This window comes from Pseudochaenichthys georgianus, chromosome 19, assembly GCF_902827115.2.
Source record: "Pseudochaenichthys georgianus chromosome 19, fPseGeo1.2, whole genome shotgun sequence".
NCBI classification, from domain to species: domain Eukaryota; kingdom Metazoa; phylum Chordata; class Actinopteri; order Perciformes; family Channichthyidae; genus Pseudochaenichthys; species Pseudochaenichthys georgianus.
Genome location: NC_047521.1, coordinates 1492797 through 1564885, shown reverse-complemented (window position 1 = coordinate 1564885; position 72089 = coordinate 1492797). Strand labels below are relative to the sequence as shown.

Below are 72089 nucleotides of genomic sequence, written 5' to 3'. Positions count from 1 at the left end.
TCTGGTTTCTGACCTAGTGCAGCGTCCAGTGTGTTATTTTTGTGGATGAATTCCCCTAAGGGAGGGGGGGGGGGCAGTCCAGGTAAACATTTATAAATAAAACACATAGTTTTAAAAGACTTAAAATTGTCAAAACTCAAGAAATTGGTTCTCAAGGATGGTACAGTGGTGGTATGAATTTGGCTTTCTGTCAAACACCTTGATAGCTCTCTTGTACCAGCTTTATTTGGCAAGTATGTATACACATACAAGGAACATAGCCTTTTTCTGTCCTGTTGGGATCCAAACCACACAGTGATGGATATACAGAGAACAGACTGGATTATTACAGAGTAATAATCCATCCATCTATCTTCTCCCGCTTATCCGTGGTCGGGTCGCGGGGGTAGCAGTTCCAGCAGAGAGCCCCAAACTTTCTTTTCCCTGGCGACATCAACCAGCTCTGACTGGGGGATCCCAAGGCGCTCCCAGGCCAGTGAAGAGATATAATCCCTCCACCTGGTCCTAGGTCTACCCCTTGGTCTCTTCCCAGCTGGACGTGCCTGGAACACCTCCCTAGGGAGGCGCCCAGGTGGCATCCCTAATAGGTGCCCGAACCACCTCAACTGGCTTCTTTCGACGCGAAGGAGGAGCGGCTCAACTCCGAGTCCCTCCCTGATGACCGAACTTCTCACCTTATCTCTAAGGGAGACACCAGCCACCAGGCGGAGGAAACCCATCTCGGCCGCTTGTATCCGCGATCTCGTTCTTTCGGTCATGACCCATCCTTCATGACCATAGGTGAGGGTAGGAACGAAAATGGCCCGGTAGACAGAGAGCTTTGCCTTCTGGCTCAGCTCCCTTTTCGTCACAACGGTGCGGTAAAGCGACTGCAATACCGCTCCCGCTGCTCCGATTCTCCGGCCCATCTCACGCTCCATTGTTCCCTCACTCGAGAACAAGACCCCGAGATACTTGAACTCCTTCACTTGGGGTAAGGACTCATTCCCTACTTGGAGTGGACAGTCCATCGGTTTCCTGCTGAGAACCATGGCCTCAGATTTGGAGGTGCTGATCCTCATCCCAGCCACTTCACACTCGGTTGCGAACCGATCCAGTGAGTGCTGAAGGTCGCAGACCGATGAAGCCATCAGAACCACATCATCTGCAAAAAGCAGTGGTGCAATCCTTAGTCCACCAAACTGCAGACCCCCCCCCCCCCCCCACGACTACGCCTCGAAATCCGATCCATGTATATTACAAACAGGATTGGTGACAAAGCGCAGCCCTGGCGGAGGCCAACCCTCACCGGAAATGGGTCCGACTTACTGCCGAGGACCCGGACACAGCTCTCGCTTTGGGAGTACAGAGATTGGATGGCCCTGAGTAGAGACCCCCTCACCCCATACTCCCGCAGCACCTCCCACAGTAACTCCCTGGGAACCCGGTCATACGCCTTCTCCAAGTCTACAAAACACATGTAGACCGGATAAGCGTACTCCCAGGCCCCCTCCAGGATCCTTGCGAGAGTAAAAAGCTGATCCGTCGTTCCACGACCAGGACGGAATCCGCATTGTTCCTCCTCAATCTGAGGTTCGACAATCGGCCTGACCCTCCTTTCAAGTACCTTGGAGTAAACTTTCCCGGGGAGGCTGAGTAGTGTGATGCCTCTGTAATTGGCACACACCCTCTGATCCCCCTTTTTGAAAAGGGGGACCACCACCCCGGTCTGCCACTCCTTCGGTACTGTTTCCGACTTCCACGCAACGTTGATGAGACGTGTCAACCATGACAGTCCCTCAACACCCAGAGCCTTCAGCATTTCCGGGCGGATCTCATCCACCCCCGGGGCTTTGCCACTGTGGAGTTGTTTGACGACCTCAGTGACCTCCCCCCGGGAGATTGGTGTTGATCCCCCGTCATACTCCAGCTCTGCCTCTATGTTAGAGGCAGAGTAATAATAATAATAATAATACATTCGATTTATAAAGCACCTTTCATTGCTAACAGCAATCCCAAGGTGCTACAGGAGGAATAATAAAAACAAACAAAATAAACAAAAGTGTCATCAAAAGCTTTTTTTAAAAGAAAGGTTTTTAAGCCTTTCTTGAAGGCGTCAGTGGTCTGTGGAGTCCTCGGGTGGTCTGGGAGGGAATTCCACAGGCGAGGAGCAGCTGCACAGAAAGCCTGATCCCCCATTGTGCGGAGTTTGGTCCTCGGGGGAAGAAGCCGATGGTTGGTAGTAGAGTGGAGGTTGTGTGTGGAGGTTTGAGATGTGAGAAGTTCCTTCAGGTATGGAGGAGCATTCCTGTGGATGGACTGATGGGTCAGTAGTGCGATCTTGTATTCTATCCTGAATGAGACAGGAAGCCAGTGGAGGGAATGAAGAATGGGTGTGATGTGGTTGTATTTTCTCACCCTCATCAGGATCCTAGCGGCACTGTTCTGAACGTATTGGAGCTTCTGAAGGCTCCCGCTAGGAGTCCCGATGAGGAGAGCATTGGAGTAATCGAGCCTTGAGGAGACAAAGGCATGGACCAGTTGTTCTGCATCTGACAGGGAGAGTGTGGGACAGAGTTTTGCAATGTTCCTGAGGTGGTAGAAGGAGGTTTTGTGTTAAGCCCGAATGTCCCCGCCGACGGGGACCCTGGTTTTTTTTTTCACAACACTGTGTCTCAGGGCATCTTAATATTTAAAAACCTATTAATGTGTTATACCAGATTAACGAGAAGAATCTCAGCTAACTGACAATACGAACCATTTTTACAGAAACAAAACACAAGTCTCACAATAAGCGTTAGCATTAGCCCTTAGCTAAAACGGGCAGATGCTACTTCCGGTGCTAACATACCCTAGGGACCAGAGGGTACAATGGTTGGACATTTACTACCGGCCGCGGTATGCCTAGTGTACAGGGTCCATATAACCGACTTAATGCATAGCGGGAAGTCGGTTATATAGACATCAACAGAATAAGTGTTTAACGGTGATTTAAACTAGTTTATGCGGGGAAAAGAGTGCTCAAAATCGGATTCAACAGGCCATCCACACCTCACGACTCCCATTAAAAGTGATTGAAATGTACAGGAATCTGTCCATTTCAATCACATTTGATGACCCGTCCAGGGTGACTTTCTTCCCCAGGAATTAGTGTCTGAAAGCTGGCTAAGATTACTTTAAATACAGTGTGCACATGGCTTTATTACCCATGAAATAGTGTGTGAAAGCTGGGTGAGTTTGATGTGAATTTAAGGAAGATATGGCCATTTCATCCACACCTCACGACTCCCATTAAAAGTGATTGAAATGTACAGGAATCTGTCCATTTCAATCACATTTGATGACCCGTCCAGGGTGACTTTCTTCCCCAGGAATTAGTGTCTGAAAGCTGGCTAAGATTACTTTAAATACAGTGTGCACATGGCTTTATTACCCATGAAATAGTGTGTGAAAGCTGGGTGAGTTTGATGTGAATTTAAGGAAGATATGGCCATTTCATCCACACCTCACGACTCCCATTAAAAGTGATTGAAATGTACAGGAATCTGTCCATTTCAATCGCATTTGATGACCCGTCCAGGGTGACTTTCTTCCCCAGGAATTAGTGTCTGAAAGCTGGCTAAGATTACTTTAAATACAGTGTGCACATGGCTTTATTACCCATGAAATAGTGTGTGAAAGCTGGGTGAGTTTGATGTGAATTTAAGGAAGATATGGCCCTTTCAAACAGGGAGATGTACAGGCCTTTATTACCCACGAATTAGTGTCTGAAAGCTGGCTAACATTACTTTAAATGCATGGTGCACATGGCTCTGTTACCCATGAATTAGTGTGTGAAAGATGGGTAACTTTGCTGGGAATTTAAGGGAGATATGGCCCTTTCAAACAGGGAGATGTACAGGCCTTTATTACCCACGAATTAGTGTCTGAAAGCTGGCTAACATTACTTTAAATGCATGGTGCACATGGCTCTGTTACCCATGAATTAGTGTGTGAAAGATGGGTAACTTTGCTGGGAATTTAAGGGAGATATGGCCCTTTCAAACAGGGAGATGTACAGGCCTTTATTACCCACGAATTAGTGTCTGAAAGCTGGCTAACATTACTTTAAATGCATGGTGCACATGGCTCTGTTACCCATGAATTAGTGTGAAAGATGGGTAACTTTGCTGGGAATTTAAGGGAGATATGGCCATTTCATCCACACCTCACGACTCCCATTCAAAGTGATTGAAATGTACAGCACTCTGTACATTTCAATCACATTTCACGACCCGACCAGGGTGACTTTCTTCCCCACGAATTAGTGTCTGAAAGCTGGCTAACATTACTTTAAATGCATGGTGCACATGGCTCTGTTACCCATGAATTAGTGTGTGAAAGATGGGTAACTTTGCTGGGAATTTAAGGGAGATATGGCCATTTCATCCACACCTCACGACTCCCATTCAAAGTGATTGAAATGTACAGAGTGCTGTACATTTCAATCACATTTCACGACCCGACCAGGGTGACTTTCTTCCCCACGAATTAGTGTCTGAAAGCTGGCTAACATTACTTTAAATGCATGGTGCACATGGCTCTGTTACCCATGAATTAGTGTGTGAAAGATGGGTAACTTTGCTGGGAATTTAAGGGAGATATGGCCATTTCATCCACACCTCACGACTCCCATTCAAAGTGATTGAAATGTACAGCACTCTGTACATTTCAATCACATTTCACGACCCGACCAGGGTGACTTTCTTCCCCACGAATTAGTGTCTGAAAGCTGGCTAACATTACTTTAAATGCATGGTGCACATGGCTCTGTTACCCATGAATTAGTGTGTGAAAGATGGGTAACTTTGCTGGGAATTTAAGGGAGATATGGCCATTTCATCCACACCTCACGACTCCCATTCAAAGTGATTGAAATGTACAGCACTCTGTACATTTCAATCACATTTCACGACCCGACCAGGGTGACTTTCTTCCCCACGAATTAGTGTCTGAAAGCTGGCTAACATTACTTTAAATGCATGGTGCACATGGCTCTGTTACCCATGAATTAGTGTGTGAAAGATGGGTAACTTTGCTGGGAATTTAAGGGAGATATGGCCATTTCATCCACACCTCACGACTCCCATTCAAAGTGATTGAAATGTACAGCACTCTGTACATTTCAATCACATTTCACGACCCGACCAGGGTGACTTTCTTCCCCAGGAATTAGTGTCTGAAAGCTGGCTAACATTACTTTAAATGCATGGTGCACATGGCTCTGTTACCCATGAATTAGTGTGTGAAAGATGGGTAACTTTGCTGTGAATTTAAGGGAGATATGGCCATTTCATCCACACCTCACGACTCCCATTCAAAGTGATTGAAATGTACAGCACTCTGTACATTTCAATCACATTTCACGACCTGTGTAGACTGGCTTTCTTACCCATTAGGTACACCGACAAAGGCACCTCTTCGGGGCCGCTCCAAGACCCCCAAAACACGGACTGAGGAGCTCCAGGATCCCTCCCATGTACCTCCAGAACCTCAAGCACCTTGGGTCCCCGGGCCCCCGAACTTAAGCCCTCCCCCACGGACTAAACCAAGATGATCACACCCTCAAGAATCTCGTGCCCCTGGGAATCTTAAAGGGGGGTGTATTTTGCGGTGCTTTACCGTCCGCCCATAGGCACCCATAGTCGGCCTTCTTCACAGCAGCAGCACCCAACCTCCATGGAGGATGTTTCTCGTGCCCCTGGCTACACTTAAAGGGGGTCTACTTTGCGGTGCTTTACCGTCCGCCCATAGGCACCCATAGTCGGCCTTCTTCACAGCAGCAGCACCCAACCTCCATGGAGGATGTTTATCGTGCCCCTGGCTACACTTAAAGGGGGTCTACTTTGCGGTGCTTTACCGTCCGCCCATAGGCACCCATAGTCGGCCTTCTTCACAGCAGCAGCACCCAACCTCCATGGAGGATGTTTATCGTGCCCCTGGCTACACTTAAAGGGGGTCTACTTTGCGGTGCTTTACCGTCCGCCCATAGGCACCCATAGTCGGCCTTCTTCACAGCAGCAGCACCCAACCTCCATGGAGGATGTTTATCGTGCCCCTGGCTACACTTAAAGGGGGTCTACTTTGCGGTGCTTTACCGTCCGCCCATCGGCACCCATAGTCGGCCCTCTTCACAGCACCACCTGCCCTGCTGGAGGTTCACACTTTAACTTTTTTTACCCTCTTCTACCTTACAAATCATCCCACACTTGAGCACTCCTCACTTGGACTAAACACCTCCATGCTACCACCAGAACCAGAATATCGTGCCCCTGGGGATCTTAAAGGAAAAAAAACCATAGTGGGCTTTAAAAACAGAACACTTAGTAATTTTAACAAACTTTATTTACAGTAATATTGACAGTAATAAATACATTCACACAGGATATAACGTATTTACAAGGGGACTGATTACAACAACACACTGCATATTTACAAGTTGATCACAGGCAACAGTGGGTGAAGTTGGGGCAGAGTATGGCACCCTCTCTTCACCCATGTCTGAGGGGCTGTGTTCGGCCAGTGACTGGTCCCTCTTCGGGACATGTCTTGGTAGGGAGTCTTGGTAGGGAGCCGGGCTGTGCTCCTCTCCAGAGCTGTCACTGTCGATGTCAATACCCGCAAAAGTGTCTTCATTTCCCGCTGCTGCTGCTGTCGATGCCGCCGCCGCTGCTTGCAGTGACTCTGTGAAGAGCAACCGAATGTCCGCAGCCTCCTTCAAAGAAGGATTATTCGCGTAAAATTTGTCCGCAGTTGCAGTGTTGTGACACATGAAATCACTCACTCTTTGGCGGTTGCCTTTGTCTTGAAATCTCTTCGCATTATCGGCGTGGACTGTGCGGAGGTCGGTGAAATTAATGGGACCGTGGAGCCCTACATCAGCCCATGCCATCCTCAGGGAGTAGGCAAGCTTCCTGAACGGGTTCTTCCCCTCTGTGTATAGAAAGTAACGGCTCTGGGTGCAGGTCAGCGTACCCTTAATTTCCAGCCACCTCTTCATCCATCCAAATTCTTCTGCGGTGAGGTACAGCTGCGCTTCCCCGAACGAGTTGGCCGTCTTGTGGTTGCTTACCTGTTATGACAGAGTTAGAGAGTGTCAATACAATGTCAATCATGCATATAACTGCCGGAATAAATGCATTGATTAATAGCACTCACATGAACCAGGTAGCCGAAGGCAGTGCCAGTTGTATCCGCCTTTCGGACCTCGGCGTTGGTCATGTTGGAGTAGACCCCCGGACGGTGGCCGTAAATGCAGCTCCAATGAAGAGTCATATACCCATAGAGCAGGGTACGGGTTGCGGTAGTCGGATTGCAGGCCATCACATCCAGGAGCTGAGGGATGCGAGTGGTGGTCGAAGTCAAGCATGTCATTAGGTCGTTGTGGCTCGGCAGACCTTCCATCTTGTCACGCTTCACTTGCATCTGGTGGATAAGTACTTTTCTCTTCAGGGACTTCAGGATGGCAACTACTTCCCGTTTGATTAAAATCATGTCGGTTTGGCTGAGCCTGCTCCCCTTGCACGGTGTGTCGGCCATGTACTTGAGAAAGTGTGATATATTCTTGATGTAGAAGTCGGAGGTCGTGACCTGAAGGCTTGACTTCATCAGGCTCCGGGACCACCCGCGTATCCTCTTGAGATCCCTCAAAAAGAGCCAGTCAGACAGGCGATTGAAACCGTGTGCCATGAAACTGAGGAACGACTTCACTCTGCTTAGTTTGGAGACTGTGTTTTCCTGGAGCCTCACTGGTGGGTCGATACCTGCATAATGCTCCCGGTATCCTTGCAGATAATCCTCTGTGAAATATAAACAGTACTTTAATGACAACACAGGGTGTGTTACAGAAACTGCATGTGTCACATAGCCAACACACTTACCCATAATCCGTGGGAATGTGATGTCCCGCATTATATTTCCCCGGCCCCTGCCCCGGAACCAGGGGGAATTTATGGGAGGGGAGGTTGACGAGGCCTCGGTATGCATGGATGCAGGCTCTGAGGAGCTGGATGAATGGGTGTGAGAGCCAGTGGGGGACTTGCTGCAGGCGGGAATGGGAGACGTGCTGCAGGCGGGAATAGGAGACTTGCTGCAGGAGGGACCTTTCGACTTGGACAGCCTCGTTGGTGTCGACTCTGTTCGGGGTCGTTTCTTCAGAATGACCCGCTCTCGTTCCTCCCCATCGAACGCGGGCATGTCCCCGGCCCGCTGATCCATCCTCTGTGGCTTGTGCTTTATCCTCTGCTGCAACTTGCAGCGCAGGGATTTCACCTCAACAGCATATATGTCCCGCTGAGCCCTCACTGCGTTTGCCTCCAGCCTCCATTCTTTGCAGTCCGGGTTGTCACATTCATTCACCGGGGACAAGGGTGGAGGTTGTGACAGTATATCGTCATCTGCCACCGTGTCAACAGCCCAAGCGGTAATCATTTCTATGGTGGGGTTTGTCATTCGGAGTTCATAAAGCTCCTTCTTGGCCACTGTCATTTTCATTTGATTTTGAACCACATGTAGTTCCTCCCGGGCCAGCTCAACATGGTCTCTGGCCAAGTGGCGATCCAGCCTTGTGCCACGGTACTCGCATCCCAGAATGGTACAGGGATGGAGCCTAATGTTGGTCCGTCCGTTGGCCAACAACAGCAGAATTTTTCTTTCATCCAAGTTACGCACACCATGGCGCCTCTGAAGGTGCTTGCTCAGGGCACGGTAGGAACTATTACAGATCGGACAACGGACCGCCATCCGACCTGTATTCTTGAGCATTTCGGTACCGGGAAATGTCACCAGAATCGTGGGTAAAAAAGAAGGAAGCGTGAAAAGACTCACGAAAGGTGCACTCAGCTTATCTTCAAATCGGTGTTTGTTTTCATTTGCATCATGGTGCGGTGTCCCATGTAGGCACTCGTTAGGCGGGCAGAGATCCCTGTAATCTCCCCTCACTTTCATCCAGAGTCTGGTTCTCCCAAAGGATACCCGACAGTTTCGGGTACGACAACGTGGGGATAACAGTATCCTCCGGGGAGGCATTGAACCCCTCTCACCTGCCCCCAGAGGAGGCAGGGGAGTCAGGTACCCAGAGGGCGCACGGTGGACGGCCAGGGCGAGGCCGCCCTGGCCTGGCCTGGCCTGGAGTCAGGGTCCCGGTGAGGCGCAGGACGGAGCACCCGGCAGTAGCCTCCAGCAGACCCCCGCGCGGTTCCCTCGTCCCTCGGAAGAGGTGGAGAGGCGGAGGGGTGTGTGTTTTCATCTGCTGGCGGGTTGCCGGGGAGAACGCCCTTAACGTTTTGTGAGAACCATGAGTGGGGGTCATACAGGCAACCATGTTAGCCGAAAATAGTGTCTCGTTATTCCGTGAAAACTGCCCTTGAATTCCTCCAGAGACCAGTTTCACAACTTAAAGTTGTGTGAGAACCATGATTGGGGGTCCTCCAGACAACCATTTTAGCCGAAAATAGTGTCTCGTTATTCCGTGACAACTCCCATTGCATTTCTCCAGAGTCAGAAAAAGTACAAGTCAACTTTTGGAAGAACCAGAGAAAAGGGTGAAAATGGATAAATTGTATCCGAAAATAGTGTTCCAAAAGGCGGGTAGAGTCCCCTGACAACTCCCCCTACCTTTCTCCAGAGTCGGAAAAAGTCTAAGTTAACTTTTTGGAAGAACCATAAAAAGGGGTGAAAATGGATAAAATGTATCCCAAAATAGTGCCTCTTGAGGCGGGTAGAGTCCCCTGACAACTCCCCTTGCATTCCTCCAGAGACCAGTTTGAAAACTTAAAGTTTTGTGAGAACCATGATTGGGGGTCCTCCAGGCAACAATTTCATCCGATCCAAAGTGCTCATGAGGCGGATACATTCCTCCATGATTTCCCCATCATGTGAAAATAGCTCGTTTTTTTCTAAGTGCTCTCAAAAACCGGGTTTCCGATTTCGTGCAGATGGTAGCTTGGAAAAGATGAATGAATTTTTTGGACGGAGGAGGGGAGCTCTCGTTTCCCCTCTCCGTTGTAAATTGCAACGGGGGAGTGCAAAAGTCTCCGGGGCTTCGTCCCGAAGCGCCGAAGACTTGACCCCCTCCCCCGTTGGCACTTAGCCGTTTTTCGAGAATTTTTAAAAACTTCATTTTTGATTATTTTAACATATAATTGACCGTTTTCTTTACTTTTTTTTGCTTTCCACGGGTGGAGGCGCATGGCAGGCCGCATATGAGCTTCCAAATTCGGCCTGGAACGTCCGGGAATTATGGGTTAAGCTCCATATACTGACGACTCCCATTAAAAGTGATTGAAATGTACAGGAATCTGTCCATTTCAATCACATTTGACGACCCCATTAAAAGTGATTGAAATGTACAGGAATCTGTCCATTTCAATCACATTTGACGACGCATGCAGGGTGACCCTGGCTACACTTAAAGGGGGTCTACTTTGCGGTGCTTTACCGTCCGCCCATCGGCACCCATAGTCGGCCTTATTCACAGCAGCACCACCCAACCTCCATGGAGGATTTTTCTCGTGCCCCTGGCTACACTTAAAGGGGGTCTACTTTGCGGTGCTTTACCGTCCGCCCATCGGCACCCATAGTCGGCCTTATTCACAGCAGCACCACCCAACCTCCATGGAGGATTTTTCTCGTGCCCCTGGCTACACTTAAAGGGGGTCTACTTTGCGGTGCTTTACCGTCCGCCCATCGGCACCCATAGTCGGCCTTATTCACAGCAGCACCACCCAACCTCCATGGAGGATTTTTCTCGTGCCCCTGGCTACACTTAAAGGGGGTCTACTTTGCGGTGCTTTACCGTCCGCCCATCGGCACCCATAGTCGGCCTTATTCACAGCAGCACCACCCAACCTCCATGGAGGATTTTTCTCGTGCCCCTGGCTACACTTAAAGGGGGTCTACTTTGCGGTGCTTTACCGTCCGCCCATCGGCACCCATAGTCGGCCTTATTGACAGCAGCACCACCCTACCTCCATGGAGGATTTTTCTCGTGCCCCTGGCTACACTTAAAGGGGGTCTACTTTGCGGTGCTTTACCGTCCGCCCATCGGCACCCATAGTCGGCCTTATTCACAGCAGCACCACCCAACCTCCATGGAGGATTTTTCTCGTGCCCCTGGCTACACTTAAAGGGGGTCTACTTTGCGGTGCTTTACCGTCCGCCCATCGGCACCCATAGTCGGCCTTATTCACAGCAGCACCACCCAACCTCCATGGAGGATTTTTCTCGTGCCCCTGGCTACACTTAAAGGGGGTCTACTTTGCGGTGCTTTACCGTCCGCCCATCAGCACCCATAGTCGGCCTTATTCACAGCAGCACCACCCAACCTCCATGGAGGATTTTTCTCGTGCCCCTGGCTACACTTAAAGGGGGTCTACTTTGCGGTGCTTTACCGTCCGCCCATCGGCACCCATAGTCGGCCTTATTCACAGCAGCACCACCCAACCTCCATGGAGGATTTTTCTCGTGCCCCTGGCTACACTTAAAGGGGGTCTACTTTGCGGTGCTTTACCGTCCGCCCATCGGCACCCATAGTCGGCCTTATTCACAGCAGCACCACCCAACCTCCAGTGGAGGATGTTATCATGCCCCTGGCAACACTGGTAAACACTGGTAACATCTGTCTAGCCGCTGACAGGAACTTGACATCGGAACTTGACATCGCATTTCCATTGAGCGGACTCCCGTACATGTGAAGGGCAAGTCCCACGGTACCTCCGTTCATAAGGCTGACATTTGCCTTACTAGCAAAAACGATCTTTAAAACTTAATATTTCCTGCACAAACTACATATCATCTGAAAGCTGATACTCCACAGATTATTTTTGTTATAAGTATCATCACTGTAGGACACAAACTCACTGAGCTAGCAGGCAGAACAGAGAAGAAAAAAAAACAACAGTTTTCAAAACCATAACAATAATTATGTCTTACCGTTGCTGTTTTGTGATCAAAGCTCTTGTTCAAGGGAATAAAAACGCTGTTTAAGGTTAATCCAATGTCTCTTAGTCACTTTAGAATTGTTCCTGATAATATATCATTACATTCATGTCAGCAGAGTAGGTATAACGTTTCGCAGTCCCGAGCTAATGCTGTCTCATGTGCTGTTTACGCAAACCTCTCTCTACTTGACGTAAGTGTTTAGCGGGACTTACTAACTGTCACTCGATTCTATTGGCTCTAACGGTTCAGAAAAGGTGTGAATCACCCAAATCGACCAATGGGTTCCAAAGATATGATCCTGCGTAGTATAAACTACGCCCGCTCCGGCTCCATTACGCATTACGCAGCCAGAAGGGAGAGCTTCACCACAGAGCAGGTGCTAGAGATGCTAGCTGACGATAGCTATGATCATACCAGATGACTCTTCATCGGATTATGAAGATCTCCTCCAGCCAGACCTGGATCCGGACAGTAGTGACTCGGATGTTGAACTTCCACCACGGGAAAGGTATGTAATCTCTCTGTTTTTATATATTACTTATGTGTTTGGTGGAACTGCGTCACAGTGCTAGCTTAGCCAAGAAGCTACAGGAATGATTAGGCAAAATGCTAAATAGTGTTACTTGTCTTTTTGGAGTTACATTTTCTAAATGAATGGCCAGTGAATGAATATATATATATGTGTTTACTTATTTATTTGTAAACACCTACACACAATGACCTACAGTGTAGTTTTATTGTATAGTGCGTTGGTACAGTTACATACACACACAGCTACACTTACACATACACACCTACACATACTCACACAGTTACATACCCACACAGCTACACATACACACACACACACACACACACACCTACACTTACACACACCTACACACACTCACACAAATATTTTTAACATTCTTTTAAGAAATCTTTTTTTTTTTTTTGGGTGGAATGAATACCTATAGTGATGATTCAATGTAATACAATGATTTGTATAGTCTGGTACCTGAACAAGGTCAAATGGCACTGATGGATCCAAATGTACCCAAAGCTTATTCCGCATGGACTTTATTTTCATAAACCTCTCTAAAAAGGTCAAATGTCACTTGTTTTGCCTCAATCTTGATACAGGGTACTTATTATATGTTATACTTTGGATTCCTAAAGGTTTTAGGCTACTAACCCATCATCCAAGGTTGGTCTTCACCAGGGTTCGAGTTATAAACTGAGCTCTATGGGGGTCTTTAAAACTAACGCATGCCTGCGCCTGCACGCACGTGCACGCACACAGTCACAGGCATAGATTGCGCAATAATGTATTGCGCACCTTGGGGGTGCAGACTCCAACTGATGGTATATATTGCACACCCTTTGTCACAAACGAGCTGAGGACCAAAATGCAGAACACGGGAAACCAGGGATAGTCGGTAACCAGCTTTATTGATGGCAATAGGCTGGTAGGAGACAAAACGGCAGCTAGTAGGCAAAGGGCTGGTCGACAGGCGAGCAGGACGGGAGTCGCAGGTACAGAACGGGTCAGGGAGCAGGCGAGGCAGGCTGGTCAGGGACAGGCAGGGTCGAAAGCGGGAGAGCAATCTGAAGGGTAATGCGGGAAAGACTGGCATGCTGCAAAGTACGATCTGGCACTGAGGTGAAAGTGAAGTGGGCCTAAATACTAATGGAGCTGATGGGTGTAACAGAGTGAGAGAGAGACAGGGTGTGACTACCAGGAAAGTTAATGCAGAAAATAGGTGAGTGAGAAAGCAAACTGTGACACCCTTGCGAGTATACAATTAGTGTCTGATGTGTTAGGGCTTCAAAGATAATTACAAAAACTCAGGAACTCTGTACTTGTGGAGCGTCACAAACAGCGCCTCCGTTTATTATGTTTTACTCTCTTCACAACTTCAGGACAGACTGCGCATGCTCAAACACATGAACTCGTACACAATCAATAACAACGTAAGAGCTATACAAATTAAAGAAAATACAAAAATTAGCTCTCACAGATAAAACGAGAGAGAGAGAGAGACTGACTTCACTGCTAATTACGTGGTCCAACAAACACACACACACACACACACACACACACACACACACACACACACACAGACACACAGACAGACAGACACGTACATACCTTTGCGCAGATAAAATAGCCCAAAGTGGTCTGTTTTCAGCAGCAAAGACGGCATCCTCCGTAGCAGCAAGGTTAGTGCTAGCTGTCACGCTAGCAGGTGCATTTTGGTTGTCAAAAGCTGTTTTTTGTTTCTTTGTGAGAAAACCAAAACTAGCTTGTACATGTGTGTATCTTGTCAATATATTTGAATGTTTGTTGATATAACGGTTCATTCTTCGGGCGCGCCAACCCAGTCTCATATCCTGATTAGGATGTCAAATTAAGCCGTTTTAACTTCCTTAGACATTATTTCTTTACATAGTATGGCAATGGGTGTCAGATATAGGGTTACAATCTTAGCTGTGGTCCTTTCTGTTTGGAGTCTGTGTTGGTATGTTCCTTCAGCTGCTCCAGTGCCCACCGAAAGTGCAAAGACATGCAAGTTAGGTGAATTCAACTATACATTTGCAATAGCTGTGTGATAGTGTGTGTTCACCCAGTGATGTTGAGGTAACCTATCCAAGGTGCATCCCAGTCTTCCAGCAGAAGGACGTGAATTTCTCTACATACCCACGTATCAATGTCCCCTTCAGCCAACGAGCTGAGCTCCCCACAAGCCCTACAGTGCTGGGATAGGTCATCTGCAAAAAAGAAGATAATGTAGTTTAATGCTAATATAGACACATTGAAGTATACCTGGTAGAGTTCTGTATACCTGAATTTGTCACCAGAGACATTGCCATGTGCATCCGCAACATGGCCACACCCATCGCGTCAACTGGATATGCCACGGTTTCCCCAGACAATATCTGCTCTGCAAGCTAAAAAGTGTCAGATAAGTATCATTTTGAGGACTTTTTAATAATGACAAATAGCAACAGATATAATCAAATGTTTACCTTGCACACAAACACCCCGCATGACGATGAGCCATTTTGTTGTGGGTGAGCAACGGTTGCGCATTCCCAGCTCCCTTTTCCCGGACACTTTTTGCGGACCAATGCTCTACACACAAAACACACATTTATTACAGTTTGCCAATTTCAACATTATGCCCAATTAAAATCATTTAATTCAAGATCAGTTGAATCCTGTTAAAGGAAAAAAATGCTTGAATGACCTTTGTGTTGCTCCCAAAAGATGATCCATGGTGTATGAATACATGTATTTGTCTAATGCACACATCAAAGCTGACATTTCATTCACCCTGTTACATCCTTGCATTTGTCGATCTGTACTTCTGTGGCCCCAAATGGGTCCAAGAACAGGGACCGCCTCTCCTTTAGGTACATGATCTATGGAAATGCAAATACTAATTATAACCAACCCCTACATCAGATAGTGTCATGGTTCCGTCTAGATCTGTTTACGTTGAAGATGACTTACAATCAGTGTCCAGTGTCCGTTGTGGCAGACCGTCCAACTGCCACATCGTGTTTGAAAAGGTCCAACTAAAACAAATTCTAATAATTACAACAACTAATGTATACACTAACATAAGTATGTATTTGTGTGTATGGACATACAAACATACATATACCCAAAATACATAGGCCTACTTATGTACAAACAAAGAAATCATCCTACTATATAGTCCTACTCACCCTTCTCAAAGAACCTTTGTGGGTTCCCTCCCAGAGCGACGTCATTAGATAGGAGTCTATGATTAGAGCGCCAGCTTTCCTTCCCACCATGGTTAAATATGAATTGACGATCTAAGAGTACAAAAATAACTTGTGATACAATCTAAATAAATATCAGTCCAATATTCTCTTGTTTTGTAATTTACCTCTCCCTCCAACCACTTCCTTGGGGCCAAGTCCATGAGGTTCTCCGAGTACACTTTATATGGCCCAAACTTGCACCAGACCGTGTGTTTTCTCCTCCCCGTCCATATTTGTCGAATTACTGTAAATATAGCAATGGCAGTTATTTGTGAAATGCATAATTTGGAGTGTACTTTCTGTCTGTTTACTTACAAAGTTCAGGATCTTTTGGTGCCATTTGGGCCTCGCAGTCAGATGGAGATGGAGGTGCCACTTGTGGTGTTTGTGTGGTGGGTGTTTGTGTGGTGGGTGTTTGTGTGCTGTGGATGTGTGTCTGTGTCTTTGTGTGTTGTGGACCAGCCAGAGGAGAGGGATCGGACAACTTTTGTAATTTGGCAGGGATCCTCTCCTCTGGCTGGAAATAATGTGTTAGATGGTCAATGTTGGTCTGCAACTTTGTGGTGCCCTTACCAACAATGGCCTTTTCCCCCTCTAGTTCCAGGATGCTGTCGGGTCCCAGCCAGTCATCCTCCAGCTTTCCCCCTCTAGTTACAGGATGCTGTCGGGTCCCAGCCAGTCATCCTCCAGCTTTCCCCCTCTAGTTCCAGGATGCTGTCGGGTCCCAGCCAGTCATCCTCCAGCTTTCCCCCTCAAGTTCCAGGATGCTGTAGGGTCCCAGCCAGTCATCCTCCAGCTTTCCCCCTCTAGTTCCAGGATGCTGTCGGGTCCCAGCCAGTCATCCTCCAGCTTTCCCCCTCAAGTTCCAGGATGCTGTCGGGTCCCAGCCAGTCATCCTCCAGCTTTCCCCCTCTAGTTACAGGATGCTGTCGGGTCCCAGCCAGTCATCCTCCAGCTTTCCCCCTCTAGTTCCAGGATGCTGTCGGGTCCCAGCCAGTCATCCTCCAGCTTTCCCCCTCTAGTTCCAGGATGCTGTCGGGTCCCAGCCAGTCATCCTCCAGCTTTCCCCCTCTAGTTCCAGGATGCTGTCGGGTCCCAGCCAGTCATCCTCCAGCTTTCCCCCTCTAGTTCCAGGATGCTGTCGGATCCCAGCCAGTCATCCTCCAGCTTTCCCCCTCTAGTTCCAGGATGCTGTAGGGTCCCAGCTAGTCATCCTCCAGCTTTCCCCCTCTAGTTCCAGGATGCTGTCGGGTCCCAGCCAGTCATCCTCCAACTTTCCCCCTCTAGTTCCAGGATGCTGTCGGGTCCCAGCCAGTCATCCTCCAGCTTTCCCCCTCTAGTTCCAGGATGCTGTCGGGTCCCAGCCAGTCATCCTCCAGCTTTCCCCCTTTCCTTTGCTCCTGTCTCACGTTCCTCCAACACCTGATCTCCTACTTGGAAGTTGTCCTCCTGGCCCCTTTCTATTTTTCTTTTACGGACCTTGTCCTGACTTGTTTTCATATTGTTTTTGACCTCTGTGAATACAACTTCCTGTTTCTTCAGGCCTTCATGGATCTCCTCCCGTTCGACCAGCTTGCTGACTTTGTGTTATTTGACCTGCAACAATTGACAGTTTGAATTTTAGAAGGCAGATGATCCAAATGAAAACGTTTGAAAAGGATGACAACATTAGAACATCTTACCACGTACTCCTCTGGCACCTCTGAAGGATACCTAGCCTCCCTCCCAAACATCAGATAATATGGACTGTATTTTGTGGTCAGCTGTTTCTTTGTCCTTAGAGCATTATTATTATTTTAATCATTGATATATGGTGGTGTTTTATGAGATACTTGAATGAGGTTTACCATTTCAGTATGATTTGTATTGTTATTGAGTTGAACATTAAAATGCCACCCATATATTCTTACTGTATTGGAGCAAATAAAAGCATATATCAGTGGTGAGCCGTGACTTTTATAACTAGGCCCTCTGACCCCCTAGCTATTTTCCTATAAATCTATAAATCCTATGGAGAAATCCCATTACTTTTTCGTCGAGAGAACCCATGCGCAGCTTACTTCCTTGTTTTAGGACGCATCACTGCACCCATTTAGAGGGAAGATATGATTGGTCAATTGTACTGACATTTGACATTACATTGAGTTACTATAGCAGGCCCTCTGTGAATTTACAGCAGGACCACCAAACTCTCTTAACTCTTCACATTCCAACAGAAACTGAACAGGCAGATTCGAAAGATTTATTTCTTTGGAAAAAATATTTGAAAAAAAAATGTGTTATGTTTTCAAATATTACTTTTTAGAATATCTTAGGCCCTCAGAGAGGGCAGAGGGCCCTGACGGCTCGCCACTGGCATAGGGCTTTGTTGACGGTACTGTTGCTCCACTGTAGGCCTAATCGTGTCATGTTTACGTGTTTGGTGGCCAAATACAAATTGTATTAATACCTATGATTAATACACTTTCTAAGCAAGCCCTGGTTGAGTCTGACAACTTATTTATCACTAATGCCACCTTTTTCGCTATAGGCTACATCAGGGATGGGCAACTTTGATGATGGTGGGGGCCAAATAATGTATGTACTGGCCACCAGGGGGCCGCAGATTCAATTGGAACACACAAAAACACAAATTCCACGTATTGTATGTAATTATTAACACATATACTAAGTTTGACATTTTCATTGATATGTTCAAAACAAACATCAGTTCACAGAAATGTTATTTAATTTTTACAAGTGGCATGTTTGTATTGAACAGGTTATTTAACAGTGGAATACAACTTTTAAACTATTGGAAAGTGTGCATTAAGATTAAACAGTAACATGACATAAACATGAAGTCAGACCCCCCCCTCCTCTCAGATCTGCCCCCCCCCCCCCCTCTCATCCACAGCAGAAAGCTGCGCTCACAGCTGCTCAGCCCAGCCGCACACCTGGGGCCTCTGGAAGCGGCGGGCGAGAATAAACCCTGCTCTAACATGACATAAACATGAACACTAACCCAGACATTAGTTGTCTAACTGGAATTTAAGAGACTTGTAGCCTGTCTCTGCTGACGCACAATAAGGGGAATGTCAACATCGATGCCAGTGCATCCAAGCTGCATCAGATGAAACAGCGTTTCGTCTGACAGTCTGTTTCTCTCTTTTGATTTGATGTGCTTCATCATGGAGAAGTTGCTCTCACATATGTATGTGCTCCCGAACATGCTGGCCTGTTTAAGCGCAAAATCTCTCAAGAGAGGGAAGCGAGTCTCGGGCAACAGTCTCCAAAACGACACTCTCCTCTCATTCCGTTTCATTTGGAAAAATAAGTCACCTTGTAGTTCGCACAGTTCCATTTGTAGTTCAGGTGGCTGGTCATTCACAACCGCTGAGATGGGGTCAGTGAAAAGCTGGATTGTGCCTCGCATGTCGTGGAAATCCTGAAAGCGATTGTTGAATTGATCCTGCAACATTTTAAGGGCTTCTCTGTAGCGGTGGATCGTCATCTCACATTCGGCCAATTCGGGGATGTCATTGCGCAGCTCTCCACATGTGGGGAAGTGTGTCAAATTCGGGGGATCTGACGCAAGGTTATCTCTGAACAGGCTGAGTTTCATCTGAAAACTATTCACATGACCAAAAAGGTCGGACACGGTCTGATCTTTGCCTTGCAACCGGACATTCAAGCAATTGAGATGTCCACTTATATCAGTGAGAAAGGCCATGTCACAGAGAAAGTGTGGATCTATATAGTATATAGTATATGGTATATAGTGCCGCGCACATATACCATCAGGACGTTACCATCAGGACGTTAGTGATGGGGTGCGGCGGCGGAGTGATAGGGGTGTATGCAAGCCCGCATCTAGGAGTGATCGGTGTGTGTCATGGCTGTAGACCTGTCAAGCAATAAAGATGCATCATACAAAGGTCTACGGATACCTCATTATTCTCCATGACCTGCGGTCAACTATATAGCCTAAAGGACTATTACATGGTGTCAGAAGTCGGTCCAGTTCGTCACTTTGCCGGAGCTAAACAGATGAAAGTTTTGTTAGCCTAAAGCTAACAGGTGCGGTCCCCAGAGAGCGGGAGTCTCCACTGGTACTCAGTGGCAACTTGGGAGAAAACTGGCGACGATGGGAACAACGCTTCCAAATCTACATGACCGCGAGTGGTGCAGACGGTAAGGACAGGAAGATTAAAGTGGCCATACTGCTGCATGCACTAGGAGAGGAGGCTCTTGAAGTTTACAACACGCTAGACATCGCACATGGTGAAGATGAAGGTGAAGAAGAAGATGAACAGACTGTTAAGGATATTCTAGCAGCATTCAGAGCCTATTGTCTGCCTAAGAAGAACACAGTGTTTGAGAGACATCAGTTTTGGGCACATCCTATGTCAGGTAACACCACGATTGAGAAATATGTGACAGAGCTCAAGCAAAAGAGCAAGGATTGTGAATTTCATACCACAGAAAATGACATGATCAGAGACAAGATTGTGTTTAGTATGAATGACCAGAGACTGAAAGAGAGACTTTTAAGATAACCTAATCTCACATTAGAAAGGGCCATAGACACCTGCAGAGCTGCTGAGACGGCCAAAGTTCAAATGCTAGCTATGAATGCAGCAGCCCAGGAGATGTCTGTACTTGCAGTGCACAAGAACAGTCGACAAGGACAAAAGACACGCACACTGCCTGTACAACGTACACAAGACATGGGACGAAGACATGAAACATGCACACAATGTGGTAAATCACACCAGCCAAGACAGTGTCCAGCATACGGAGTATCCTGCCGTAATTGTGGAAAACAGAATCACTATGCAACAATGTGTAGGTCAGCTAAAGCCCAACATCACAAGACAGTACATGATGTTTCTCCGGAAATAGACACCCTATATGTTGGGACAGTGAACATCGATCAGCTAAAGTCTAAAGCTGACAAGTCGTGGCATTCTAATGTAAATATTGACTGCATGTGTGTGAAGTTTAAGTTGGACACAGGAGCAGAGGCCAACGTCCTGCCACTGAAAGTATTCACAGCGATGACCCGAAAAGCCAGACGTGAAAGAAGAACACACCTCAAACTACAGCCTACAAAGACAGTGCTGGTGGCATATGGAGGGAGGAGATTGAAGCGGAAGGGGTGGTAACACTCAAATGCTCCACTCCCAAAACACAGGCAAGTCTGACATTTTATGTTTCCAGGCACTCATCAATTCCTATATTAGGAAACGAGGCATGTGAAGAACTGCGCCTGGTGAAAAGAGTGGGCATTGACTCGATAGAAGTGAAACATCCCAAAACAAAAGAGGAGCTCATAGCTCAGCACCCAACTGTCTTTCAGGGTTTAGGTGAGTTTGCTGGAGAATATCACATCCACACTGACCCCAAGGCCACGCCTGTCATACATGGCTGTAGGAAAATACCACTGGCAGTAATGGACAGACTGAGAGACACTCTCGATGACTTGTTACAAGCTGATGTTATTGTACAGGTAACTGAGCCCACACCATGGGTTAATAGCCTGGTGATCACAGAAAAGAAAGACAGAAAAAAGTTACGGGTTTGCTTGGATCCCAGTGACTTAAACAAAGCTATTCTCAGGCAGCACTACTCCATTCCAACGACCGATGAAGTTCTGTGCAAACTAGCTGGTAAGAAACTTTTCACAGTGCTGGATGAAAAAGATGGATATTGGCAAATAAAGCTAGATAAAGAGTCCTCCCTACTGTGCACATTTAACACACCATGGGGGAGATACCGCTTTAAACGTCTTCCATTTGGGATCAAGTCAGCAAGTGAGGTTTTCCAGCAACGCAACTGTGAGACATTTGGAGATATCCAAGGGATCCACATCATTGCAGATGACATGATAATTGCTGCATCGTCAGAGAAAGAACACGATGAGATATTACAGAAAGTGATAGCCAGAGCAAAGGAGGCTAATGTAAAGTTCAATAAAGACAAGATACAGTACAAGGTGAGCACAGGGGTCGAAATTAACTTTTTTCCTGAGTGTCCCACAACTGTCCCGAATTCTACTTTGTATTGTCCCGGATATAACCAGCAGTGTCCCAAATTTAAATTTGTATCGTCGCCCCCCCAATTATGCAGAATACATATAATTTGTCAGTTAATCATCACACCATAGACTCTGGTCCACCATGTAAGTTTAAAATATGTATTCTTTTAAACATATCATATAACATATACAGATCAAACATATCATATAACATATACAGATCAGCCATTAGTCTGATCTGTTGCCTCTCCTAGAGTAGAAGGGAAGAGAGTTGTTTTAAGACATGTTTTTCTATTGTTTCTCAATAACCAGACTAATGTCTCATTGTCATGTCAACATTGAAGAATTCTGATTTGTATTTTTCAGTTCAATATGGTATGGCTGTATGGTCTCTGTGTTTTATGATCGGAACCCTCTATCTGGCAATAAAAGTGGTATGAATGATAATAAAAAAACAGAAGTTCCATAATACAGTTTAATAAATGTATCTATCTAAACAGATCTTCACATTTACTATTTACATGTATGTAGTTGCTAAACATGGGTCGTCGTGTTCTCTGGCCACTTTGCCACCACTTCTCAACTGCCTGCTCTGCATTATAGTCCTCAACCTCAGGGCCATGCAGAGATATCCGGAGGAGGGAATTTAGCATTTGGTTAGAGAGGGATCCTCTCCAGTCAGACTTGATCCTTTTCATGCAGGAGAAGCCTCTCTCACAGCATGATGTTGACATCGGGAACACAAGCAGTATCTCTACGATCATCTGCATGTGGGGGAAACTGTTCAGGCCTCCCTATGGCACCTTGCAAAAGTCTCTGCCATAACACCTGAGACTGAAGATGCCTGAACACAGTGGAAGCCGTCTTCCACTGTGGTAAGTTAGTTGTCTTAAGTGTCAATGTTAGCTAGCGCTAGCGCGAGCTAGCGTTAGTTAGCGCGAGCGCTAGCTAGCGTTAGTTAGCGCGAGCGCTAGCTAGCGTTAGTTAGCGCGAGCGCTAGCTAGCGTTAGTTAGCGCGAGCGTTAGTTAGCGCGAGCGCTAGCTAGCGTTAGTTAGCGCGAGCGCTAGCTAACATTGACACTTAAGACAACTAACTTACCACAGTGGAAGACGATGCATCATGACCAGGACTTGGGACTTTCTCGTTTCTGGAGTCGGCAGAATTGGCATTGGGGCTTGCATCAGGGCCAGGGGGCTGCTTATTCAACCACCTCAGCATTTCTTTCTTCTTGTTTCTTTCTGTCGTGACCGTTGCATTGGCGCGACTCGAGTCTAGCAGGAGTCAGCAGCAGAGTGGATGACGTAGAATGCATTCTATGATTTGACAGCCCAATGACTTTGAAAATAACACCCATTTTGAAGTTTACTTTAAAAAAAAAATGTACTGTCCCGAAATAGTCCCGGACAAAATAGATTTGTGTCCCAGTAGGAATTTGTATGGTCCCCGGGACATCGGGACATTGTTAGCTGCGAGCCCTGGGTGAGCAGTGTCAGCTGCATGGGCCATACTGTCACTTCAGAGGGTGTTAAAGCAGACAACGCTAAGATCAAGGCTATCACAGGCATGCCAACACCATCTGACAAAACAGGACTGCAGCGATTGCTGGGCATGGTGAAATACCTAGCTCAGTACATCCCAGGTGAAGCCACCATATCAGCACCACTGAGACAGTTGTTGAGAAAAGACAGTGTGTGGCTGTGGCAGCACGAACACGATGAAGCAGTCAAACAACTGAAAGATGCTCTCATTACAGCTCCTGTACTCAGTTATTATGACCCAAAGAAACAGCTCATCATACAGGCAGATGCATCCAAAGATGGTTTGGGAGCATGTCTAATGCACGAGGGCCACCCAATTGCCTATGCATCAAGAGCACTAACACAAACAGAAAAGAACTATGCTCAAATAGAAAAGGAACTGTTAGCAATTGTCTTCTCTGTTAAGAGGTTCCATCAGTACGTGTATGGATTGAAAGTGGATGTGCAGTCGGACCACAAACCTCTGGAAAGCATTCTGAGAAAGCCGCTTGGAGCAGCTCCTTCCAGACTCCAACGGATGCTCCTCCAGCTGCAGCGATATGACTTCAATGTCATCTACACACCAGGTAAAGACCTACTGATTGCAGACACACTCTCACGAGCTGTCACACATGATGAACGAGGGGGACCCAAGTTCCCATCAGCAAAAACACGTGGGTTTGCTATCCTGGCTCCAAAATGGTGGAATGAGCTCCCCATTGAAATCAGGACCGCAGAAAGCTTACACACCTTCCGGCGCAGACTGAAAACTCATTTCTTTCGACTCCACTTCGAGCGATAGAATGACTAACAAAGAACTGCTAACAGAGCACTTATATACTAATAAAGGACTGGCTTAGCCAGTTGAGCAGCACTTGAAACGATTGGCTCTTTGAAACCTGATGTTCTTATATGATTCTGTTTTCCTCAAGCATTTGCCTTTACAAGCAAAACAACATATGTCTGTGTGTCGTCGTCCTGCTGCAGTGTTCTGGTTTCCCAGCCTTGTTGAGCTCTGAAGGAAACCAGCTCCCGCACTATCAAGAGCACACTGGAATGCAGTGCTAGAGAGGTTAGTGTACACGTCTTTAGTCTTCCCTGCTCTGACGTGCAAGTCTGTTTGCCAAGATCCAAGATGAACTGAAGCCACCCCATATTGATTACAGTTACACCTTCCAACATTTTATTTAAGCCTCTGGAGGAAAATAGTCCAAAGATAATTAATACAATTATTTTTATTAGTAAAATACGTATTTTTCCAACTGAATCAAGGAGTGATCTGAATTTAGAAGTTTAAAAAAAAGATCGCAAAGACAGATTCTTTTGGAAAAAATATTGCAACAAAAAATTCAAAAGTTCGTACAACATAAGATGAAATGGAAAACAATCAGGGGGACTGTATGACATATTAAATATGCTTGTCTTTGTTTGTGTTTCCTGTCTTTACTAAATAAATACAGATACATCATTACAAAAAGGCAAACCAATATCTAATATTCTTTACAATATTAAACTATATGTATGTTAGACCCAATTCCAACTAAGCTGTTGAAGGAAGTTTTTCCATTAATTAGCACTTCTTTATTAAATAGTATGAATATGTCTTTATTATCAGGCTATGTTCCACAATCATTCAAAGTAGCAGTGATAAAACCGCTTCTTAAAAAGCACAACCTCGATCCAGAGGTTTTAGCCAACTATAGACCTATTTCTAATCTTCCGTTCCTCTCAAAAATTCTTGAGAAAGCGGTCGCAAAACAGTTGTGTGATTACTTAAAAAACAATGATTTATTTGAAGATTTTCAGTCTGGCTTTAGAACACATCATAGCACAGAGACAGCTCTGGTTAAAGTCACAAATGATATTGTAATAGCCTCAGACAAGGGACTTGTCTCTATTCTTGTTTTGCTCGATCTTAGTGCTGCATTTGATACAATCCACCATGATATCCTATTGCAAAGACTAGAGCACTTAGTTGGCATACAGGGAACTGCTTTAGGCTGGTTTAGGTCCTATCTATCTGAACGCTCTCAGTTTGTACGTGTTAACGATGAATCTTCCACGCAAACCAAAGTTAGCCATGGAGTGCCACAGGGCTCAGTGCTCGGACCTATTTTGTTCACATTATATATGCTTCCGTTAGGCAATATTATAAGGAATCATTCTGTAAACTTTCATTGTTATGCGGATGATACTCAACTATATTTATCAACCAAGCCTGATGAAATTAATCATCTAAATAAAATTCAAGACTGCCTTAAGGACTTAAAAACGTGGATGACCTTAAACTTTTTGATGTTAAACACGACCAAAACTGAAGTTATTGTACTTGGCCCGAAGAATCTACGAAACAAATTATCTAAAGACATACTAACTATGGATGGCATTAATTTGGCCTCCAGTGAGACTGTAAGGAATCTTGGTGTTATATTTGATCAGGATTTATCCTTTAACGCCCACATAAAATCAATTTCAAGGACCGCCTACTTCCATCTACGTAACATTGCAAAAATCAGGCATATCTTGCCTCAAAACGATGCAGAGAAACTAGTCCATGCATTTGTTACTTCTAGGCTGGATTATTGTAACTCTTTATTATCAGGGAGTACCAAGAAGTCAATCAAGTCGCTTCAGCTGATTCAAAATGCTGCGGCTCGTGTACTAACCAGCGTTAGGAAAAGGGACCACATTACTCCTGTTCTGGCTGCCTTACACTGGCTCCCTATAGAACACAGGATAGAATTTAAAATTCTTCTTCTCGCCTACAAAGCCCTTAATGGGCAGGCGCCATCTTACCTTAAAGAACTCATTATACCCTACTGTCCTACTAGGGCATTGCGTTCCAAGAATGCAGGGTTGTTGGTTGTTCCTAGAATCTTTAAAAGTACAATGGGAGCCAGAGCCTTTTCTTATCAAGCTCCACATTTGTGGAATCAGCTTCCAGTTTGTGTTCGGGCGGCAGACACCCTATCCGTTTTTAAGAGTGCGCTTAAGACCTTCCTTTTTGATAAAGCTTATAGTTAGGGCTGATTAGATTCAGCCCCTAGTTTTGCTGATATAGGCTTAGTTTGTCGGGGGACATCTTACTTCTTCCTTCTCTCTGTCTATACCCGTGTACTCTCATGTTCCGATTAACCCAGCTTCCCCAAATGTCTTTCTTTTTGGTTGTCTATATACGCTGGGATCCGGAGTCATGGATGATCCTGCGGTCCTGTGTCCTGGATCGCGAGCGCTGGATCTTGAGTCGTGGCTGTGGTCCTGGATCATAGGTCCTGGATGGATATCCTCGTGGATTCATCTTCCTATTATACACACATGCATTTCCAAACATTTGGACTACCTATGTTGCAATGTATTATCTTTTCAATTTACACACGGCATCTATTGCACGTCTGTCCGTCCTGGGAGAGGGATCCCTCCTCTGTTGCTCTCCCTGAGGTTTCTCCCATTTTTCCCTTTAAACTGGGTTTTCTTTGGAAGTTTTTCCTTGTACGATGTGAGGGTCTAAGGACAGAGGGTGTCGTATTGTCATACTGATATTCTGTACACACTGTGAAGACCACTGAGACAAATGTAACATTTGTGATATTGGGCTATATAAATAAACATTGATTGATTGATTGATAATGTAATGTAATGAACACTCAACAGTTGATGACATCACAGATGAGAAAGTTGTCTATGCTCTGGAGCCAACAGATGCTTTGAGCACTGAGATGCTGCAAAAGCTCAAAAGTGGAACAGCTAATGATGAAATACTACAGCTGCTGCAGGAAACACACAGACAGGGCTGGCCACGACACAGAAAACAAGTACACACTAAACTGGTTCAATACTGGCCTATCAGACATACTCTGTCAGTAATAGATGAGATAATGTTTGCAGGTGACACGCCCGAGCTCGATGAGAAGTGACATGCTGCAAACATTACATGTGGCTCATCAAGGAATGCAGCGGACAAAAGCATTTGCCAGAAGGCACTGGTACTGGCCAGGTATGTCAAGAGAGATAGAACAAATGGTCGAGAATTGTGGGACATGTCAGCAGTTCCAGCCCAGAAACCAGAGGGAGCCTCTGATCTCACACGACATTCCTGAGCTTCCTTGGCTCAAAATAGGGGCTGACATCTTTGAAATAAAAGGACAATCATTCCTATTGATGGTCGACTACCTGTCGAAATATCCTGAGGTGCTTAACATTAATGACAAGACATCACATACTGTCATTAAGAAAATGAAATCAGTCTTCTCCAGGATAGGAATACCAAAAGAGATAGTGTGTGACCATGTCCCATTCGCGAGTCAAGAAATGAGGAACTTTGCAGAATCATGGGGCATAAAACTCACTCATTCCAGCCGAGGCTATGCACAGTCCAATGGTCTGGCTGAAAGGACTGTACAAACTGTTAAACATGTTCTTAAAAAAGCACAACTAACGAACACAGACCCTCATCTTGCCCTGCTCATCCTGAGAAACACACCTGTAACAGGCATGCAATACTCACCCGCACAAATGCTCATGGGGAGAGTGCTAAGGAGCACCTTACCGAGCTCCACCGTGATGCTTCAGCCTGCTGTGCCTAAGGATGCTCACTCGACTCTCGAGAATCTACAGAGGAGGCAGCAGCAGTATTATGACAGAGGAACGAGGCCGCTTCCTGAGCTGCAACCAGGAAGTACTGTTCACATGGAAACTGAACAGGGTTGGCGTCCAGCTTTGGTCACTGCACAGAGAGGTGAGCCACGTTCCTATGATGTTGTCACATCTTCAGGTCAGCACTACAGGCGCAACAGGAGACATCTGAGGAAAACACCACACGACGCCCAAATGGACCCAGAACCTGACTTACCTGAAGACAATCAACTGTGCACGCCAGATGCAGACACGTCAGAGACTGTTGAATGTGAAATGTCATCACCGCAGAGCACAAGAAGAACCAGATGTGGCCGACTTATTCGACCACCTGAGAGATACAAAGATTTCCTAATTAGCTCAGGCTAAAGGTTGTGCTAAGACAGAGTTTATATGTTAAAATCCTTACTCTATTTGCTAAAAAAAAAAAGAAAGAAAGAAAGAAAAAAAAAGAGAAAAGTAAGGTGTGTTGTTTATATGAGACCGTTATAGAATGTTTACTACAGCAAAGGTTATATGCAACTTTCATTGTAAGAAAGGAGGATGTAGTATATAGTGCCGCGCACATATACCATCAGGACGTTAGTGATGGGGTGCGGCGGCGGAGTGATAGGGGTGTATGCAAGCCCGCATCTAGGAGTGATCGGTGTGTGTCATGGCTGTAGACCTGTCAAGCAATAAAGATGCATCATACAAAGGTCTACGGATACCTCATTATTCTCCATGACCTGCGGTCAACTATATAGCCTAAAGGACTATTACACTCAATGTGTCACAGTACGCACTTGTATCCGCAGTAAGGCTGTTCTCCAAAAACACGGGAATTTCGAGCCGCAGTGCGTAAAACCTCTCCAGGCATTTACCACGGCTCATCCACCTGATGTCTGTGTGCAGCTGTAAATCACCGTAGGCAGCATCCACCTCCTCTAGGTAGGCTGTGAATTTCCGATGATTTAGAGACCTGTTCCCCCCCCGAATCAGATTGGTAACTTTTGTTACCACATCCATGACATGTGTGAAGTTCAGATTCTTTGCACAGAGGGCCTCCTGGTGTATGATGCAGTGCAGTATCGGGCAATCCACACCCTTTGTTGTGCCGTGCAGTGGTACAAGTTTTAATAGTTCCTCGTGTACATCAAATGACGCATTTATTGATCTTGCGTACACCAGTAGCTGGCTAACATCGGTAACGTCTGTACTCTCATCTAACGCTAACGAAAGTATGAACAGTCAGACATGATTTGTTTCAGCTTTCCCTCCACATGACTTTGAATGTCAAAAATCCTGCGAGTCACTGTGCGTCGGGAGAGGGACACAGTTTCAAAATGTTTAGCCATTTTCTCATTTCCAAAGGCGTTAGCCATCTCAATCGCGCATGTTTTCACCAACTCTCCTTCTGATAGTGGCTTCTTTGCTTTGGCAAGCTGGAGTGAGACAGCATATGATGCTTTCAGACTTGATTCTTGGACACTTGTGACCTGGGTGAAAAAGCACTGTTGTTTTTGTACTTTCCCTTTCAGGTCCGCTAGGATCGCTGCTCTGGCAGCCCCGGTGTACCTGTCATATTTGTCCTTGTGCACAGTGTTGTAGTGGCGGCTCAAGTTGCTTACTTTCATGACAGCAACGGTCTGCAAACATATTAAACATTGTGGTTTACCCCTGAATTCAGTGAAAAGATACTCGTTCTCCCACTTTTCTTGGAAAACACGATTTTCCTCAAATATCTTTCTCTTGCTCATGCTGACATCCACATAGGGCCGTGTTCATATGTTACCCGCTCTATCGAAATCAGTCGGAAGTCGCAACCAACGGCTGATTTCAAAATAAAAGTGGATTTGTGTAAAAAAACTAGTTTTTCGGGGTTCGTTACAGTTTGTTTTCATCTGATTTCAAATAAATACAGTCTTGACTTTTAGAATATTAAACTCGTTTTGCCAAATTCAAATTCATGATAAATACAACTTTGAAGCTTGTAACGGCATAAATTACAAGCGGAGAACGGAGTAATTTAACGTCACAGCAGGCATAACAACAGCCGGTGTTTCTTGTGAGTTTCCCCCGGGAAACAAACACAATACACACAAACACGTCACAGATTATTTTTTGCGGTATTTGGCTGCCGAACGAAATCACATATCAGTAATATAAGTTAAAAAATATATATATATATTTTTTTTAATTACCTTGTTTTCTAAATTGATCCGCCGCCATTTGCCCATCCCTGGGCTACATGTATGATTTCAAGCTGATTATTCACATTTGATCTAAAATCAGTAGAGTATGTTAAATTCCCATGTGTGAAAACATATAAACACATTTAATTCAAGTTTGTACCTGGTTTAGTCAAAAAGTAATGTACTAAAATAGATTTTCAGCCTGGCGGTGGCGGCCATGTTAGATTTCTAAATGTTGAGGCATTCTGGGACATTTTTTAGCTTCATAGCAGATTTGGATTCAGCACCCTTTAATACTAGAAATGTTGTATAAGCATAATAAACACAAAATGCCACTTTAAATGAGCACATTTTCTGAAATTCTACCTGGTCTATAATACAAAAAGAAAGGCAAATGCAATTCAAATTTGAACAGAGATGCATCCCTTTTTCATATTCGAGAAGCAAAGGCTACGTTATTCTGATTTCTGAAGCGAGCCTACCGAGGGCGCTGTTGGTCTGTTCCACAGGGCGGAACCTTTTAGCATTGTGTTTCCACCCGGTGTACTACGGAGGGACGCCTTGGTCACTTCAGGGTCGGGGATGCAAACACACGTGAGAAGTGAAGAAGAAAACTAACCTTGACTGGACTACAACAGCTTATCTGCAGGGATTGCGACTAATGAATTATCATTCCCAAAACATTACCAGATATGTGAAGCTAGCTTTAGCTCACTGCTACACACACACAGAGCATCGTTACTGCGGTGGTAGCGGTGTTCCTGAAGCTCACACTGAGATAACACGAAGCTCATGTGCTTGTTGGTGTAATGGAGAACATGGATTAACATATAATTACCTTTCTGAGATATATTGTATTGCATCATATTTGTGTGCCAGTAACACACACCAAATATATTCAGTTGTTTTAGTGTCTTAAGTTAATACAGGATATAGGGTACTGTTTTATTGTTAGTATGTGGTAGTTGTATCATATGTCCCTGAGGAAGACAAAGGTGAATCAGGCGCCTTCTCAGTGTTCTCAATCACATGCATGCTTTAACACTTCATGTCAACATTCAAATTCAAAGGTAGTATTGCCAAAGTATGTTGTACAACATTCTCTGCTATGATAACATGTGCCAAACTGATCATGCTCTTACACACAAACCATGACTGTAATCTATTCTAAGATAATACTAGATATACTTTATTGATCCCTAATTTGGAAGTTGTTTTGTTACAGCACCCTGTTTACAAGGCAATGCACATGGGTTTAAAACGTACTCAAAAAGTGTTATAAATATGAAAACTCAATAAACACACTGAGTGCCGCTGCAATACCACCTAGATCTGGCAAATTAAACTGAACTGAGGTTAAACCGTTATGAGGGGTTGATGCAAAGATGAACCTTAATATATTTGCAGTTGTGCAACTCCTCTCTCAGGTGCAAACATGACAACTAGGCGTGGAAGATTACACTTTTGAATATGAACAATAGTCAAATGGCCTTTCTTTTTTTTACCCATTCTACATGATAAGTGCTTGAGCTGAAAACACCTTGCTAACCGTAAGAGTGCTCTGTGATGGAGACTTTATCCATATTGCTTGCCGTTAGTCTATAGGTGAACTCACCAGTTTGGTCTCCTTCTCTCCAGGCAGCAACTTCCCATTCCATCACAGTAAACATCATAGCTTTTAGTTACATCCCCCTTTTTCTCAACACTTTCACTGTCTTGTTAAAGTCCTCGTTCAGTGTTTCCCCTAGGTGTACTGCCTTGGCAGGGTGCTGCTCGGGGGGTTATTTATTTTTGTTATCCTCTGGAGCAGACAGAGGAGCTGTGGATTATTGATATCGTACAGTAACAAAGTATTTGTACATTAAAAACTGTACTGTGTAGCCTACACTTCTTCCTTTCATTGATACATTTAAATCACCTGACTACAGCATATAACATACCAGCTGCAGCCCTGTGTTGCTGCTGCTTCTCTGCCTCACCCTCTACTGCTGGAGGCAGCTCCACCTCATCTGATCTCTCATATGAAAGCAATGTGTTCTGATCATATTGAGCTGTTGGTCTAACATTAAACATGCAGTCTGCTTGTCATACATTGCTGATACATTTTAAGGGGCAATTTGTTGAGTCACTGCCGCTAAATGCCTGTAGCATCAAGCTAGCAAATCCTGCATTAGCCTCACATCAACAGGTGTAGACAGAACATCCAATTATCCTGAGCTAATTTACTGAATAAACCAACTCACATCTCCTGACTTTTGTTTCACCCAACTCATTAGACTATTCTTCTGCAGGCGTTTTCATTGTTGTTTTCTGTCAAATTCAATACTGTAGTTCAAAACCGCGGTACCTGGGGGGTATACTACCAGTGTGAGAAAAGTTTTTAGAGCGTACTTAGAGCGCCAAGACAATGGTAGGGGAAACTCCTGTCGAGTGCGCTATATTTCAGTGTGCATAGCAACAATGAATACATGAATCAATCCCAGTTATTTCATTGGGATCTGCCCTCTGAGTCTCTGTGAAGATAACCCCAAGAGGCATTGTGTGTGTTCCAGTGGACAGGATGGAGGGGAAAGAGAAGGAGCAGAGGAAACATCAGCAGAAGCACAGCGGGCCGAAGGCAGAGAGGAAGAAGCTGAAGAAGCAGGGTCCAACCACAGAGGAAGATGCTCGCAAACGCAACCCCAAAGCCTTCGCTGTGCAGTCGGCTGTTCGCATGGCCAAGACGTTCCACAGGTCAGTCTGCGCTCTGCCGCCATCCAGACCTGATGTCAGTTCTGTTGTTCTAAATGCCCACTTCCAACAAGGGAGGAACCCAAGTAGGATGACCCAATAACCAGGTCAACTCAAGTGTATTCAAACATTATTAAAAACATATTTATTCAGATAAATATTATTCAGAATTATTATTTAATAGTGTGATTTATTTTATGAGGATCTGTACCAAACAATGATTTTTCAATCAGTCTGTAGAATCCAGTTGGTAGGCTGTGACTCCTCTGTCGCTCCACAGTACTACATTCATTATGTGCGCTTTACTGCAATAAGGATAGAGCACAATGTAATTTAGAGACAAATGCAATGGATTTTGCGGCCCCTTGGCCCACCAATACAAATGTGATAAATGAAGCAAACAGTAATGAACTACTTATCATGTGTATCTTTTTAGGTCCCAGGACATAAAGACCAAAAAGCATCACATCCCCCTGGTAGACCGGACTCCCTTGAACCGCCCCCAGTTGTGATTGTAGTAAGGACCCCCCAAGGTGGGAAAGAGCACCCTGATCCGCTGCTTGATCAAAAACTTCACCCGGCAGAAGCTGGGGGATATCGTTGGACCTGTGACCATCGTCTCTGGTGAGATCGGCACCCAGTTCTTCTTGAATAGCTCAGCAGCACTTCCTGCAGATCTTCACAGGTTTTCTTATACAAAGCATGTGAAAACTTCTATTGGATGAATAGGAAACAACAACAACAATATATAAAAATATTTGAAACTTTCTTACAATAAAATATCAATACTGTGTAGTATTAATATACTACACAGTATCATGGTCCACTTGCTGCTGCTGTTAAGATATTTGAGCTATTGACCGTTTTCTACTGAAATACTTGTTGTGAATGAATACAATAGAATCTGTCCATTAGCTTTTACCTCATGATTAAAAAGAGCTCATGTTTTTTAATATATTTGGCTTGACATCATCAAAAAAGTGGTTTAGTGTGTCTGTTTTTCAGACTATGAAAATAGTGGTCAAAACAAATCAGACATTGGGCTATAATAATGGATCTAAATTACAGCCATCTCTGCACTATTAGACATTCATTCGTATTTGTTATAATTTCTCTCCTTGTATTCTCAGGAAAGAAGCGTCGCCTCACTTTCATGGAGTGTAACAACGACATTAATACAATGATCGACCTCGCCAAAGTAGCTGATCTGGTACGTTTTCATTGTTCTTGCTTGCCTGCTTGTTAACCCTAAATGTACTGTGAAATGAATGTCCCTGAGTGGACACTAACCGACAGGTTGTTAGGAATGGTCTCAACAACATGACGAATAGAGTCTTTATTTTCTAACTGAGCTGAATGGCTCCTTCCCTGCAGGTTCTGATGCTGATCGATGCCAGCTTTGGCTTTGAGATGGAGACTTTTGAGTTCCTGAACATCTGTCAGGTGCACGGCTTCCCTCGCATCATGGGTGTGTTGACTCACTTGGACTCCTTCAAGAACAACAAGGTCCTAAGGAAGACCAAGAAGAACCTCAAACACCGCTTCTGGACCGAGGTCTACCAGGTAAACCCAACGGGATGCAGGTGAACTGTTGGGTCTGACCCCTGCTGCTTACCGTGACAGTATGTGTGATGAAAGTGTTTCTGTTTGTCCTGCTAGGGGGCCAAGCTGTTCTACCTCTCCGGCATGGTGTACGGTGAGTATCAGACTCAGGAGGTGAAGAACCTCGGCCGCTTCATCTCCGTGATGAAGTTCCGTCCCTTGGTGTGGCAGACCTCCCATCCCTATGTGCTGGCGGACCGGTGAGTGCTTCTGACTGTGCTCACTGATGACTCTTTGATTTCACCTCAGTCATACATGTAAGCAGTATGTTTGCAGCAGAGTTCCAGCATTACATCGTTTACACTTAAAAAGTAGATTGTTCATTTTCGTCTAAACGAAGACATCATTTAAAAAAGTTGATGTAAGGCTTCTTGTGGCACACCTGGACACAACAGGGACTAGCACATCACAGCAACGTAGCTGCATACTGTGGGCCAGGTGTAATCATGATGCGTCTGTATGAACATTCATATGCAATCTTTAACTTGCATGAAACTTCACATATCAATGAGCCTGCTGGCAACCAGCCCCAGAACACTCTGACGTGACAGCAATATACACCATGTCTTTATTTAGCAAGCTATAGGTGTTACACGACAGGCATTCGTCCATATCAGCAAGCAGGGAGTGACGCTCTGTTTTCACACACACACACACACACACACACACACACACACACCACACACACACACTACCACACACACACACACACACACCACACACACCACACACCACGCCTACACACACCTACACACACACACACACACCAGACACACACACACCTCTACACCCATATACACACCCACACACACAACACAACCACACCACACCTTCATTTACCCTCTATAACTACAATAATGATGCAATATAAATCTCAATACTGCAATACAGCTAGTTTGTCTCATATTAATATATATACACCTGTTTCAATACTTTTGCCTCACCTGAAAATAACAGAGACACAAGCACTTCACTTTACTAGTGTGACCTACTAAACACTATAGCTTCCGACTGCACATGACATATCAGAAGAGACTTAGATTAAATATAACAAAACACAAAAGTGCTTATACAAAGTAATATAGCCATGTTTCACATTCTAGTGTCTATCAATAGGCCCGACATCACCATGGGTCCACCCCACTGGTAAACATTCATCAACTTTTGAGTGTTGTGTGAAAACCTGTGGGGGTGTCCGGCGATATACAGGTGTTGACAATAACCACATTGGAACATAGTTGATAGGATGTTCATTAAAGGAACAGTTAATGTGTGACTGATACATGTCATGCTTTTACTCTGTACACTACTTATCCATCATTGTTTTGTACTTGCAAACAGTATGGAGGACTTAACTGACCCTGAGGACGGTGAGGAAAGAACCCAAGTGTGACCGGACAGTGTCCCTCTACGGCTACCTGCGAGGGACATTTTGAAAAACAAAGGCCAGGTCCATATCCCAGGTAAATAGGCAGTTACAGAGGAACACTTACTGTACAACGCATCAGAAATGCTCCAGAATCGCACTAATGAAGTTGCTCTTTTTATGCCAGAAGAGTGATTGATAAAAATGTGCATATTAGACTTTAGGCGCGTTCACAGCCTTCTTCTTCTTCTTCTTCTTCTTCTTTCTTCTTTCTTCTTTTCTTCTTCTTCTTCTCTTCTTCCTTCTTCTCCTTCTTCTTCTCTTCTTCTTCTTCTTCTTCTTCTTCTTCTTCTTCTTCTTCTTCTTCTTCTCTTCTTCTTCTTCTTCTCTTTCTTCTTCTTCTTCTTTCTCTTTTCCTTCTTCTCTTCTTCTTCTTCTTTTCTTCTGTTCTTCTTCTTCTTCTTTACTTCTTCTTCTTCTTTTCTTTCTTCTTCTTCTTCTTCTTTTCTTCTTCTTTCTGATGCTTCTTTCTTCTTTGACTTCTTTTTTTCTTCTTCTTCTTCTTCTTCTTCTTTTTCTTCTCTGTTTCTTCTCTTCTTCTTTCTTCTTCTTCTTCTTCTCTCTTCTTATTCTTCTCTGTCTTCTTTTCTTCTTCTTCTTCTTCTTCTTCTCTTCTGGGTTTACTGGCAGGCCGCAACCACTTCATTCACACCGGCGTATATTGCCGCCCAAGGTCCCCGGCCCGGAAGTCCCCGGAGTTGGGTACTGGCTTCTCTACTGAAGCCTTCCGAGTAAACGCCGACACCACATCGATCTCACTCCTCTTCCCGCTCCCCCCTGTTGTATTTTTTTGTGTTGCCATAAGTTAGTCTCTCTGCGCGTTTCTGCGCTGGGCTAATGCTAATGCGAGGATAATAAAATGGCGGCTTCACAAAACTTTTTGGGAATTTTACGGGGCGTGGTTTGCAATCCGCCCAGCCAATCAGACATAGGAACAAGGGGTGAAAAGGTTATCATGAACCATTTTAGTTCCGGCTCTTTTTTGGTGTGAACGCAACATTTCTGAACTATATCGGAACTAAGTGGGAAAGGTACTGTGGTGTGAACGCACCTTTTAAGCTTCTAACATACCCCCCAAATACAAAGAACAACTCGTGATCAAATTATTGCTGTAAACATGTACAGTAAAATGGTGAGCTGCTGCTCCTGCAGGTGTGGGAGACTTCCAGGTGGCAGACGTGAACTTCTTGCCCGACCCTGCGCCCTGCCGGCCGCTCAGAAGAAGAGCGCTGAACGAGAAGGAGAGGCTGCTGTATGCCCCCATGGCCGGCGTCGGGGGGTGGTGTATGACAAAGATGCGGTGTACATCGACCTTCCTGCTAGCCACGTCCATCAGCAGCAGGTGTGTGGAGAGTGTGTCTAACACTGATGGGTTAAAACCATGTTCTGGCATACAGTCTGTTTTTAGATGTGCTTGTATTCATTCACCTAAAATGTTCCCCCTGCTGAGATGTGTCTTGTTCCCCCTGCAGGAGGAGGTGCGGCCCACCACAGAGCTGGTCCAGTCTCTCATTGACACACACTCCACCCTGGATGCCAAGATGGCCGCCAGTAAAGTGTCTCTGTTCAGCGGCTCTGCCACCCTGGAGCCGTCAGACTTCGGAGAGGAGAGCGGGTGAGACGCCTCCCTCTGCACTCTCACATGAAACAGGCTCACTTTGCACATCACTAGGGATGAACATTACAACTTTAATAGGCGCATTCACACCGCAGTACTTTTCCCACTTTATTTCTTATAGTTCCGAAATGTTGCGTTCACACCAAAAGAGCCGGAACTAAAATGAGTTCATCAGAACCTTTTTTACCCCCTTTTCCCCCTGCTAGAGAGCAGGGACTTTCGTGGGAAAAAAAAGGTTCATTGTCTGATTGGCTGGGCGGATTGCAAACCAGGCCCGTAAAACTCCAAAAAAGTTTGTGAAGCCGCCATTTTATTATCCTCGCATTAGCATTACTAGTATTAGCCCAGCGCACAAACTCAGAGAGACTAACTTATGGCAGGAAAGAAAACAGAAGAAAGCATGAGAGCGGTGGAGATGAGGAGGTGTCGGCGTTCTGGCGATTTACACTCGGAAGGCTTCAGTAGAAGCTGCTGGGACTCTGGAAAAATCTGAAAGCTGTTCGTCATTTTGACAGATTAGAACAAACTCAGAACAGCGCCAAAGTGTCCCCGCAGCGGGGCTCCGGTGTTATGCATGCATGCCAAAAGGAAATGATATCGTTTCCAAACATAACCTTGCCGAACAGATCAACTAAAGTATTTGCTTCACGCTGTGCACGTACCCGCGAGGTGCTGTGGGCATGCATAACACAGCGCTAACAGCTCCTGAGCGAGGGTCCCCCCCCCCCCCCGTTGACAGTTCACAAGCGTGTTCCCCCCCGCGGCAGAGTCGTGTACAGACGGGCTGCGAAAAAGTCTAGCGCAACCTCTCATGCCGGACAATAAAACAAGAGATTGAAATGCCAATCATATGTTTGAGATCATTGGTTCTTCAGTTGAGTTACACTTAAAGTTCAGGATAATCAACTGTTACAAACAGACTGTTCACATTGTTTTTCTCCAATAAATTGACGTTTTCAAAGTAAATGGATAATCTTTTTTTAATAATCGTGATATCAATTATTGACCCAAATAATCGAGATTATGATTTTTGCCATAATCGAGCAGCCCTAGTTTGACAACGAGAGCACCAACAAGTTTATTCTAACACTCTTCAATGTCCGAGGCACTATTCTGTAAATACACGTTTTGTTTGTGTTACATGTTTTTGTAAAATAAATACCATCTTTGCTGATATGTCATTGCAAGAATTTAGAACTCTTCAATATTATCCCCCCTCAAAAATCCATTATGCATCCAGTATTCTAACATGTAATCCTCTTTGACACAATGCTTGCCTTAAATAATTGTAGCTTCAAGATTAGAATTGTACAAACGAGTAATTTATTAATTTCCAAATCAAAAGAAGCTTTAGGCTTTAACGTGAAACGATCATCTCAGAGAAGCTACTGGAGAGGTTCTGGGGATGAACGCGAGCATCTCAATGTGTGTGTTCCAACTAGACGAGGTAAACACAACCACAGCTAGCAAGATAACAGAAGCTCTGGGTATTACTCAAGGGCACCCGCGTGGAACACACGATGACAGAAGAATGGTAGAAAGTGTCTTAAATGTTCTGCTGATTAAGACATTATCCTGCACTCTTCATTTGAAAAGGAAATGTGACTCTTTGTTCTTGTCTTCTTGTGTGTGTTAGAGAGAAGGGGGGTCCTCAGGAGGAGTCTGTCTGGGACCCTAACACCCAGAGAGAGAGGAGAAAGGTGGTCTTCGCTGAGGAGGATAAGGACGAGGAGGAGGAGGATGATGATGAGGATAATGAGGATGAGGAGGAGAGTGGGTCCAGTGATAATGAAGAAGGTGACAATGAGGACAGTGACCAGGAGGAAGAGGATGAAGACAAGGACAACCTGTCCACGTTTCTCAAAGTCGCCAGGGCCAAATGTTGATGTGACAGTCGAGCCTTCAGCGGAAGCTCCTCCTGTGAAGAAACAGAAAGTGGAGCAGCAGGAGCAGAGCGGAGAGCTGCCCGCGTTCGCCGACAGTGAAGACGAGCTTGGAGGTGAGTGAGGAAGAGGAAGAGAGCGGAGAGGAGGCGCGCGAGCAGGAGACTCTGGAACTGCTCTGAAGAGGACGAGGAAGAGTCTGAAGATGAATCAATGGAAGAGGATGCAGCTGACCGCTACAATGAAGAGTTGCAGATGAGGAGAGAGAGGAAGGAGGAGGAGGGAGGAGGAGGCGGAGTTGGCGGTATTGGGAGTTGATTGTGAGGATGGCGGAGGATGAAGCTAGGTAATTACCCTGCTCAATCTAAAAGCTGTTTTAAGTTTCCTTTGGGATTATGGGTCAAATATCGAGATGCAGAGGACCGATTCCGACATGTATGACCTTTTGTGTTTCTCTTTGTGTTTGTGATAAGTCCATCTCTTAGCCGTTTAGAAGCTTTGATCCGATCACATCATTTCTGGAATTGGTCAAAATTGTCATGGATGGTAGATATCCAAGTTCCATACTTTGTTTGTATCTTAACACTTTAAGGACTTCTAACTAAAACCCTGAGAGGCAACGGAGAAATAACAATGATTGGGATCCATTCTCTAAGTCTCATGTAGGTGGCTCTTGCCAAGATGCCAGGTGTTGTTGTAATACTCATTCTGGCCCTAGGTATCTGAGATGTGCTAAACGGAACCAGGTGGTCCAGATATGCATCGATACAAATGATTTCTAGTTAAAATGTACACATGACAGTAATGTTACACAACTAGAATTGAGCCCGACAAGTAAATGAATTTGCAGGAATTAATTAGTTTTTACAAATCGGTCGAGGATTTTGGAAAAGACCATGGTGTAAAAACATGTGTTGGTACCTGTTCTTAAGTCATAAACAGAGGAGAGAATACGGGTTGGATCAGAATTAGAACATATTTTCACATTAAGTTTATAGAGCAAAACTTTGCGAACTCCACTGCAAGTTCTGCAACCCCTAGCATGTCATACGATCCAGAGCTCCAGTTGAGAATATTTCCCAAGTGCAGCTCTTTAGTTGTTTTCATTGATTAAACTGTTACTGTTACTTCTTGGTGTGCTCCGACATGTGAAGCTGTTACTTGATGTTCCACGTCAGCTCAGGCTCCTCAGAAAGCTTCTCATAGGTAGAGCTTCCATTGGTCCGATGGAACCTTAAGGCAGACAGACTTTGTCGATGTTAGGTAGTGATACGGATCACTCATTTCATTTATCTTCCATCCACAGGGGCTCTGAAGTGGAAGGACGGTCTGCAGCAGAAAGCATCAGAAGCGTTTCTACGGCAACAAGCAGCTATCCCCAATCTGAGAAAACTGGTTTATGGCTCAGGTAGGACTCTGGGTGCATGTGCACATGTATATTTATTTCTATTGAAATTCTGTATTTTTAACACAAGAGAATATATCTCTTTATCTATATGATTTGTTACTGTTGGCCAATTCGTCATCCGGACAAAGTATCCGAATGAATATGTTATTATCGTCTTATTTCATTATCTCATTATTATTCTTGGCAAGTGACTTAGTGTACATTATCTTCCAAATATACAGATTATTTCCAGGTGAAACAGAAGCTGTGCATGAAGCCATGTTTGTACATTTTGGTTCTAATGTCATGATGATGTGGAAATACATTTCTAATCCACATGATAACATATGCACCTCTGGTTTTCAGTGTGTTTTGACGCTTATCCCTCTTTGTTTTATCAGTTGTGGCGGCAGATGACTCTGAGGAGGGGGAAGAGGAGGAGCTGGGGGGGCTGTTCAGAGTGAGCCGCCCTCAGAAGAGTAAAAGGTTCCGGGCGGATGCTGTGGACTGCTCCCGCTTCACCCCCGACTCCGCCCACAACTGGGACCTGGAGGAGGTGAGTGGTTGAGATTTTGAACGTGCTGTTGGTAGGAAAATAAGTAGAAAAAGATGTTGAGATGAAACCTACATTCTTTAAAGGTTGCCATGTTTTTGTTTCCTAGATGCTGAACTCCATCAGGGACTGCTTTGTGACGGGGAAGTGGGAGGAGGGCCAGGATGCTGCCACGCTGCTGAAGGAGGACGGTAAGAGAGGAGGACCAATTCTCCAAGTTATAAAAACAATTATTATTTCTGAATACCGGACATATGAGGATGTTTCTTTACAGGTTGAGTGCTTTCAGTACTGTTGATGTGCAATGTTGTTTAACTGACCTTAAAGCAAAGTCTCGTGTGTCTCTGTGCAGAGGAGCTGTACGGTGACTTTGAGGATTTGGAAACGGGACAAATCCACAAGACCAAAGCTGGAGATCAGGCCGAGGTGCGTCTGATGTACAGGGACACTATCAGACTTTCACTACATGAGTTTCACAGCTAGAGCAATATATAAAAATGACATCATCACAATATTTATTGAAAATTATAAAATATAGGGAATTATATATCATGCGTTGTTTTATGTCTCCACTAAATCAATAACAAGGTGGTGAGAGTATGTAACCATAACTGAACAACGCGTACAAACAACAGCAATTATACTGACGCAAAGAGAGAACAGAATGCAACTGATATTTTTTAAGAGACGCTGTTTTTTTTTTCTTATCACATGTGTATTATTAATGTCTAATTATCTTATTACAATTACAATATAGAACATCCTGACAACCCTACACTGTCAGGATGTTCTATATTGACTACATTTCTTTATTACTAGAATGTTGACGCTATTAGGAAGGGACAAGCATCTCAGAATGATGGCTGTATGCCATGGTTACCGTGGTTACAAGTATGACTTTGAGAGGTTTTATAGGTTTATCCTTGAATGAAAGGGTGTTCTAGTATTCTGGGTATGTAGAAACACTCTGAAAGTCAATACTGTAGTGCCGTCTTGTAGTTTGCACTTTCCAGACTGTACTTTGTTTGGATGGAGCAGTAGAATGTTTCGAGCTGTTCTCTGAAGCAGCTCATTCGAAAAACACATGTATTGGGTCCTGAATAAAAAGCATCTTCTTGATATTTGATGACATTAAAGGCTCTCAAACATATGACCGGGTATTCCAAAGGTAACGGTTGACCTGAATTCAAGTGTATTTCAAGTTTCTAAATAACTCTCATTGTTACCTTTAGTTTTCTCAGTATGCTGATGATTTGTGATCTGCAGGATAATGAGAACGATGAAGATGATGACGATGAAGAAGAGAGTCTGGTGAAGGTGGTTGAGGATGTGACCCTGAAGACCAAGCGTCTGGAGAAGAAACAGAGGCTGAAGGAGCGATTCGATACAGAGTACGATGACGGAGACGCCACGTACTTTGACGACCTGAAGGAGGAGCTGCAGAAGCAGGCGGAGGTACGGAGGATCTGTTATTCACATATATCATACATCGGACAAAGATTTATTATGCTGAACATCTATGTGAGAATATCTCTCTGTCTTCCATCAGCTGAACAGGGCGGAGTTTCAGGATGTGGACGATGAAATCAGAGTGCAGTACGAGGGCTTCAGGCCGGGGATGTACGTCAGAATAGAAATCCCCTCCCTCCCCTGCGAGTTCGTCACCAACTTCGATCCCCATTATCCCATCATCCTCGGAGGTCTGGCCTCTGCGGAGGGCAATGTGGGATACCTGCAGGTACGTTGAGTGTGGTCTTCAGTAGATCTACTGTGGACCTCCTCTGAAGTGGTCGTGGTCATTCAAACATCACACGGAGACCAGGAAGGATGAATTAGATATATAAATGTTTCAACAAAAAGATCAGTTGCTGTCTAGAGCAGTGTTTCTCAAACGTTTTCATACCAAGGACCACCTAACTCCACAAATATCCAAAAACACATCGTTTTTCTAGAACAGATTACAAATCGCCTGAAAATGGTACAAACAAGTGGCAACATGTGTGATGAAGGTGTTGCGCTGGGCTATATGAAACTTAAGCTCGCTCCATTGCGGAAATATTTGTGCGAGAGTGCGGAAAACTTAAATTTATTTATTTATTTCAAATGTGAAATTTTACCAATATACTCATGGACCACTAGGGGGCGCTCATCCGCGGACCACACTTTGAGAAGCACTGGTCTTGAGCAGTGGTTCCCAAACTGTTTGTGCCCGAGGCACCAAAGGACAAGTACACATCTCAAGGCACACCTACTGTGCAGAATAGCCCTGATAACACGTGTTATCACTCATATCATGTAACATATCTGTACATGTGCATAATTATTTACTAATGCCAAATAAAATGTGACAAAGACAACTATATTACTCATGAAATATTTATTAATGAAGTATTTCAGAAATTAATTTGAAACGTTATCAAATTAGGCTTCATCAAAGCAGCAACACACTCATTTAAACCAGACAGGTCACACATTAAACATGAGGCAAAGGAAAGTCAGCAGAAACTCAGCAGAGAACTGTCGATGCAGGGAAGCTGCAGTCCGTGGTCCTGAACTACACATTATAAATGTAACATTTCAGCAATCAGCATTGAAACATGTGCTATTGTAAATATTTTGCCGACTTACAAATTAGTGAGAAACATGTGCCCCTCCAGAGATGGGGTCGTTACTAAAAAAATGTATATATATTACATATTACTTTTTTAAAAAAGTAATATATTACACTACTTCGTTACTATCTACATAAAGTAACTCGTTACTTTACTCGTTACTTTACTCGCCGAGCATGTACGAACTGTAATAACTTCCCTTACCAGCAGGCGGCGGTAGTGTGTATTTGTCATTCAAAACAGGCAACAACCGGAAGACAGAGAAGAAGAACAGACTGTGATATAAACAAACAACAAATAGCTGTGCGGTAGCTCCACCTTAGCATGTGTTCTTTGCAGGTGCTTGTTGAGGTTTGACGTGTTCACAGCAGTGGATAACAGCTTCTGGCCTGGACACAGTTTGCACCTCACCGTCACATTCCTGTCTATTCTTCGGATGAACTCAAAGTAACGGGCATACCTCCACCCCTCGAGAATTATCGCTGACTCAGCCATGTTTATGCAGCACTGCACGTGGAGATGTGGACGCGCAAGTCGTGCAGATTACGTACATATAAACCTACAAAGTACTGATATAGTAAATAAAAAAATAATTATTTTTGTGTAGTTGTATATTGCAATAATAACGTATGGTTGTCACAAAATCCCACGGCACACCCGGACTTGCCTCACGGCACACCGTTTGGGAACCACTGGCCTAGAGTGATGAGCAGGGTTGGGAGAGTTACTTTGTAAATGTAATCAGTTACTGATTACTGAATACATGGCTCTGAAAGTAATCCGAATACAGTTACGTGTCTTAAACGTAATCAGATTACTTTTAGATTACTTTTGGATTACTTTCTTTTTCCATCACAGATGGGTATGTTTTGGTGAACAGGAGACGCAAAAATAAACTGAACGTGTTTTTACTGTTTTAATGGCTTATCAAGAGCGCGCAGTGCCTTTCACGCACCACCTTCACTGTGTTTACCTTCAGAATCATAAGGCTAAAGAGCGACCGCAGGCTGATGTGTTTTAACCACACACATCTACACACACACACACACACACACATGATTTATACACAGACTTGTGTTCCTCCATGTTTCGTTGTTATCGTTTCACTGAGCGAGCAGACCCGCACATTTTTTCAAACGCTCCCTTTTTTGGCCCATCTGCGGCGGTAATAGGTTTTGTGGGCTGTGATGATTCGGCTGTACCTACTAGTAATGAATATTAAATGTTGTGAGGAAATCTTTCCACCAATAATTCCAATAAGTAATCCAAAATGTATTCACTTCAGGTTTACGAAAGTAACTGTAATCAGATTACTCGTTTTTCAAATGTAACGCGAGCTGAATTCATACAGTTACTTGATTTTTGTATTCTCATTACGTAACGCCGCTACATGTATTCCGTTACAACCCAACCCTGGTGATGAGTGAGGCAATAAATGCACAAAACACAATATTTGTATGAAAATCCTCTATGATCTTTACGGCGAGGACCCTACAGTGAGAAATATAGAACCTAAAAGTTATACAAGAAAACACCAATCACATTCTGCATGTTATAAACATGTATCTAAATATTTGTTTTTGTTTTTCTGTGTCAGATGCGTTTGAAGAAACACCGCTGGTATAACCGCATCCTGAAGACCAGAGACCCCCTCATCCTGTCTCTGGGCTGGAGGCGCTTCCAGACCATCCCCCTGTACCACATCGAGGATCACAACGGGCGCCACCGCCTGCTCAAATACACGCCGCAGCACATGCACTGTGGAGCCTCCATCTGGGGTGAGCCCACACTGGACTATAGGGAAGGATGTTTTTCATGGAACTAGAAAGAGTGTGTGTGTTGTAGCGTCTTTCTCTAAATGGTTGTGTGAACACAATAATCAGATCCAGGTTCAAATAAGACCACACTTTCATTGGCTGCGTTCATAAATAAATAAATGTATATTTCTGGTTCCATGCTTTAGATAAAAGTGATATTGATAGCCTAAAACTATCATCTGTGATGCATTAATACTGGCCCTCTAAAGTCAGTGGAATAACTTGTTTATTGAGACTTTTACTCCCGAGCTTTTGACAAGAAGTGTTCTCTAGTTATGCCTGATATAATAATAATATGTCTCCCTCAGGTCCGGTCACACCGCAGGGAACAGGCTTCCTGGCTCTTCAGACAGTAGCAGGAATCAAAGTAAGTCACTCTCCTCTCCAGTGATCAGTGTGAAAGGTTGCTTCAGTTATCAGTAGTTTGGCTGAAAAAGCTTGACTGAATTAGTGTTGTCACGATACCAACATGTTGGTTTCGATACCGATACCAAGTCAAGAATTGCGATTCCGATTCTTTTTCGATACTTTTCTTAAAAAAAGGGAAACACGGAATATCGGCTTTAAAATTAGGAATAACAGATGATTTTAGCAGTCAGAACAACTAAAGCAGCAGTGTTACTAAGAACAGAAATGCCAAAGAGTCACATCTAATATAAATATATATAAAAGCATTTATTTTAATTGTGTAGCAGTGAGTTTAACATTTTGGCAGCACTGTTGAGCATTTTGAAAATGTATTTTCATGCCTCTGTGCAAGGCTTAGTCTTTCTATCTTTATAGCCACTGGTGTAAAGTAACTAAGTTCATAAACTCAAGTACTACTTGGGTACAATTTTGAGATACTTGTACTTTATTTAAGTATTTCAATGTTTCTTTTGCTACTTTGTTCTTCTAATCCACTACAGTTCAGAGGTACATGGTGTACTTTTACTCCACTACATGTATTAATCCCTTTAGTTACTTCACAGATGTGGATGAATGATGTGAAATATAATCAAGTGTTAAATCAGACTTTAGTTCCACCTGGAGTAAATCCACAAGATTCAAACTAGCTGCACCTTCACCAGCTTTGAGAACACTTTCATGATCAATCATTATAAAACACATCATATATATTATTCTGAAATGGACCAATCTGCACAATGACTACTTTTACTGTCGCTACTTTAATACTTTTACTTGAGGAATATTTTGAATGCAGTACTTTTACTGTAACAGAGTATTCTACACTCTGGTGCTTCTAGTACAAGACCTGAGTACTTCTACTTTTACTGTCGCTACTTTAACTATATTTTGATGATAATACTTTTGTACTTTTATTTGGGAAAATTTTGATTGCAGGATTGTTCCTACATTCTGGTACTTCTACTTTAACTCAAGTACAAGACCCGGGTACTTCTACTTTTACTCAAGTACAAGATATATACTTATACCACCTCCGTTTATAGCCTATGAAAAAAACTAATAGAAAACGAAGGCTAAAGCTAACGTTAGCAGATAGTGATGCTAGTTTGCTAGTTAAGTTTGGTCAACGATAATATTGCGACAGAAACACTTTTCAGTGCACATCACGCTCTGCCGCTCCGACAGGGAGCTATGCTCTGAACACCTGAACGGCCCGTTCACAGACTTCTGGCGTCTTTTTTGTCAACAAGCCGAGGCGCAGCGGCAGTTGCACTCCCACTTGCAGCCATGCTTCTCGTTTTCTCACATGCTCTGGCAGCTAGCGCGTGGCCGCGTGCACGAGAGAGGGGAGGGACTGAGAACGTGCTTGAGAGGAGCGGGACTGCAGGCACGGCTGCAGTGCAGGGAGTGGAAGCAGAGCGCTGAACACACACGGCTCTTATTAAAACGGCGCTTTTTCACGGGGGTACTTTCCCCGTCATTCTTAAAGTACCGATACTAATGAAACGGAGGAATCGTACCGTTTTTAACGGCAGGGTATTGCGGTACCTTTCAAGTATCGGTACACCGTGCAACACTAGACTGAATTATTCCTTTGTAATGATGCATTAAAAGCTGTGTGTAGTTTACTTATAGACTGCTGTTTTCCCCCTGCAGGCTAACTTCCGTATTGCAGCCACAGGAGTCGTCCTGGACCTGGATAAGTCTGTGACAGTAGTGAAGAAGCTCAAACTCATCGGTTACCCCTACAAGATCTTCAAGAACACCAGCTTCATCAAGGTAGAGAAACCTCTGATCTTCAGCTCTGAGGGAGACACTAACACAGTCTATATAGTCTCTATGGTGGACATAACCCACATTATAGAGACATCTGAAGTATACTCTTTAACAGGCTAGTCTGTAGCATAATCAATGTCAGGGTTTATTCTGTTGTCTTCCAAAAGAAAACATTGTCCTTGGTTGAAAAAACGACATAAAAGACAGACATGTGACAATGAAAACATACAATGAAACACATTGGCTAACTAAGGCCCTTTCAAATCCACCTTTTTTGGTCTGGACTTTTGGACTTTCCAGTTTTATTTTAACCAAAATTACATGAGTGATCAGTGCAGAGTAAAAAGTAAACAGTTAAGGTGTCAGGTAGTGTTCATTTCGTCAGCTATCTTTTAATTTAGTTGTAGTCTTAGTCCTGTGTTAAGTTTTAGTTTTAGTCATATTTAGTCACCTTCATCCTGTTTTTATTTAGTCAAGTTTTAGTCGACTAAAAGTCTGAGCATTTTAGTCTTATTTTAGTAAAAAAGAACTAATCATTTTAGTCTACTTTTTGTCAATGAAAACGTATGAGTCTTTTTTAGTCATCAGATTATATAGAACATTTCAGTCAAACTAGCCAAAACCAATAATTTGTCATTTTAGTATATAAATAAATAAGATTATATCGTGTCCTTATCTGATGAAAAACTCAGGTTGAATGATTAAGAAGCTTTGAGAGAGTATCTGCTCAGGTTTGTGGTGTTTGTACCAGCTGTGTTATGGCCACATTGCTTCCCTTCTGATGAAACAATGGATTCGCTTTTTTTCTCCGCCTCATTGTAGCGAAAATGGGCCCAAATATCACATCGTTTCTTTCTCCCAAGCAGTGGTGGCTTTAGACTTTTTTGTTGTCAGTCATTTTGACGGACAGGATCGTAACATATCCGTCATAATCCATTATTATCCGTCGACTGCACAATGTATCACTCACTCGCGCTGACGGGGGGGTATTCGGTTAACGCTAGTGCGACCACTGCTCCAAGCCCTGTTGTTGCCATTTTATTTCCTGTTAAATAAGGTTAGTTAGACCATGACCCGAGTCTTCCTGACAGTTCATATTGTGCCGCTGCCCGGTGTAATTCAAATGTACCGCCGCGCGCAGCACAGAAACAGCTGCTGCTCTGCCGCAGCACCGGAAATGGAACTGCTGGGAGAAAAACTGACTATCAGAGATTTAACGTTATCTTTGATAATATTTCGTCTCCTCATTTTTCGTCAACGAAAGTAAAGAGAGATTTTGTCATAGTTTTTATTTAGTAAACTACATTTTCGTCTCGTCACTTTTCGTCAACGATATTCATGATGATTTCGTTACAGTTATTGTTTACTGCCGTCGGTGCCGTCTCGTCATCGTCTCGTTTTCGTCATGGAAAAAAAGGTCGTTGACGAACATATTTCGTCATAGTTTTAGTCAACGAAATTAACACTAGTGTCAGGTGGTAGTGAAGGTCTCAGTTTGTCTCTTAGGATACAACGCGTTTTCTTAAGACCAGTATAATCCATATTTCTACCTGTATACTTTTAAGCGAGAAGGGAATAGAGCCTGTATAAAAAAACATAAATAGGGAGTACTTCTTTAGTGCAACCATTGTAATGTGAAACCAAATCTAACAGGAATAAATATACTGCAACAAAAACACAAATCTAGGTCTGACTTTAATGTGTAAAAGGCCCCAAAATAACCAAACATTTGTTGTATTTGTAGAGAGTCAGAGTTGATGCTAGTGTTTCTCTCTCCATTAAAAAGTCACAACGATGTGAAGAAGCAGTTGTTTAATATGTAAATACTCTTTATGTGCAGTGTTTTGATTGGACTCTTGTGTTCACAGGGCATGTTCAACACAGTGCTGGAGGTAGCTAAATTTGAAGGCGCTTCTATACGAACAGTATCAGGGGTCAGAGGTCAGATCAAGAAGGCTCTGTCTACACCTGCTGGATCTTACAGAGCCACGTTTGAGGACCGCCTGCTGATGAGTGGTGAGCTTCTGCTTCACCTGTGTTCTTATACTGCAAACTGTAACACTCACATACTTGTCATCTTCATAACAGTGTAGTGAAGTCAGCATCACAAGAGCTCTGCAATGCAATGGGATTTTTTGTAATTGGATTTTGAAATATTGCTCTGTAGCAAACACGTTCCGCTACTTACATGTTTTTGTTCAGCAGGATAATCTCCATTTATTAACAACACTTTAATCATTGTTGAGGCGTAAATGTAATCGCCAGAAGTAAAAAGCTAACATTAGGCTTAAAAAAACGGAATCACTGTCACATGACATGACATGTCACATGTTCACGTCACCTCCGCAAAGCTAAAGGCGGCTAATGCTCGGTGTGATGACATTTAGTCCAATTTGTTTTATTTTTTGGCAACCGTGGTTTTTATTACTCATAGAAGCTTTAGACTTTCACGAGACTGGTATTTATTGATGTGTTTTACATCGTATAACAAAACTTGAAAATCTCTTCAACTTGTGTTAACCACAGACTTTATATTAGACATCTAACCAAAAGCATGTTCAAAATGTAATCTAACAGTTGACTTCCAGACAAAGAACCGGAAGTACCTAATTTCCAGGTTTTAGGACTGATTCCTGCACCCCTCTATGGTTGTCTTTATTTCACGTCAGACAGAGTTGTGCTGCTCCTGAAGGACTCTTTGGTCTTAATGCTGATGTGTTTTGTTGCAGACGTGGTGTTCCTGCGCTCCTGGTTCCCGGTGACTGTTCCTCAGCTCTACAACCCCGTCACCTCCCTGCTGCTGCCCGTCAGTCAGAAGGACGGCTGGGCGGGCATGAGGACGCTGGGCCAGCTCAAACATGACCTGGGCATCCGCAACAAACCCAACACAGACTCTCTGTACAAGGTAGGCCTGAACACCTGACCCAATGAAATAATGGAGATAAGGAGCAGTGCATTGCTCTAATGGCGCATTTCCACTGCAGGGCCTGGCACGGCTTAGGATTCACCGAGCGAGGCCTCGCTCGGTTTGGTTAGGCCTTATTAGGCCCGGCTCACTTTAATCGGGGTTCGTACGGGTGCTTGAAATCCTTGAAAATGCTTGAAATTTGACGTGGTGTTTTCAAGGTTGGGAAAGTGCTTGCATTTTGGGAATGGTGCTTGAAATTGGGACAAAGTGCTTGAAAATGTAAATGCTTTACTTTTACAATAAATTGCTGTCTGACTGAATAGTTTGCTTCGCTTCTACATAAAACAGCTCCGCTGCACCTGCAAGTGTTTGTGTTGCGTGTGACCTGGGCATTCTGATGAGTGATAGATGACTGTGTGCCAGGAGGTTGCAGTTTCAACGAGCGTTGGCTAGCAGAAGACAAATACAAGCCATGGCTAAGACGAGGGTCAAGCCCACGAGTAGCCTCCTGCAAAGTGTGCAAACATAACGATGCGAGAGTGCGCTGACGAGCCACATGAAAGGTACGCCGTAGTAGAGCATTTTAGATTAGGCTAACGTTGCATGTTACGTTTGTTTAAGCTAACGTTTGCTAGCTGAATAGCGAACTCGATTGAGGGTTAATAATAATTGCAGGGGACAAACGAGCAGGTTTTTTTTTTTATGCGGAGAGATCTAGATCGGCTTGAAGGCACATTATGCAATGTGCACTTTATCCCGCTTATCCCTTACACGGCCACATTCTCAACAAAGTAACGACATGACTCCCAATAATAATTTAAATGCTTTTATGGATTTAGAAAATGATTTTATTGATTTAAAAAATAGTTTTATGTATTGATTTCAATTGACATGCATCCGCTAAGAAAAGTAGTCCGTTGTTACTGTTTGAACTAACGTAGCAACGGCAGGAACTGCTTCGATAGTGTTTTTGAGGAGCTTTTTGATACAGATTTGAAAACATCGTTGCTTGCTTTAAAAGTAGCACAATTAATTATGTCAAACCTTGGAAAGTATCTAGATATCCCTGCCCTAATGCCAAAAGTAACTGGCAACTGAATATGTGTCGCCGTTTGATGTCTATGTCTGGACCGCTGTGTAAAAAGGAGGGTTTCTGCCCCATTACTTCTCTTCTTACTTCTATAAGAATAAAACACGGAGGACGGAGATCTCTTTTTGTCCCCCTCTTCTCCCCGCTGAAGCCTAGCAGCTGATCTCAGAGCACGCTCCCCTCTCCTGCAGGGGGGCGTGCTCAGCTGCAGCTCACAGAATCAGCCCCCTGCAAAAACAGCGCTGGAAAGAGCAAATGGAGCGAAATGAGGCATGGCTAAAATGCAAGATCTTTTTGATCTATATAGTCTTCTATATTTTTTTATATAAAAAAACTATATTTATATACTTTATATAGGTCGATATAGTAGCCCCTTTTCTTTAAAATAGTTTTTATAGGTGTTGCTATCTGTTTTGTGTAGCGTGGTTCTACAAGCAAGTCAATGCATTAATTGGGTGGTATCAGAGAGTTACACGGGTCTGTAAATGCAATGAAAACAATTGGCCACAGCAAATCATTTATATTAAACATGTAATTTTTACTTTTGAATACTTCAGTACAAAGGATGTATTGAATAATTTAAGTGATATGTGTGTACACATTAGTCAAAACAGGGCTACATTTGATTTAATTAAAAGGTATAATATGTGGTAAACTGAAGAGCCCTTTGGGAGCCGAAAGAGCCGGCTCTTCTTGGTGAGCCGAGCCAAATGATCCGGCTCACCAAGAAGAGCCGGAATTCCCATCACTAGTGTTCAGAGGATGAAGCACTCACAGCATTTCGTGTTATAGTCACGAAATATAATCTATTGATTCGACACAGAGCGATTTTGAAAGCAATGTATTTCTACTGGTAGTATGTTTCGTACCTGAACCAAATGTGACTTGCTCGATCGAAATCAGTCGCATTGACCCGAAGACACATTTTCGTTTGTATTACTGGTCTTAGGGAAGCTCGAGTGTGTGTTTGTGTATTTTTGCGTTTGTGTCCCGGGGAAACACTCAAAAGAAACACCGGCTGTTGTTATACTTGCTGTGACGTTACATTAGTCCGTTCTCTGCTTGTAATTATGCCGTTACAAGCTTCAAAGTTGTATTTATCATCTGAATTTGGCGAAACAAGTTTAATATTCTGAAAGCCAACACTTTGTTTATTTGAAAACAGATGAAAACAAACTGTCTTTTATATAAAATTGAAGTATTATACAAGTAAAACTACATTTTGCTTTAATCCCATGTAATTGTAGAATGAACACAGTCTTCCTTTGCAGATGTATAAGTCAGGTGTTTTGAGTAGTCAAAATGACCTACAAATCATTGTACACATTTGTAAATATTATTTTCCACTTGTTACCATTGTGAGTCTATTTTTATGCAGCTCTGTGTGATTTTGTGGCTACAATTCAGACTAATACGCTACTAGAGGTAGAATAAGTACTCAGACCTTGTACTTGAGTAAAAGTACAAGTACTCAGATCTTGTAGTGAAATTATAAGTACTCAGATTTTGTACCATAGTGTAGGAATACTTTTACAGTAAAAGTCCTGCATTCAAAATGTTCCTCAAGTAAAAGTAGAAAAGTATTCTCATCAAAATATAGTGAACGTAGCGACAGTAAAAGTAGTCGTTGTGCAGATTGGTCCATTTCAGAATAATATACAGTGGGGCAAAAAAGTATTTAGTCAGCCACCAATTGTGCAAGTTCTCCCACTTAAAAATATGAAAGAGGCCTGTAATGTTCATCCGAGGTACACTTCAACTATGAGAGACAGAATGGGGGGAAAGAATCCAGGAAATCACATTGTAGGATTTTTTATGAATTAATTGGTAAATTCCTCGTTAAAATAGGTATTTGGTCACCTACAAAGAAACAAGATGTCTGGCTCTCACAGACCTGTAACTTCTTCTTTAAGAGCCTCCTCTGTCCTCCACTCGTTAACTGCATTAATGGCACCTGTTTGAACTCGTTATCAGTATAAAAGACACCTGTCCACAACCTCAAACAGTCACACTCCAAACTCCACTATGGCCAAGACCAAAGAGCTGTCAAAGGACACCAGAAACTAAATGGTAGACCTGCACCAGGCTGGGAAGACTGAATCTGCAATAGGTAAGCAGCTTGGTGTGAAGAAATCAACTGTGGGAGCAATTATTAGAAAATGGAAGACATACAAGACCACTGATAATCTCCCTCGATCTGGGGCTCCACGCAAGATCTCACCCCGTGGGGTCAAAATGATCACAAGAACGGTGAGCAAAAATCCCAGAACCACACGGGGGGACCTAGTCAATGACCTGCAGAGAGCTGGGACCAAAGTAACAAAGGCTACCATCAGTAACACACTACGCCGCCAGGGACTCAAATCCTGCAGTGCCAGACGTGTCCCCCTGCTTAAGCCAGTACATGTCCAGGCCTGTCTGAAGTTAGCTAGAGAGCATTTAGATGATCCAGAAGAGGATTGGGCGAATGTCATATGGTCAGATGAAACCAAAATAGAACTTTTTGGTCAAAACTCAACTCGACGTGTTCGGAGGAGAAAGAATGCTGAGTTGCATCGAAAGAACACCATACCTACTGTGAAACATGGGGGTGGAAACATGATGCTTTGGGGCTGTTTTTCTGCAAAGGGACCAGGACGACTGATCCGTGTAAAGGAAAGAATGAATGGGGCCATGTATCGTGAGATTTTGAGTGACAACCTCCTTCCATCAGCAAGGGCATTGAAGATGAAACGTGGCTGGGTCTTTCAGCATGACAATGATCCCAAACACACCGCCCGGGCAACGAAGGAGTGGCTTCGTAAGAAGCATTTCAAGGTCCTGGAGTGGCCTAGCCAGTCTCCAGATCTCAACCCCATAGAAAATCTTTGGAGGGAGTTGAAAGTCCGTGTTGCCCAGCGACAGCCCCAATACATCACTGCTCTAGAGGAGATCTGCATGGAGGAATGGGCCAAACTACCAGCAACAGTGTGTGAAAACCTTGTGAAGACTTACAGAAAACGTTTGACCTCTGTCATTGTCAACAAAGGGTATATAACAAAGTATTGAGATGAACTTTTGTTATTGACCAAATACTTATTGTCCACCATAATTTGCAAATAAATTCTTTAAAAATCAGACAATGTGATTGTCTGGATTTTTTTTCTCATTTTGTCTCTCATAGTTGAGGTATACCTAGGATGAAAATGACAGGCCTCTCTCATCTTAAGTGGGAGAACTTGCACCATTGGGGGCTGACTAAATACTTTTTTGCCCCACTGTATATGATATGTTTTATAATGATTGATCATGAAAGTGTTCTCAAAGCTGGTAAAGGTGCAGCTAGTTTGAATGACTTTGTATACTGCAGGGTAGCTTGTGGATGTACTCCAGGTGGAACTAAAGTCTGATTAACACTTGATTATATTTCACATCATTCATCCACATCTGTGAAGTAACTAAAGGTATTAAATACATGTAGTGGAGGAAAAGTACACCATTTACCTCTGACTTATGTTCACTTCCAACCTAAAAGTACCTCAAAAATAGTAATCAATAATGTATTGAAAAGTTATTTGGCTGATTGTTTTATATTGGCTCAGACAGGTTATATGGGAGGCCCAGTCTACGTACAGGTCACTCCTTTTGAAATATTAAACTTTCTTTTCTTTTCTTTAATTTTTCATCCTCGTGTAGAATGCTATCACGAAACACATGTTTGGTTGTTTATATCATAAAGAACATCTGATTTAATGTGAGGTAGGGAAATAATCATTTGAGTATGTGTATATAAATATGTAATTTACAACAGCTGTAAGAGGCTTGAAAAGCTGGAAAATGCACCTTGAAAATGCACCTTGAAAAGTGCTTGAATTTGACTTTGGAAAAGGTGTAAGAACCCTGTTTAATGCTGCGCTTCCATTACAGTTTAGGAACTGGGGTAGTTACTATAGTAACGCAGTGTAGGCGGAGCCGTGACGTCATCTTCAATGAGTACCCCAGAAAAACAACACAGCCGTTAGCTCTTAGCACTCAGAGCTCACAGCTCTTCGTATCTGTTCAGAAACTAGACAAAAGTTAAACAAGTACAAACCACAGACTGTCTGTGTCATGGTGAATACAGTCGCTAGTTTATTTATGTCTGTATAGGCCGTTGTTGTGAGTGTGGACGGTCGGAGCATATATAACGTTAGCTTAGCCAAGCTCCATTTAGAAAGCACGCAATTTAAAAGGGTTTTTCACCTGCCGTCTGTCTGCAGACTTGTCAAAGCATTAATTCATGGTTTTTACTAACCGGTATCAGTATGTTGTTACTTCGGCATCATTTTGAAACGTGTATTACAATTAAATCATGGTCAAATATGTTCATCTTGTTGTAGTTGTAGCCCCCTTGCCAGCGATTCTCTCTCTAGTTTAGCATACTCAGCACGACTCAGCCTGGTTGTTCCTGGCCCTAGAACCACGATTTAGTCGGGCCAGAAACAAGGTGAAAAAGTAGCCAGTAGCCAGTAGCCAGCCGCCTCTGGCTTCCCTTGGCATGGCCCTGACTAATCACAGGTTGGCAGGGGCATGACGTGAGCCTTATCTGATTGGTCAATCCCTCCATTTTTTTTCACCAAGGGAAGACAATTTCGGCTGGCCTCCTCTCGCAACAGAGAGTGCAATCTACTGTTTCACCATAACATCTAGAGGGGCGCTGTTTCACTCTTTGTAAAATACTCAATGAGAATGGGGGAGAGACGGCCCGGCAGCAACACACAACAAAGAATTTCCGAAACTAAACGAAGTGGTTTTTATTTATTTATTACAATTTTAACTACAATCCGAAAAAACAGGGGAAGCCTGGCTTCAGGAGAAAACGCCACTGGTAGGCCAGGCTCACTTTATGCTGCGTTTCCATTTTAGTAGCTGGGGCAGTAACTATAGCAACGCAGTGTAGGCGGAGCCGTGACGTCATCTTCAATGCGAAACACAAAACCAACATCAGCCGTTAGCTGTTAGCACTCAGAGCTCACAGCTCCTCATATGTGACCCGCTCTATCGAAATCAGTCGGTAGTCGCAACGGCTCATTTAAAAATAAACGTGGATTTACTTAAAAAAATATTTTTTCGGGGTTCGGGTGTTTTGTTTGCTTTTAAACAAACAAAGTCTTGGCTTTCAGAATATGAAACTTTTATTTCCAAAATCACACGATAAATACATTTTTGAAGCTTGTAAAGGGACGAAGACAAGCACCTCTCACTCGCAATCTGCTCTTCCGCAGCGCCTCCCTCCGGCTGAAATTATGAATGTAAGAGTATAGTAATCATAGATAACACAGTATAGTTCGTTTTCATCTGATTTCAATTAAACAAAGTCTTGGCTTTCAGAATATTAAACTTGTTTTGGCAAATTCAGATGATCAATACAACTTTGAAGCTTGTAACGGCATAATTACAAGCGGAGAACGGAGTAACTTAACGTCACAGCAGACATAACAACAGCCGGTGTTTCTCGTGAGTGTTTTCCCCGGGAAACAAACATAATACACACAAATGCAAAATTACACAAACACACACACACACACATATACACACACACACTCGCGAGCTTCCCCTCCAAATGAAAATATCTTCCCTCCGTAGTATTTTGATCATTTGCTTCACTAATAATCAATCAGATCGATGGATTCCAGAGAAGAGGAAACTTTAAAGGCTCTTTTCTCAAAATGAGGACTCGGTGACAGTCATTATATAATGTGACATATTTCGCTTAATATTTGGAGTACAAAAACAATCCTGATATCATTAGAAAGCTAGGAATATCCTCTTTCCAACAGTGTATACAACTCAAAATGTGTCTTCGGGTCAATGCGACTGATTTCGATAGAGCAGGTCACATATCTGTTCAGAAACTAGACAAAAGTTAAACGAGTACAAACCACAGACTGTCTGTGTCATGGCGAATACATTCACTGGTTTATTTATGTCTGTATAGGGCGTTGTTGTGAGTGTGGACGGTCGGAGCATATACAACGTTAGCTTAACCAATCTCCATTCAGAAAACACGCATTTTAAAAGTTTTTCACCTGCTGTCTGTTTGCAGACGGCAGTATGTTGTTACTTCGGCATCATTTTGAAACGTGTATTACAATTAAATCACGGTCAAATATGTTCATTTTGTCGTAGTTGTATCCACTCACGTTACTAGTTTAGCATATTCAGCCCGGTTGTTGGCCCGGAAATAACCACTATTTTGGAGGGCCAGAAAAACTGTGAAAAGGTCGCCCTGGGCCTCATTTATAACGCTGTGTTCTCGTGGGAAGGTTGCTTACGTAGTAGAAATCCAAAAAATAGGTACAGAAATGTTCCGACATTTTCCGATTCACAAAACATTGCGTACCGGCGACGAAAGTGCGTACCGCACTTCCCACGCCGGTTTCCCTTTATAAATCACAATCGACTCGAAATGCGGTGCAGCTTTTGCGGGCTTCACGTAACGCCCATATTTGCCTATAAATAGTCAAAGAAACGCCCATTCATTCATTCATTCATTCTGACTGACTTTATGAAGAAGATCGCAGGAAATGACCACAGAACAGCTAAAAAAAGACATCTCACACCGTGTCAGATTTTGGCTATTTTGGGGAGGTCGAGATAAATCATATTGTTTGGTGGATGCAGTTTGAACCAGAGTATCAGCATGGAGGTCGGATCGTCACCAAAATAAATAAATAAGTGGTCCGAAAAAGGTTAATGACAAAAAAAATACACAGCCTTCCTCAGGCAGTGTGTTTGTACCGGGGACAGGAGACCCCCCCTTGATGAGAAACTGTAAGAAATGATCGGGGAATCCCTCCGGAGTGGAGTTTCCATACCTCCTGTGTTTTACGAGCGACTTATCAAGTCTTGGCAAACGGCATAAAACACGATTAAACGTGATAGTATATAAAAAATTGCTCGTATCTACAACCTATAGAAATGCAAAACGGCGTCAGTTTACACGTAATTCTGTCCTCCTGCTTATCGCATCATTTATGAGAAAACATTTCATAATATTAACACAACATATTCGTGGTGGTTTTTAATAACATATCCGTATTTATTTTTTTCTCCAAGTTATGTTTTTGTGTGCACTGAGGAGTCGCAAACAGGCGTTTGTTAAATCATTTTAAGATTGGCTTTAATCAATGTTTGAAAATGAATTCTTCATATCTGATAAATGAGAGGTAACATTTTATTTATGGTATTATCTCCACATATTTCTCTCCATTCTTCCTTCTGCCAACGGTGTCGCAGTTTCTCGTCTCTCCCGTCTCCCGTTTTTGTGCTTAGTGCTTACGCATGGGTTAGAGTTTGCGTGGAGGACCGCACATTTTCCCGTCAAGTTAGTATTTTATAAATCGCAAACATTGCGTAGAAACTGGGGTACGCCATTTTTTGAGCGTATATCCCTTTTATAAATGAGGCCCCTGACTAGCCCTAGTGGAAACGCAAAAAAAAACGGGCCGGGTTTGGCACGGCACGCTTCAACCGTGCTACGCGCTGCAGTGGAAATGCGCCATAAGTGATAAAAGTCCCAACCACTATACTACTGGGTATTTATTTAAATGACTTTTTCATCAAGGTTTTAGAAAGCAAAAAGAATCCGCAGCATTTAACACTCATGAGGATTTTGGTCAGTAATTTTTATTTAACAAAACAGTAATATAAGTCAGACATATTAAATAGTGGAATACAATAATAGAAGAAATATCAGTAAATAAAATAATTGAATGTCAATAAAGAATTGTTTTTATACTTGATAATAATTTGTATCCAAATAAACATTCAATGTGAGAATTTGCGTTTTTTATCAGTACATTGAATATCTTGCCAACTAGATTGTCAGTGGCACGAGACATTTGAAGCCATAACAATTGCCTTGCATTTTATTAATAGAATAAAATTAAGAGGGCTCGACAGTAACGGTTGCCATTGGCAACCATTCAGAAAAAATGTCAACCACTTCTTGGCCTTTGGTTGCCATCAGTGGCAGCCACTTTTTAACATGAATAAATAAGGACAGCAAACAGCACCTCAAAATAAATGAATGTTAATTATTTGTTGTATTAAGAGTGATATTTAATTATTGTTGTGACCAGTCGGAACCTGATACTTAAGTTGCACGTGCATTGGTGTGATTACGGAGCCAGAAAGCGGTGCACGTTTACTCGCGTGCCCGGTGCGCTGTGTGTTTTTTTTTTTACAAAAAATTGCAAAGCAAATTAAGTTGTTTGACTGTGGGGTAAAAAGTTCGACCAACCCGTCAACTTCTCAAACGAATGTTCAGAGTGATTCAGTGCAAGTGCAAGATTAAACCGAACGAAAAGCAAAGAGGAAATGTGTAAAGTCTTGGGAGGCGAAATATATAAGTACATTCTGCTCCGTTGTCCATTCACTTCCGGTAAAAGTTCCTTCAAAATAAGAGTCCCGATCTTAATACTACCAAAAGAAAAGTGCCAAAAGAAAATATTGGCATGCAAATATAATCACTTCTATAAAAAGGTAACACATTTTAAATATAGTTAGACATATAAAAAGGTAATTTACAGCATTAATAATTAATATCTAATTCTTAAATGTGAATGGTTTTCATTTATTTAACATTAGAAATGTATTAGTCTGGCCAATCCAAGACTTCAATGCAGAAGGGCCAGTGGATCTATGGCGGGGGTCAGCAGCACAAAGGTCAAGAAAACCCACATTTTGAAAGGGAGACAACGGATGACCAAGAAACTAGTGACTTGCTCAGTTCATTTGTGAGGGATCTGTGAAGAACATGACAACAGCTGCAATACTGGCGTTTTGTATACCAGCAATTGAGGGTGGACAAGTTTACTTCCACTTAAGTTTCAAATCATTGTGTTAATTACTTATTGTAAAGCATTTGAACATTCTTTTGTTTCACATGTTCATTATTAAGTTGATGTATAACTGTATAGTATCTCAATTATTTAAAATATATAGTGACTAAAAATGGCAACCGTATTTTCAGTTTTGGCAACCAAAAGCTGATGCCTGGTTGCCAGCCTGGCAACCACTTTTAAAAGTTAGCGTTGAGCCCTCTATATTAAATAATCATTAGTTGGAGCCCCGTTATACATTTCACTGTGTATTTTCTGTTAGCTTGCTTGACATCAAAACTCCTTACAGAGTTGTCATGCAGTTAAAGCATGTGTCGTAGTGCGTGTTCTTCACACGGCTGTAATAAATCCTGACCTGTTGTGTGATCCATCCCCTTCCCTTCCAGCCGGTGGTCCGAGCCCCGAGGCACTTCAACCGCCTCCACATCCCCAAGGAGCTGCAGAAGGCGCTGCCCTTCAAGAGCAAACTCAAACAGCAGCAACCCAAAGGAAAGACCCCCCGAGACCTCCAGAGGCCCACCGTGATCAGGGAGCCCCACGAGAAGAAGGTGAGCAGATACATCCAGGGTTATGAGAGAGCATTCATGACCTCTGACAAATCACTGATTTATACTCAATTGAGTATACATGTCGTACAAAGCGGAGAACATTTTAAAATGCTCAACCGTTGAAGGGTAGGAATGAAAAATGATCCCCATACTACCATACACAATATGGTATATAACCATATAGACAATGCTTGATTCTTTTAGGATAATGTATTGTTTCATCTATGCATCACTCTTTGTAAACATTATTTTAAAATTGAAAATAAAACAATTCCCCAATCATATATATCTCTGTCTCAAACTAAACTTTGAGCAGATGATACCAACATACAATCTAAGTTAAAATAAACAGCTGCTATATAGTTAATACAAATATAATATACCTAACAATATACCTTGACTGTATTTATAGTAACGATACGGATGTGATGATAAAGGCTTTGAGGAAATCTTGGTTTATTCATTTGAAAAGTGATTGAATTTTGTATTATAAACCTGTACAAAACCGAAATGATGGAAATCATAACCAAAACTGTGCAAACGAGACACGATTCGTTGTGTGTTGCTTTAACATGAGAATGACCCTGGACTAGCAGAAAACGTGCTTTATCTCTAAATCTGGTTATCCTGTCCCGATGTTTAGGTGGCCGCCCTGCTCAACGCCCTGAGCCAGGTCCACCACCACAAGAGGAAGAAGGCCCACACTGCGCAGCACGCCAAACACAAGGAGTTCCTACAGGAGAAGGGGAAGCAAGAGGAGGCCAAGCTGAAGAGACAGAAGGAGGCACGGAAAAAACTGTACAAAACCATGGGCCAGACGGACCAGAAAAATCAGAGGTCCAGCCTGAAGGGGGGGCCCAAGGACGACTAACCTTTGAATGTGGACTCATGAGGAAAACCTTCTGCACACTGACTGAGAGGCATGGTCCGCTCATTGGACTCATGGCATGCGTTACACACCTTTAGCATTGTCTATTTTATTGTATTTTTCTAGACGTATTGATATTGAAAGTACGCTGTAAAGGAACAGTTATCTGACTTTTGGAACTTGTTTGAATTAAACATGTTAAAGGAAACTGTTTTGTCAACAGAATGATATACCTGTTAATTGACGTAAGAGCGGTGATCCTCCTGATGGTTGGTGATTTGATGGGTGAACTCGCCATATCGTGGAGATATTATGCTCTTTGACTAATCGGAGTATTCACAATATATGATGCTCTTGGTGATACAGTAATACAATTTGTTTTTTTATTAGAAAGTAAAAAACACATGCTATCTGAAGATATACTTTGAAAGTAACCTATTACAGGGGTAACAGCTTCAGAAGATGTAGGCCTGTTTACACAGCTACCCTTAGCAAACCACTGTCTTCTCAGTACAGGTGTCAACACTTTCCTAATTGTATGCATACTGTACTAATATCTTTTTATTTATCTTTATTGATATTATTTTGTATCTTTAATGATAGCATACATGATTCTGATGGACTATAAATGGGGAGATAGAGGGGACAACATGCACTCAGCCGATTGATTGAATGAATGTCAATTTCTCTTGAGTTGAAAGACAAAACACGTTTGCGTTGGAAGTTATAGACATGGTAGCTTTAATAAGCAGACCTTTCTGTTTGCTTATTTTTAATAAGGAGGACTGGAGATGGATATAAAAAAAAGACTATAACATTTTGTTAATTAAAAAACCTATTTGGTCTACATATTAAAACACAAATCAAATGGTAAGAAAAGTGTACTTGGTTTAAAAGAAAGTCAAATCAATCATTTTGATTTCGATCAAGGTTCAAGTTTTTATATAAAAAGTTAGGCTTTTTTTTATCCATCTATTGCATAGCTAAAAACCTTGATTTTTGTTCGTTATTATGACCACGCGTTTGAATGAAATTAAGCTAAACGATCAAATGACATGAAATGTGATCTATAGTTAGCGTAAGTTAGTGTGGTCATGTTTTTATTGTGAAGGTCTTTAGCCGGAAGTGTAAATGTTGCCACCTCAAACCCAGAGCCGTATAATAGAAGAGTTATGACAACAGAAGTCCAACAACGGTTATCGTCACGTGGTTCATGTAGACGAGGATCGTTCCCCGGAAGTTCATGGCGGGCGATGTGAATACATCGATAACAGGAGATAGAACTACGATTTTTGTTAATTATTAGTGAATAAAGGTTTTGATTTGCAATATTTATACAACAAATCGATATGTGTATGTATTTACATCAATGTTTTATAAAATCGAATTTGCTAATATTAAGTGATAATATTAGGATTAGTGTGAACAACTAGTTTACATGTTACTAACAGTGCCTTGTTAAAGAGCCTGTTGCTGTTTATTTATAGCTTTGAATTCTTTCAAACCAATATTATCTTCTTAAACTTGTATGGTAGTCAGGAGCTTCACTTTCTAATGTTTATTGATACATTTAGAGGGAGGGGATCTAAATTAATGCTTTAAAATTCAGATTGGATTCATTTCTACCATTTTCTTAAATTCATGGTAGTTTCAGTAATCCCATGGTAATTGAGGACACAAGTTATCTAAATGACTAATGTCATCTTTATGGCTTTCAGAAAGGACAAGAGACCGACAGGTGACTATCAAAGGACTAGCAGCAGCAGCAGGACTAGCAGCATATGATGATGATGATGTTAAATGTGTTGTTTTAGGAACATCCATTGCAAATACATGGAATTCAATAAACATTGAATAGCATATCAAGCAGTTTGTCGGTGCCTTTTCCTCCGTGTTGTCCTGGTTTGCTGTGCTGCCTCCTAGTAGCCACCATGGTTTGCTGTGCTGCCTGGGGATGCTCCAATCGCTCCGAGAAAGGAGTACGAATGTACGGCTTCCCCACTGACACAGAGCGGAGGAAGCAGGAGCAATTTCACGACCAACAGCAAACAAATATGTGATTTATATACAAACACTGCATTTGCACTTTTTCACAAAACGAAAACCACACCATTGGGAAAGCTTAATGTTTTGTTTAATACAAAAAAACAGGGAAAGGCTTGAAAAACACAGAGTTGAGACTCAGGGTGCAGGGTGAGGGTCTCAGTGCAGGTATTCAGGCTCCATAGAATCCCCCTCTGGTTCTTGTGCTGAAAGAGGGAGTAGCAGACAGGAGAAAGGGCCATACACACCTATATAGCACACCTATTGCCTTGGGGAGATAAGGTGTGGTCTCTGTTCCCAACTGAAGTTATGGAACTTTATTATTTGTGAGTTTAACAAAGTATGACAAATGGCATCAGTAACAGATGTGATATGAATTTCTATAAAGTTGTCTCACATTTTATATACAGTATGTAATGAGTATAACATGTCCAGTAAGTATAAAGTGTTTCCTCATACTGTGTATTCAACCACTATGGAATATGTATGTGGGCAGACAACACTGAGATGTTCTGTGTGTGAAGTAACCTCAAGTCACTCGTTTGTCAAGACAAGAAAGGGCAAGACTAGGCTGAGAGCAGAGGCTATACCCACCATCTCCGTGCATCGCCCTGTGGTCAAAAAGAGAAGGGCCCCTGTATCTACAAAGCCCATAGCTCATGATCACAGCGATAGTGTGAAAAGTGACAGGTATAATAAGTATGAACTCTTAGTAACAAAAGTAATATTTCTTATTTTTAAGTGGTATAATATTTTAAATGTTCGAACATTTACAGTGCCATGTCTTCTACTTAGCGGAGGTGAGCAGAAGAGGTGGGTAGAGGTGGCTATTGCGCAATCACTATCAGTGATCTGAAAATGTTCGGATAGGGCGCACACACGGAGCCGTTTGACCCCCCAGAGAGTTGCGTATGCCTTTCTATCCACCTTGGGACCCGTTATCGTTTCCTCAGTCGTTTAGTGCCGTATTCGGTCGTCCTCCTGTGGCCGAACGGTCTATATGACACTAAACAGTAACGCAAACGACCAAATTCGTCCTCGTGTGGCCGCAGCCTTACATTACATTTACATTAGTCTCAAAACTTGAAGGAAGAAGGGAAGGGATCACTGCCCTCCACCTGCCAGCACCCAGCCAGAGGAGCGCAAACAACAAAAACAAGCAAGAGGCGCATTCACACTGCAGTACTTTTCCCACAAAGGTTCATGCGAACTTAGTTCATGATCGCGTTCACACCAAAAAGAGCCGGTACTAAAATTAGTTCATGTGAACCTTTTTACCCCCTCCAAAGTCCCTGCTAGAGAGAGAAGCCCCTCACTGCAGTGCGCAGTACCTCAAGCCCCTCCTTCTCAACCTTTGAGGCACGTGACTAACGGCCCCTCCTTCTCAACCTTTGAGAGATAAGAGTTACGACACTCTTTGATGTCGCCGCCAGCCGGTCACGTGGTTTATGTATGCCGGGATAGTTCAAAACGCACTTCCGTGGCAATGCTTCTCTATGGCAAACACAGCACAACATGGTCAAAATAGTCATAGATTAAACCAACGCTGTTATTTTTTAAAGATTGCTTTCATATTTACATGATGTGGTTACACTTCGTATGGATTGGCAATATTTACAAGTTTCGTTATTTAACGATATGTTGAGGGGAAAGTGTGGCAGCACAAGCAGGCTATGTTGCTGTCACTGCCAGGGCGTCACGTCCGTAGGATAGTTGCGCTGCGCTGTCATGTTCTTCTATGGGACAGACAGACAGCAGCGATTGCGTTATTGAATGGTAAATATATATATTAAAAACACACACACACCCAAGTACTGTTTCAGCTGTAATTGCATTATTGCATACTTTTTATTGACAGTTTTGCATTTGGAGAGGCAGGGTGACAACGGAAAGCTTGGTAGCCTATTACTTAGATACGTTTTACATTTTTGGAGGGAAACGCTTGTGTTCATGTTAGCATGGGTAGCATGATCATGTTAAGACTATGAATATCATTTTACCACAACAGTGGATGAACAATTGATATATGTGTTTGAACAAGAACAACAGGAAGAACAAAGTAAAAGGGACGAACAAATGTGTGAACAAGTATTAAGAACAGTGTATGGAAAAAGTGATGTGTGTTAGAACAAAACAAAGTCAAATGAATGAGAATGAGAATGAGAACAAAGAGGGTTCAACAGGAAAAGATTAATTCAGCCAAAAAACACAATTTTGATTAATCTAAAGTGTAAAACAATCTCAACACAGACCAAATTAGTGCCCTTGGACAACAAAATATATGGTGTGGCAAAGAAACGATAAATTAAATTGAGAGACTGAAAATGATTACTATGATAAATATTCAAACTATTTACAAAACTATTTACAGAAGCTCCTGTTGAACCATGGTTCAACAGAGCAACAAAAACAGGTTTGTCAACAATGCAAATTAAAATGACGAGGCCACTTTGCCAGGGGGAGGTGATCCAGCGACGAGACAATAAAGCAATTCATATTAAGTTCACCACAGGATATAAAACCTTCCAAGCCATGACCTCTCCTCACCTTTCACCTGTCTTTCCTCAGGAGACTCAGGTCCTTCAACGTCTGCAGCACAATAAGCACCCACCCACAATTGTTGTTCGCACAAGCATAATTGTGCGAACAACAATTGTGGGGGCATTTTACAAATATTTACAAACAACTATTTACAAAAAAGCAATACAGAACTCTAGTCTAGGGCATCCAGGGGCCTAACCATTTTGAAAAAAACAAGAAGGTTCCTTGTGAAAGGGACATCCTCTTCATCTGTTTCCTGGGCCCTAAAAAGCAGAGCAAGAATAGGAACAGTGGTGAATAAGGGGAGAGAATACAGTTGGGAGCAGACTGAACAGAGGACATAGCAATATTCATGTTAAAATGTTTGCACAATAAATATTATGGCACTTTCGTTTATATTGCATTTTAATAGATCAGTTGTCATACCATGGTTGGATGTGCAGCATTTGGATGCTCTAATCGATCCGAGAAGGGGTTCCGGATGTATGGCTTCCCTAAGGACGTAGAGCGAAGGAAGAGATGGATGGCAATGGTCAACAGACAAAACCTGTGTCTGAAAGAGGACAACAACAGCAGAAAACTCTGTCATGTAAGTAATGTTCACGGAGGTGACATGACTTATTAACATTTTAAAGGGCATCATATTTCCAAGTGTAGAGAATTATGACTCTTGAATGACATTTGAAGTGTGCAGGGGAAACTGATCAAACCTACCTACCCACAGGTACACTTTGAAGACGACCAATATATTGGCAATAAATCAGGAGGAAATTTGAGGTTGAGGCCAGATGCTGTTCCAACAGTATTTATACATCGGCCTAAACCGAAAAGGAGAAAATGCACGTCAAGGAGTATGCCTCCAGCTGTCAGGAATAATGACCACACCTATTACTCAGGCATGAAAACGAGTCAGGGGTGAAAAGGGTGAGAAGGATATTATCCCTCTAGGGGGGTCCGGGGGCATGCTCCCCCGGAAGAACATTTTGAATATTCCATATTTTAAAGCATCAATCTGATGCATTTTGAGATGCACTTTTTTGCCAACCTGGGGAGAGCTGGAGAAACTTAACTTCAGCCATGAGTCAAAAATATTATGACCTCCTTACTAAGTATTATCAGGGATGCAAACTCATCAGGTATGGAAAAGGTGACAAGGACCCGAGCCCAATCATTGTAAACATCTAGGGCCAGAACTTTCTTTAGTTCACCTTACTGTTGTTCTGTTTATACATGTTATTCTTATATCCTTGTGTGACCTGTACCTGTCCTGTGTGTTTTCCTTATTGCTAATTATTATCTCATTGTCACCCAGGCAAGAGGAAACGAGGAGGAGAGGATCGGGCCCAGCAGGAACGGCACCATGAACAGCACATGGCCCAGCAGGAACAGCACTTGAACTGGTCCAAAGTGTCTGCTGAGCAGAGATGGGAGTTGGATGCGGCCTTGAGAAGGGAGGAGGCCGCTCAAGCAGAGACCTTCAACCTAGCCTGCGCACTCTTGGCGAGATGCTAGGGGGACTGGGCAGCCAACGTGGCCCGTCTCCTCCGTGATACTTCAAATAACCTTAATAGTTATTGTACATATTATATATTTTTTTATCTAGTTAATTTTTAAATGCAACATTTGTACTTCCTTGTTTATTTATTTTCTTTAAAATGTTCATTTTATATTTATTTTTACAATGCCATGTATATTTATGCTGGAAAAAGCCCCTTAGTTTTAAGAGATTTAAAGCAAGAAATTGAGTTTGCTAGCTTGAGGTCCTCCTCTAAAACAGTATTACATGTTTATTTTGTAATAGTATTAAGAGTGCATGATAAATACATAATACATGTAGAAATTGCTCAATTGTAATACCCTCGTTCTACTAGACTCAAACAACACATTCCTTATATATTTCAAAGACGAGAGAACAAAAGAAGAAACCTATAACCCATTCAAGCAAGCTTTTAACATGTCTAGAAGAAAGATTGAGGTTATATTTAATATATTATTTTATGTTGTGGATACTTTAGCCTCCATCCATGTTTACAATTGTCCACACTATTTTACACTTGCATTTATGAATATAGTTTTGCTGTGTTGTACACTTTAGTATTTATGTTTATAGTTAGCTTTGATATTCGCTTAATTTATTAGAAAGATTTTGTTTTCATGATCTGATATTTCCTCAAATGTTCTTATTATGGGGCAGTACTTACTGGTGCTTGAAATTCAAATATTTACTAAATATTCAATTCAGATAACATTTGTTTAAAACATTTGACAAACACATGTTTGTATTTATGTGCAATACAATGAATACAATACAATGCATATGTAGGTATTCAGGTTGCGCATCAAACCCTCTCTGATGTCAGTGCCCTCCTCCTCTGCACCTTGAGCCGCTGCTACCCCAGGCTCTGCTGCTGGTGCATTCCACCCATCATCATAGTCCTCTCCATGACTCTCGCAGAGGTTATGCAGAGCACAGCACCAGCACCATGGATTTCACAAGAAACAAGTAAACGATCGCTGCCACATCCTCCATTGTTGTGTGTGTTTTGTGAGTTGTGTCGCATTGAAGATGACGCCACTGCAGTTTTACCCAGCGTCGCTCCGCCCCAAAAGCCCGCCAAAAAGCCGATCGTCCCGCCTACACTGCGTTGCTACCCCAGGTCCTAAACTGTAATGGAAATGCGCCACGGCCTCGGACGGCCAGCGAGACAGACCGAGGCCTGAGCGAGGACGCTTAGGGACGCTTAAACGGGGCTACCCCGCTGCAGTGGAAATGCAAATGCAAATATCTCTGGGCTGAGGTTGTGAGTGTGAGGTTGAAGCTTCTGGGTCGTCCTGAGGGGCCACAGACAGGCTCTCTTCAGCTTTTCTGGAAGTAGACGTAGTCCTGCCCTTTTCCGGCTAAAATGAAGAAGCATAATACTTGAAAAGAATATATATATATATATATATATATACGCACACACAGGGATAAGTATTTCACCCTGCCCTTGATAATAGAATATTTACATTTATGAATGCTAATAGCCTTATGATGATACACCTACTCTTTGGAGGTGAACCGGGAAGCTGAAGATGGAGGGAATAACACCATCTCTGAGTCGGACAATCTGTCCTGTCAAACTCGTCCTGCTTAAAATGCTCACTGCAAATCACGGATGACTCGCTTGCAGTGAACCCTTCCCTCCTCAAAGCAACTTCCCACTTCTTCCTCATATCTTTGTCTTTGGGAAACCTTCAAAATAAAAACGGGAGATTTGAGAGTCAACACAAACATTTTTTAAGAAGGAGGTCAAGCTTATTTTCTTCCTTCTTCTTCCTAGATAGATTAGATTAGATGTTACTGTATTCATCCCACAACGGGGACATTCACTTGTTACAGCAGCATATGATTTATAAAGTCTCAGTTGGCCATAAACATAATGTTTGCTGGCTACGATTTCGCTGGCGGACATCAATACAGTACAATAATATTCTATTTACAAAATACAACCAATAATAATGTTAAATCTTACTTGTGAAAAGTAATCCCACGACCCCTGTTCGCAATCGTCCGCCGATTTGCACAGCAATACGCCGCACAGTGCTATGGCATCTTGAAACCTCTGCTGTCTATCTGTACGATCATAGATATATATAAACACGAGATGGCTCATGGGAGATTTTCCAGCGTAGCTGACCGGCCGCCATCTTGCCACAGTCAACAGTTACTCTGATTCGCGTTATGGTAGCTGTTGTAAGGTGAGTGATCTGCACAAAAATATTCTTAACTCTCTCAAATCTTGACTGATTTACAAACGGTTTGGTTTATTAGAAACATTATTAGCATGGCTATGATACAGGATGCTTGGACATGTTGAAATTGTAGCTTTTCTTTGTGTATGTGTGGTTGTATTTATTAGCTGGCTAATAACAAGAGGCTGTGAGTGAGATCTAGTATTACAAATTTGACCCAGCAATTTTACACTAGTGGGAGAGGCAGAACTGCTCTTTCTTTTCAACATAACTTAAGTTACACATGATTTCTTCCAAGTGGTTTGGCTTGTTAAAAACATCTGGCATTATGATACAGGAATTTGCTGGCTTTGTGTTTACAGAAGTACCTGACTATGCCGGACTTTTGTGCAGCCTACGGATGTTTAATGGTGAATCGCTATCACTGGGAGCATATATCGCCAACTACTATGTATTTATTAAATATTCATGTTTCATGAGACGCAGCACTATGTTCCCCACATATGTTTATGTTTGCTCAGTCTAATAAACCCATAACATGGTTGTGAAAGAATACCAAAGCTGAGGCTGGACGATGATTGATTGTTGGTGTGCCATGTGTCACCGTGTGTCTTATTGGTTTTGTGTTATACTGTATATTATTGTGTGCAGCTGGTCCTTATCTCCAAGACACATTTAAAACAAATAACCTTGAACCTTGACGCCCCATCTCTCCCCACCTGCTCCTGCTTCCTATACACACCAAGTTGTTCTTCTTAATAATAATAATTAGGGCCGGGACTTTAACGCGTTAATTAAGATTAATTAATTACACAAAAATTAAACGCATTTTAATCGCACTTTAATCGCACTTATTTTTGCACAGCGGAACGTTTCTCACTGGATGAGTTTCAGGCGTACCGATTATACTGGAGCACCAACTAACGTTCATGACTTCAGCATGGGACTTCAAACAACAACAAACCACGGTGAACAATAGTCAAACATGAACGAACAAGCTGATGAGACCGCTTTGGTCGGCCCCGTGGATGGGAAATTTTGTTTTAAAAAACGGACGGATGGAAGCGTCGATAAGAGCACGGTTGTGTGCAAATTATGCAAAAAAGAATTTGCATATCACCGCAGCACATCAAGCCTAAAGTATCACCTAAATGCAAAACATGTAGCAGCTAGCGTGGACGTTAGCCCGACTCCGAGTGCAAGGAACCACACCCTGACCCAACCCACACTCAACCAGATGACTGGTTTCAGGGCCAGGATAAGTAAGTCCACGTCTGAGAAAATAACCAACTCCCTGGCTCACTGGATTGCACTCGACTGTAGACCACTTGGAGTAAAATCCATGTGAAAATTGCTTCTCACTGTTCTCAGTAGTGATGGCGAGATGAAGCCTTATGAAGCTTTGAAGCTTTCCAGCCAATTGGTTCGCAAAAGGGTTCATCTCATGAGGCTTCATCATGGGCTTCATTTGAACACAAACCCCCCTGTTGGTCAAAGTGTGTAAAACAGGCAAATTGGACATCTCAACAGTGTGCTCTATCTCATACCGAGTTCCCAATGAGTAAAGCCTTAGAATAACTCTAAACAACGAACATTAAATCATATTTT

The 72089-nt window shown here is 43.1% G+C and overlaps 1 protein-coding gene and 1 long non-coding RNA gene across 2 annotated transcripts; one reads left to right on the top strand and one right to left on the bottom strand.

Moving 5' to 3' along the window:
* The first annotated feature begins 32630 nt into the window (after positions 1-32630).
* On the top strand, positions 32631-64027 carry bms1 (BMS1 ribosome biogenesis factor). Its single transcript, XM_034107536.2, is given in 27 exon segments — positions 32631-32808; positions 33242-33429; positions 33936-34015; positions 34180-34368; positions 34465-34607; positions 35749-35773; positions 35775-35835; positions 35838-35870; positions 36986-37111; positions 37114-37175; positions 37306-37448; positions 39088-39334; positions 39336-39504; positions 39507-39626; positions 40641-40742; positions 41123-41277; positions 41384-41465; positions 41627-41700; positions 42541-42729; positions 42824-43012; positions 45484-45664; positions 46012-46070; positions 47768-47890; positions 49756-49903; positions 50617-50792; positions 61136-61297; positions 61941-64027. Coding segments are annotated over 27 exon segments (3627 nt in total). The 5' UTR covers positions 32631-32635; the 3' UTR covers positions 62169-64027.
* Positions 64028-66921: 2894 nt separating this feature from the next.
* LOC139435852 (uncharacterized) lies at positions 66922-67509 on the bottom strand. Its single transcript, XR_011645066.1, has 3 exons — positions 67464-67509; positions 67176-67302; positions 66922-67012 (listed from the first exon to the last, which is right to left on the bottom strand). It is a non-coding gene; the product is annotated as an uncharacterized lncRNA (long non-coding RNA).
* Positions 67510-72089: the final 4580 nt, after the last annotated feature.